Source organism: Nilaparvata lugens, chromosome 1 (assembly GCF_014356525.2).
Source record: "Nilaparvata lugens isolate BPH chromosome 1, ASM1435652v1, whole genome shotgun sequence".
NCBI lineage: Eukaryota > Metazoa > Arthropoda > Insecta > Hemiptera > Delphacidae > Nilaparvata > Nilaparvata lugens.
The window spans coordinates 5,873,195-5,934,273 of record NC_052504.1 but is presented as its reverse complement, the minus strand read 5'-3'; the positions used below and the strand labels follow the sequence as shown (position 1 = coordinate 5,934,273).

The window sequence follows — 61,079 nt, the reverse complement described above, 5'->3', positions numbered from 1 at the left end:
GAAAACTGCGTGAGGTCTACTGTTCACAGAACTACTAGTTTTAAATCAGCTACATTTAAGTTATGCTTTTTCAATCATGGAAGTATTACATTGGGAGTAAAATTTCAAATTAAATGTCTGGTTGCTTTTATAGTCACAAAATTCACAAAAGTAGGGGTTTTTCCTGTATGACTACTAAGATATTTCGTTAAATTACCCGACTCTTTGCACTTGTAGTCACACAATCTACAACTGAAAGGCCTGTCGCCAGCATAAAGGTGCATACAGATATACGCGCCGCGAACATGAGCAATTCACTCTTAATCAGCTGACTATATCTGTATTTTTACAGAAACGGTAAGATACAGATATAAATGCTTGGCATCAGCTGATTAAAAGTGAATTGCTCATGTTCGCGGCGCGTATATCTGTACGCACCTTAAGAGGTAGAATGTCTTTTCAAATCACTTATTCAAAAGCATCTGTAGTGACAAACTTCACAGCTGTATCGATTTTGTCCTGAATATAGTTTGAGGTGATTTTTCAAAGCACCTGGTCCACTGCATTTATAGTCACAGAACTCACAATAATAAGGGCTCACAACTTTATGTGTGTGATGATATTATGTTCAATAAATGTTTCTTAAAGGTTGTGTTTTCATTTTAGTACAATGTGTCAACCTCTCATGTCTCTTTAAATTACTCATAGTAGTTGACTTATAAATACAAGAGCTACAGCTGTAAGGTTTTTCTCCTTTGTGTATTCTAAGGTGTATTCTCAAATTATAAGACCGGCGAGTTGTGTAGCTACAGTGCCGACATCTGTAGAAGTTACCCAAACCTTTCTTCTATCTTTATTTCATCATTTGGTTCAGTAAATTTTCCCTCCGGAAATATTGAGTTTGATCCATCTATTTCCAGTTCAGCTACTTTAGTTTCATTACTTTGGTCAGATGTTCTGTTGATAGAGTGGCAAATCACTGGTTTCTTCTGCAGTGTGCTGGAGTCCTCTTCTAAAACTCCTGCATCTTCTATAAAAATTGAACATCATAATATGTAGAATGGACATTTAAAATACTATAATATTTAAGAAAGAAAGAAATATTTATTGCCAAAATCATTAAACAAACTTTACAAATGTGAAAAATATAAAAATTTTCATATACACTACATTACAAAAAACTTAAAATTAAAATATTTTCCATTTAAAAATCGATTATAATACTATCATTGGCGTTACCAGCAAAACTAAGTAGTTTGAGCGATGGCAACGAGTAATCGTTGTAGTCGGCAACGAGTAATCGTTGTAGTTGTAGTAGAATAATCGAGTAGTCGGCTATAATTAGTGGCTTGAGATTCAGTCGAAAATAGAAAAAATATAATAAAGAAAAAAGTAACATATGGAATGTATGAAAAACTAGAAAAAAAATAAAATTTCAATCCGAAAAGAAGAAGTACTAAGAGTGAAATACTAAGAGAGCAGAAAAACTAGAATGAATTCATAATAATTTAAAAACTCAAAAGAAAAAGAGATGATTCATGTAATATTAATCTACAATTCACTGTAGCCTACATATGTAATCCATTTAGTAACATAATGTAATTCATTTGTAGCATATATGCAATTCCTTTTGTAAGCAAAGAGAGAATTAGAAAAACAATACAATACAGTACACATGACACAAAAAATAAAACTTAAACTCAGAGAGAGAAAATTAATCTGGGAGTATAACCCTACTAATAATAAAATTTAGAGGAACTGAGGAAGACAGTATATGTACATCAAATTAAAATATTTTAGGTATGATATCTTCTGTCTTTATCCAGCTTTCTGACTAACTGACAGAATAGTAACATAACTAGTGACCCCCTGGATTGGAGAACTTGCACAAGCACTGTTGTATTGTAATCTTCGAAACTTTTACGCATACATAATTTCCATTTTTTCAGTTTACATACTAAAATAGTAGTGAATGTACGTACCCTATGCTGATTTCAAACTTTATTGACCGAACGTAGTGAGGTCTATGTTTCAACTCGATTTGCTTGTCTGTCTGTATGTAACGCGATTACGGCCAAACGCGTTGATAGAATTCGATGAGATTTGGCAGGAATATTTCTTTTTCAACTGCGCGTTGATGTATAGACAAGGTTTTTTTGAAATTTTGCATTTTAAGGATAATATGGAAAGAAAAGGAATTCCTCCATACTCTGATAGCCTATCACTATATATATTCATCTACTTTGAAGATAGGATCAATCAGACTATAGAATTATTCATAATCAATCAGCTGAAAAGTGAATGCATATTACATTACATTACACAGATGTCTGGCCGTGTCTACTTCTATAAGGTAGGGTTTCAATATTTTTTGATGCGTGTCCTCAGTATCAAATTTCTCACATTTGAGAAACAAATTTAATAGGTGATTGAAAATAAAATAAAAATGATTAAATGAACTGAATAATACTGAAGAAATTATAATATTCTTGATTGAGATAAATTAATTTTAAAATAGTTGAGAAATATTTTCATCAGATGGAAAGATTATCACGAAACTGGATAAAGCATCATATGGGATACAAATTCAAACGTGAACTGAGTTCATTAATATAAGTGAGTTTTTGTTCTTTGAAAAAACAAATAATAACATTTTAAGAGTCAATATATGATTCAACTGAGTCAACTAGAACAGGCGACATCAGATACTTGTGGATGAGAAACTGCGTGAGGTCTACTGTTCACAGAACTACTAGTTTGAAAAAAGGCACCTACGATAAAAATGCATATATTACGAGCAATTAATACTCAATCAACTCCAAATATTGAAGCTTTCTAGATTACTATAGTGAGGTCCACGTTATAATGGCAGTGGAAAAGTTAGAAGAGCGTTGCCGATTCTAATAGAGGATACCGGTATATCTGAAATGATAATACGTGTTCATCCTTGTTTCAAATAATTGAACGAGCGTTAGCGAGTTCTCACATTTGACTTAGTGAAGTCCAAAGTCGTTGTCCGTCTGTTTGTATGTTCCAAAATAACATAAGAAAGAATTGATCAATCAGCTTCAAATTTTGAACACTTATTCTTCGAACCTTTTTAACAGTCATGTTCGTTGGACAATAAAATTGACTCACTCTTTCGTCCTTTTTCAGGATATACGAATAACATTGAAAGTGCATAAGAAAAAATTGTTGTGATTTATTATTTAGTCAGCTGAAGAACTCATTGCATGTAAAATTACAACAGTTTTTCCATTCATTTATAACATCAGCTGAGACTATTTGGAAGCTATCACACAGACAGTTTTTCATGCGCTGACTTGATTTCAGCTGATTAATATACAAAATATCACAACTTTTACATCAACAACCTGATTTGGGTTGAGATATCAATCTGCGGTTGTCGCCATTCATTTTCTATTGGAACTGTGTATGAAATCATGATCACATGACCACCTTCTCATTAAAAAAAATCTGGTGTGGCGCACTCACACAACTTTCCTTGCCGTTATGAAAATTGATCACCTGACGCTACGGTAGTGTTCCCGCGCATCTCAAGTCTACTATTCAAAGATTAGAGCAAGCTGGTGACCGGGTTATAACGCTGGAGACACACGAGGTCTGCTATCTCTTCATAGTGAATCATTTAATAGAATCAACAGTTGCCAATAGTTTGCAATTGGATAACCACATTTTCTCGATTTTCGAGTTTAATTTTAATTTTAGGTGATAATGTTACTGAACATTAATTGTAGAGATTCTCATGCTCAATCTATTCCACTCGATTTTTTTTGTTTAAATTGTATCTGAAGCTTGATAATTAAGAATCTAAAATCAAACTTTGCATAGATGGGGCGGAACTCCTGAAATTTTTACAGATATGGGACTTGTGGCAGTTGATAGAGCTTATCGATGACTATTTCAGGTGTAACTTTAATCAAACTCGTTGGAGCCGTTTTAGAGAAAATCGCGAAAAACCCTGTTTTTGACAACATTTTCGCCATCTTGAATCGCATTTGATCTAAATTGTTCGTGTCGGATCCTTATATAGTAAGGACCTTACGTTCCAAATTTCAAGTCATTCCGTTAATTGGGAGATGAGATATCGTGTATACAGACGCACATACACTCATACACACAACACACACACACACACACACACAGACCAATACCCAAAAACCACTTTTTTGGACTCAGGGGACCTTGAAACGTATAGAAATTTAGAAATTGGGGTACCCTAATTTTTTTCGGAAAGCAATACTTTCCTTACCTATGGTAATAGGGCAAGGAAAGTAAAAATGGATTTGGATTGATATAAGGGACAAAATTGTTGAAGCGACAGAGTAATTTTTCATTTCAAATATAGGATCCCCAATGAAACCTACTGTCAAATTATGCTTGTGGAATAAATATTTAGCTGTTACCATAATTTTTACCAATTATGTATAGTTAAAAGTTGCTGGTTTCAAAGATTACAATATAACAGTTCTTGAGTGTGTTCTCCAACCCAGGGGTGTCACTAATAATTTATATTTTATTCAAGAAAATATATTTTTCAATAAATTAATAATAAATTTTCATAATTGAGATTAAATATTTTGTTGATCGATGAAGAGAGTACCTAAATTGCAGGATGCATTAACTTACACTAAAATTGTGATAATGACACAATAGCGATTGAAATCACTGTATTGTAATAAGTTAATTTTTATGATTATGAATTTAAGGATTACAAGCATATTTAATTTATTACCATAAGGTTCTTCTTTGATGAATATTTGACAAAAAGTAAGTGCCGAGTATTCTTCATTGTCGGCCAACTCATCAGTTGGAGAGCATGCATTTCTGCTACCTGCTTCTCGGTTGCCATTGTTATTAGGACTACTATCACTCTCCTGTTTTACTGACGCCATCTGCAATAATATAAATAGTGACATCAAGACACTATCAAACAATACAGGATACACAGGTATAATATTAAGCTCAAGTATCAAGGTTCATGGTTGATCTCCAACCCCTTCTATTCTATTAATGAATTCAGGGAGGCCAACCTAAATTCGATGATTGCCAGCTCATCTGTATAGTAATTACTTTTTTTATTATATTTGAAAGTTAACCACATTACATGTTTAGGCTGTATCAATTTCATCTCTAAGGATTAAAACTTATCTTGCATGTATATTATATTCCTAAAGAATAAGTTTAGTGCATTCTGTGATAATAATTTAAGTTGATAATATATTTGTTATTGTAATAATATGACTTATCTGTAAATTGACCTAGCCTAATAAATGTACTGTTTGATGTATTTTTTTGGCTGAAATAAAATCATTGAATCATTCACTACTTATTTATTTAAAATAATAAATAAAGTTGATATACTATGAATCTATACTAGCATTATTGAATATACTATAGAAGACAGTGAAAAAATAAGTAACAACAATGTCTTTTTAATATTTCTACTGACTTTATTAGGTGAATCTTGAATAAAAATCACATATAAGTACAAATAGGGGTGGGGTGGTTCAAAGATGACATTTTCTGATTTCTCGCATGTACGGTAATTCAAAACTTTTGAATCTTATGAACATGACTATTATTTTCATATAAATCTGATATATGTTTTTACAATATCCATAGAACAACTGTTTTATATCCTCTATAGTTTTGGAGATATCCGCTATTAAATGTGTGATCTTTAAAAAAACACGTGTGTGAAAAAAGCACGTTTGTCTACAATTTTTTGCTCTTATAAATGTTTAGAAAACGATGGGAAAAATCCATGTTGATTCTCTTTAATTGGTTGTATGATTTCTTAATTTTACGCAGCAGCAGCAGCTCAAGAGTAGGGTGTGAAATATTCAGTTTTCCATTATGATGCAGCTTTGATGTGGGGGGAGGGTGAAATTTCCATTTGACAAAGAAATGTCTGGAACACATTTTTTGACTTCGACAATAAGCGTTGTTGAATGAATATTGTAGAAAATGATTCAACTTCAATCTTGTACAGAATAGTAATGTTCGTAAGATGTTCCCCTGAGAGTTGGGGGAGCTTTGAGTCGAGCATCGGACTCAAGAATTTGTTGAATACCAGAATACACCCACAGTATCCCTGCTTGTCGTAGGAGGCGTCTAAAAGGGACCCCTTTCCAAAGCTCTTCTTAAAAACCCTTTTTCTCCTAGATGCTTTGCAACTTTTCATTTCTAGAATGACACTTTTTCCATTGACTTAGCTGTGTGCCATTATTTCTTTTTTGACCGAGCGAAGTGAGGTCTAAGATTAAAGTCGACGGTTTGGTATTTCTCTAAATGTTTATATGTTGCGCATTTACAGAGAAACGCGGTAATAGATTCTCATGAAATTTGACAGGCATGTTCCTTTTTAAATTGCAAGTTGACGTATACAAGGTTTTCGGAAATTTTGCATTTGAAGGATAATAGCCTATAAAAGGAAAAAGGAGCCTCCTTCATATGCCAATATTAGAGTAAAAATCAGACTATAGAATTATTATTCATCATAAATCAGCTGTCGAGTGGATTATAAATTGCATGCCATGACGCATGCACTTCAATATCTCAATGTAACTTGGTAAAAAATCAGCGGCATCTGTGTATACTATACATTGAATGCAATTTTTATGCACTATTTTTTTAACATCTTTATTGCCCATAAAAACAAATACAACTAAAAAACTTACAAAAGAAATATTCTAGATTATAATATTATGCTATTTTACAAATAAATTAAAATTACATGGCACCACCCAGCAAGGGCAAAACCCTGACCGCTGAGTGAGAGTATCAGCTGTTTCGACAATATAAAAATTTATTTACTAATAATCAAAGCTACAAAAAATCGAAGTTAACATTAATTTACTAGTAATTATTATATTTGACTGATGTCGAAGAAAAATTTTTGTATCACCCACTTATTTATCTGTTCCATCCTCTGTCTACCCCTATTAGAAAGATATTCTGACAATGCATTTCTCCTTAATGAACTATTGATTGCGTGCAATAACGCATGCAATTAATAACTAAAATAACATAGTATTGTCTCTCAAACTTTCTCTGCTTTGAACTCGGGCTGTCCTGTTGCCAGTATGTCTTGAAGGAGATTAGCTTTTGATGTTAGCATTTTTGATACACCAACCCCAACAGTCATTAGCCGTTTTCACACCGATATCTCGCCGACATGACATACAGACAGGATTTACTCTGATGGACAGTATAAGTAAGAGGAGGCTGCGGTTTATAACTGCGCAAGGTCTACTGTTCACAGAACTACCAGTTATCTGTCGGCCATATTCTTACTTCTTCTTAGGCAAACCCAAGATGTGATGTAGACCGTGCTGATGGGTGGTGCTTTTATATGGCGTCTCTAACGGAGCCTGCATGATATCAGGCGCCCTCCTGTAGTATTCATACTTGCCTGGACATGCGGGGCTCTGCCTGGGTCGACTCAACTTCCCTAGCTGTTTGTGGGAACCACATGAAAAAAAAACTAAACCCCAAGGCAACTTCAAGATTCCTTTATTGTCAGAACATTAAAACAATAATGCAAGACATCGTCAGAAAACATACAAGCAATCACAAATTAAACAATATATCACAGGTCATAAAATTACATCACATTATTAAACATTTAAAACTTTAATGATAGCTGTCAATTGAAACAAATTTAACATCAATATTTATCACAGGTCATAAAAATTACAAAATACATCACATTATTATGAAGTCATTTATACTGTAAGTCAATTAAAATATTCTTCAGAAGTTGCCTTGCCTTTAAACCCGTTGGGAACTGCTAAGGGGGGCATCTACTGATGCAGTAGAGCAACCAAGCAGTTTACGGGTGGAGAGGCGAAACCTCACCACTGCTCAAAGAAGGGCGGCCATTCAAAAAAAGGCAGGAGTGGGTCACGAGAACCAATCAGTCTGAAGAGACTACACTGGGTTGCCAAAGACCAGGGGCGAGAAGGACTCTGGTTGCAAGCAACCAGGCAAGGACTGGGATGTTACTGTAGTGAAAAACCCTGGATCTTGTAAAGAGCATAGGTACTTGGGACACACAATAAGCTCCGGTTGACTTGTGATTCTATGAACCTTTGGATCCGCCCCTTCAATCATAACATAATATGCATAGTTTTCGAGTTATATGCGAAATGCGAGAAACCAGAAAATGCTACTTTTGAGCCGGCCCCTTATCGCCCGGCGGGGGGGGGGGTAGACTTGAAGTTTATTACCTCCTTATTACTCTAAACAGAACTGCGAGGTCAAAAATGGTCTTGCAAACTTCTCCTTCTAGCCTATGCTACATACTTTTTTGACCATTGATTGCCTGGACTAAATAGAGCTTAATAAAAATAGGCCTAAAACTTAAAATCAAGTTTAAGGTTAGGTTATTAGGCCCAAGCCTAGGTCAAAATTTCTCACCTCATTTTGCATGTTTTTTTTGGCGCTCTGCAGATTTAAAGTTGAACGTAATAGAATTTTTAATTTGAAAAATCCTGGAAGATTTTTCAACAAAATTTATTAGTCTTCTGATAAGTACCACTAAGTTGCAATATTGCAAAGATTTTAGGGACGTTCCGATCTTTTGATACTTACTGATATTGATATTTTGCTTCCGATACCGGTGGTATCAGTATCGGAAAATTCGATACTTTACTGTTATCGATACACAAGTTGGAGTATCGAAAAAGCAGTATCGAAAGCGTAAAAATTAGTTCTACTATAGAAAATAAACTTTCCTATGGATAATATTTCAAAAGAGTATAAAGATCTCTGAAACCTGAGGTAATTAGGAAATTACTTGAGTAAATCAAATAATCAGAGTTATCAAAATATTTTATTTCATACTATAAACTTAATTACCCTACATAATTGCAATATTGGATGCAAATATTTGAATAGTTTCAGTGATTAAAGCATTTTAAATGGGTTGATGCTGAGTCAACTTGGCCAGGAACATGGAATTCTCAAACATTTAGAAATTTTGCTTGAAACTTGAGAAATGTTTTATATTAATAATATTTTTCCAAATATAATGAGTAGTTGGAAGATTATGAATATTTCTATTATAGTAGACCTAAATATTAAAATGTGCACATGTATGTAGTAAGAGCCTATGACAAAACTGAACGTCTGCTCAGAAAAAATATAGTCCTACATTCATTGATTGACCGAACGTAGTGAGGTCTATGTTTTAACTCGGATTTTCTTTTATCTGTTTATAGGTAACGCGATTACGACCAAACGCATTGATAGAATTCGATGAGATTTGGCAGGAATATTCCTTTTTCAACTGCGCGTCGATGTATACACAAGGTTTTTAGATTTTTTTAAGGATAAATTTTCCATGCTTTTACACTCCAGAGCAAAGCTCGGTCTCCCGATATTTATTGTAAAGAGAATAAATTTATTCAATGAATAAACTTGCTACATCTTTAATTTTAAAACATAGGTACTACTTTTATTAATTCATTAAAATAAATTAACTTTTCAAAGTTTTATTTTTTTTGGAAGGAATAATTCAAATTAGAAAATGCTAATGCCTTGCTAAATTATATACAGTTTATAGTAGTTTATTCTTTAAGAATTTTTTCAAAAAGATCTGATGGAACAATAGATGTGATATATGTTCCAAAAGGAATGCTGACTGTTTTTACATTGGTCTAGTAAAAAAATTGAAAAAAAGGCTAATGGGACATCAGTTTAATATTCAATTTGATTGCATTACAACCTGTATACCTAGCCTAACCCCTACCATAGCTATGAATTTCCATCTTAGCTAATAATATTATAGGCAGTGTGATGTCACATCTTTTCTTAACTTACACAAATTTAACAGTTGCCATTCAAAACCTATCCTAAAACAAACAATTGACCTTGGAATGAGACTCGGTATTTTTAGTATACCAAATCACTGTTGTTTCCCTGTTTGTACTACATGATGTGTAAATCAAATATCGCAACCACCCAGGCATATGGACAAGATTATAAGTTGAAGAAAAAACCATAAAACACATTCAATTAATGCGTTGGAGATCACTGTTAAGCCCTGCACACACACATCGATTTTTGTTTGTTCCATATTTTGCCGTCCTTATCAATATTCTATTAGATCAATTTCTATTTAGATTGAACTGATGATATTTGTCAAGTTCCATTTAATCTGATATAATTCATAAGTACGGCAAAATATCATACAAACAAAAGTCGATATGTGTGTGTGCACGGTTTTTCATTGAATTCTCAATTCACCGATTGCCAGGTAATCCATTGGAATGTGAAGTTCAAATCAATCTGCTATCATCTGGTGCTACCAATCTGTAGGGGGTTGCTCTGGATCAGGGACTGACTTGATCATCTCATGTTGAATCTTTCCAAAGGAATTGAATTGAAAGCAATGTTGAGACTCAGCAGAGTGCTAGATAGAGAAGAGGTGATTCTGGCCTATCATTGCTGCTATGAGTCACTGCTGTCCCCTAAAGGGGAGCATGTCCTCATAACAAAAGATAATTATATCATGTTAGAGTGAGTCCACCTAGACACTCATGTGGGTCTTTGTCCAAAGAAAAATAAATTTTGAAAGCCCCCGGTTTCTGAAACCTGAATCACCTGACAATCTTTACATATATGGGTTGTGATAAGTTATTGAATAATCAATAGAATAATTCAATGATTGAAAAATGGAAGTTGTTCCTTTTAATTAACAAGAGTACCTATACAATACATTTTGAATTTGTTAAATCAACATTTCATGTTGCAATCATTAATAATATGATACTATAAAAACATGTAACTTATAATTATAATACTACCAATATAATATGAAACTTGATAATTCAGTTGTTTATGAATATTTGATAAAATCAAAAGTTTATGTTTCAATCATTGAGCCCATCCTATTGTATGGAAGTGAAAGTTGGACAGTCAGTAAAAAAGAGAAAAGCCAAATAAATGCGGTCCAAATGAAATGTCTCCGAAGAATAGTTGGGAAAACAAGACGAGACAGAGTGAGAAATGACCGCATAAGGGAAGAATTACACATTAAAGCGGTTGAAACAACAATCGATGAACGGATACTCTCCTGGTATGGACATCTCCTGAGAATGGACGAAAACAGAAAGCCTCGCCAATACATGGAGGCCAGGGCACAAGGCAGACGACCGATAGGAAGACCACGGGTGACATGGGAGGCAACTGTTTCACGGATAGCAGCAGAAAGAGGCAAGACCGTGAATTAGTTGAAGAGAATGGCTACGGACAGAGAGCAGTGAAGAAGATGGATCCGAGGCGACCACCCAACACTGTGAAAACGACACATTGATTATATTGTAGTAATTGATTATATTTCTACATTGTTAGAAAATGATCTGGCAATGCTGCAGAGCTAGAAAAAGATAACGCTTTCTGCTTTGAAGAATGATACACAGGGGAAGCAAAACCAATGTTAATCAAATAATGCCATTATAACGTGGACCTCACTATATGAGAGCTAATGAGGGAGAAGCAGAGGATCAAGCTGCATGACGTTGAGTTGATGCTGGGGCAAAATATCAACATGATACTATTTATTAAATTAAATGATAATTTTATTGTGGATGATGACCGAGTGAGCAGGTAATGCTTGTGAGTAGGTAATGGAAAGTGCAAGGTTGATTTCATAAGGCTGGCCACTAACGGTAAGACATGCATGATACACATATTGTCATAGATTGTTGTGTCATCACATCGAAAGGCTTCCAGCAAAATTTGTAGAGGTTAGATTTTTCTATATCCAAATTTATGTCATTTATTTTTTCTTTACTGCACTATTCAAGTTTAAATTATTAATTTATTAAAAAAACAGGTTAGGTGACCTGTTGCGACTTGTAGGGTCCCTAAGAGGACGAACCGAATACCACATGATCTGGAGGCAGACCGGAATCAGTGACAAAGGCTCGTCCGGAAAACACCTGTTGCCATGCATTGCAACGAGAGTGATGACTGCCACTACTCTCTCACCACTCCTAGCGACTCCCCTCCCTCCAGGTAGTGCAAAAGGACCTCTTAGAAAGGAGAGAATTTCAGTCTTGTGAGATGACAACCGTGGTGTATCTGGAGGACACGGAAAACCGCGAGGAGCCCAGCCGTCCCCAAGAGGCCGCTCACCCTGCTGTTCCAACCACCGGAAGGCGCTAGAGCGGCCAAAACACACCACACTGTGAGCAGGATCCCCTAATCCGCCCCTCCCCAGACGCCAGGCCAGGGCGAACCTGGCAATTTGAATAGAGGAGGGGGAAGGTGTGAGCCAATACTTACTCTGAACCTCAAAAAAATGTTGTTTGAAGCCTTTAACTGTGATGACACATCAATGAATGGCGACATGAGTGTACACACATGTTCAACACACTTGACTTGTTATTAGTGACCACCCTAAGAAATACAGTAAAATAAATTTGAATGAGTACACAAAAGTCACAAATTTTCAGCTAGTAGTAGTTTCTCCTTTATGTGTTCTTATATGTTTCTTCAAATTCCCTGCAGTAGCACATTCATAGTCACAATACTCGCAGCTGAAAGGTGTCTCTCCTGTATGTGTTCTGATATGTACCTTCAAATAACTTGACCGAGCACATTTATAGTCACAATACTCGCAGCTGAAAGGTGTTTCTCCTGTATGTGTTCTGATATGTGATTTCAAAGTACTTGACCGAACACATTTATAGTCACAATACTCGCAGCTGAAAGGTGTTTCTCCCCTATGTGTTCTGATATGTTCCTTCAAAGTATTTGACCAAGCACATTTATAGTCACAATACTCGCAGCTGAAAGGTTTTTCTCCTGTATGTGTTCTGATATGTTCCTTCAAAGTACTTGACCGAGCACATTTATAGTCACAATACTCGCAGCTGAAAGGTGTTTCTCCTGTATGTGTTCTGATATGTAATTTCAAAGTACTTGACCGAACACATTTATAGTCACAATACTCGCAGCTGAAAGGTGTTTCTCCTGTATGTGTTCTGATATGTTCTTTCAAAGTACCAGATTGAGCACATTTATAGTCACAATACTTGCAGCTGAAAGGTGTTTCTCCTGTATGTGTTCTCATATGTGATTTCAAATTCCCTGCAGTAGCACATTTATAGTCACAATACTTACAGCTGAAAGGTGTTTCTCCTGTATGTGTTTTCATATGTTCCTTCAAAGCATTTGACCAAGGAGATTTATAATCACAATACCCACAGCTGAAAGGTGTTTCCCCTGTATGAGTTCTGATATGTGATTTCAAATAACTCGATTGAGCACATTTGTAATCACATAACTCACAACTGAAAGGCTTTTCCCCCGTGTGTTTTCTCATGTGTCTCTTCAAACCAGTAGACCGTGTGGTTGCATGGCTACACTCAGCACAGCTGTAGAGCTTGGTCTTTTTGCCAGCCACAGTTGGCTCAGTGCACTTTTCCACTGGAGAGATTGAATGTGCATTCAGTTCACCCACTTCTGTTGCATTGGCAGTTTCAGATGTGCTGCAGTTTGAAGGCCACATCTCCGGTTCACTCTCCACTGAACATCCTTCTGCCTCTTGCTCAACTGCAAACACCAATAATGCAACTTGTAAATGATTAAAGCAGAATAAAAACAACAAAGTAATGATAAAATATAGTGTAAAACACTCACACAATTTTCCTTGCCTTACCTCAATCATACCTCATTAATTATCATTATCATTATTCACCTATTGATACAATAGTTCATACAAACTAAGAGTTTTGCAGCCGCTGGTAGAAATAGTACTTGAAACAAATTATAGTTGAATATTGGGTTAGATCGTGAACAGTCAGAGGAACTAAGAATTGAATAATAATAGCAAATACATTTTTCCATGAGCAATTTTATTCTATTGATAATTATGTGAGAAAAATGATCTATGATGGTTGGTCCCAAACATGGTATTCTCTCAATTGACACACAAATAGATTGGATTGTTTGAAAATGATGAAGATAAACACACTTTCTTGCCCTTATGGATTCAAAACATTAGAATACCCTCAAATAGGAAACTTCACCTGTGCTTTTTCTCACAAACTGTAAGAAATGTGCATTAAAACTAAAACTATAAACTGGCATGAAATTGTCAGCTCTAGTTTGATGAGTGGGGTACCCACTATTCATCGACTACTCAGAAGAGCAACATGGCTACAATTGGCAAACACAGCACATTATTGCATATCAGTTGTGCTGGAAATAGGATGATAATCTGTAGTGAACACAAGTCATCTAGTGAAGGGCAATTTATTTAAAGAATGAAGGAATAACACGTTGATGTTGTCAACACCACTATGTATATAGTGGTATATAATGTACCACAATATCTCCTCACATACAATCAAATTATTGAAGGAATGTGTATAAATGCAACTTATACCTATAACTGTTGCTATGGCAACCACATCTGATAGCCATTACACTACATTAATAGTATTTGATCTGGTCTAATGGCATCAAGTTTACTCAAGTTAACGTTGTATTTTGTCTATTTAAGTGAATAAACGAATACTTAACAATACCAGATCAATTTATTATTTTTACTACATAATTATTCCTTCATTTCCAATTTTTTACTTTCCTTGCCCTATTACCATAGGTAAGGAAAGTATTGCTTTCCGAAAAAATTAAGATACCCCAATTTACAAATTTCTATACGTTTCAAGGTCCCCTGAGTCCAAAAAAGTGGTTTTTGGGTATTTGTGTGTGTGTGTGTGTGTGTGTGTGTGTGTGTGTGTGTGTGTGTGTGTGTGTGTGTGTGTGTGTGTGTGTGTGTGTATGAGTGTATGTGTGTCTGTGCGCACGATATCTCATCTCCCAATTAACGGAATGATTTGAAATTTAGAACTTAAGGTCCTTACAATATAAGGATCCGACACGAACAATTTCGATCAAATGCCATTCAAGATGGCGGCTAAAATGGAGAAAATGTTGTCAAAAACAGGGTTTTCGCGATTTTCTCGTAAACGGCTCCAACGATATTGATCAAATTTATACCTAAAATAGTCATATGATAAGCTCTATCAACTGTCACAAGTCTTATATCTGTAAAAATTCCTGGAGCTCCGCCTCATCTATGCAAAGTTTGATTTTAGATTCCCAATTATCAGGCTTCAGATACAATTTAAACAAAAATATTCGAGTGGAAAAGATTGAGCATGAAAATCTCTACAATTAATGTTCAGCAACATTTCCACCTAAAATTGAAAATAAGCTCGAAATTCGAGAAAATGTGATTATCCAATTGCAAACTGTTGGCAACTGTTGATTCTATTAAATCATTCACTATGAAGCGATAGCAGATCTCTTGTGTATCCAGCGTTATTGTCCTGTCACCAGCTGGCTCAGATCTTTGTTTATAAGTGGACTTGAGATGCGCATGAACACTAGCGTCAATTCTCATAACGGCAAGGAAAGTTGTGTGAGTGCGCCACACCAGATTTTTCCATTTACAATGTGTGAACACAATAGTGTTATGTGTTATTTGTAATATGGGGAATATTGAGAGGTTTGAATAAATTGTAGTTTTTTGTGCCTTTCTTTCAGGTGGTTGAACTGATCAAAATTAAACTAAATTTTTCCAATATGAACTCTAGTGAATCTTGTCTTGATAATTGAAGAATCTATTAATGTACCAAGTAGGCACCTAGATTTTACGTAGCCATAAAAGATTTGCTAACTTGCCTTTTATTCATCCAAATTATTGCCGTCTTCTAGCATTTCCATATTACTGGCTTGGATTTCGTAATGAAATTAATGCAAACGTATTTAGAAATGTATTTGAACCGTGCGACCCCACGACGTTTTAACCTAAAATTAGGCCGGGCGCTCCACGTGTTCTCTTGCAAATTGAAAAATTTGAGTTGGAAGAGCGGCAGTTCGAATCGAGTCGTCACCGCGAGAAGATGTAGTCATAGAACTTGTCTCGGCCTCTAAATTAGGCTTCGGCCTAATATCCCTATTTTTATTTTGTATAAATTAAATCATGTAGTCTGGAAAATAGTAGTTAAAATGTAAACATGTGTGATTGTGAGAGCCGATTCATTTGTTGAATTTTTCGATTCTATGGTGAGTGCCAAAATTATTTTATTAAGCTCAAATAGATTGACCAGATAAATTGACTGAGGCCCTAAATGTATTGTAGTGTGAATTAGCAAATTCTTGTCTAAATACGGTATTAATTATGAATCATTGCGGTAAAGTCTTAATTTAAGAAATATTATTTGGGATTATGAGTTATTTTTTAATGTTGTAATTTTGTAACAAGTAATTGAATAAATAACCGGATTGTTCACAGTGAAGATTATGATTGAATGTAACAGAATTTCAAAGATGACCGATTATTTTAGGTTCGAATTCAACTAATAAATTAATGTCAGTAGCATTTCTACAAAATCTTTTATTTTAGGCTCCTGGCTCGTGATAAGTTTCTTGTTGCTAAAACAGGTGTTGTTAAACAATAGTGAAGATCTTGGCATTTGCATGAACGAATCCATCCAAAGCTCCCAACCTGGATTCAAATAATTTGAACAGGTTCATAGTTAAGAAGAGATTTAAAAAGCAATTATATATTTGTTCCTTGCTACAAAATTGGGTGCTAACAAAGTTCCCCTGGCCTCCCACCGTTACAAATGATATCAGGTGTGGGGTAGTGTCATATATACCTCCACCGGTTACATTACCATTGATGAATAAAAATGAATGAAATAATAACATGAAACTCACCATATTCTTCCTCTTTGATGAATATTAAATTATAGCCAGGGATTAGATAATGTTGTTGGCTGAAATCATCATCAGTTGGAGAGCATGCAGTGCTGCACTCTGGCGCTGGTTCTTGGCTGTTATCATTCTCCTGCTTAACTCTCGCCATCTGCAATATTGACATCACAGACAATGAGAAGACTATCTATTATTGTTACACTTCATGTAAAAGACACAAATATTGGTACTGTGAGTCGTGAAGGAACATCACCTACTGAATTTGACTGCTGTCTTGAGTATCACGATAATTTCAGTTTAATTATAGAAACAGTAATGTTTTTCAATTATTATGAAATTGCAAGCTAAGACCAGCCATTCACGTTAAGGTTTGCCAAATAGCTATAACTGTACAGATATTCGTCTGCACTCTGCAGTACACCTGGACAGGCAAGAGGTACTACTGTTCACTGGGTGAGTGAGGGGTAGTTGAAGTTGGAATAGCAGCTATCAAGTTCTGCTCTCTAGATTAAGATAAACTGATTGCTAGTTTGGTGGGTGTGAACAGAAAACAGACAAGAACGCTAGTCAAAATACTTACAACTTATTGTATAACAATAAAGTATGGATTTTCCTCTGACATACACTTGTAACGTTATTGTGTGTTTAAAGCACTTGACAAACTTAAAACTTCACGTTTTGGAATCTTGAAGAACTGAACATGAGCCTATAACCATTCTAAGTAAATTAGGAATCTATATGCAAAATTTCAAGTTAATCAGATCATTAGTTGAGACGTGATGATGCATAAGCATTCATGCTTTTCCTATCTCTACTTGTATGAGCCGATTCTTTCTTTTATTATAGACCTAATAAAGATTACTCTGGTTATTTGATAGAAATTCCAACAATTTTGAATATTCATACTGTTCCTCTGCCGATTCTGGAAGAAAAGTTTTCATTCAGCAATAAGTTTTATTTATGTGATGAAAAAACAAAAACTTAACTGCATTACTTATTTATTCTAGTCAAGATAGAATACATGCCTGATTGGAAGTTGAACCATTGTGTGAGGATGACTCATCTTTGACGTTGCTAGTTGCAAATTCACATTCTCCAAATTCATCCTCCTGCTTCTCGATCTTGATCTGTGAACATAAGAGAAGGCTTGTGTCACTTGAAAACTAGACGAATATCAAACTCAGCAAGTAATAGTGCTCAGTATTAAAATATGGGTTGTAGTAGTTGATGTTTGTTTATTTCTGTTCGTCAGTATAGCAATGAATAGATTCAGGGATGCATCCATTAAAGAATGGACCATTTTCTAATGTTCCCATTGATGTCTTAGGCTCAAATCACACTTACGAGAAGAGACTCGACTCTACTCGAGAGCATGTGTTTTCAAATGGTGACAGTTGCGGAGACTAGTCGACTGGTCTGAGTGTCACCATTTGGAAACACAAGCTCTCGACTAGAGTCGAGTCTCTTCTCGACCTGAGTCGCGTAAGTGTGAGTTGAGCCTTACTGTACAGTTTTATAAGATCCATGAAAGGCGATCAATAAAAATATTGCATAGAATATTGAGACTGAAATAATCTTTGAACTAATTCCATATATACTGTCAATAGTTGACAAATTGAAAGGAAAGCAATAATTTCAACTTTATTATAAAGCTGTAGTCAGTAAATTTCGCAGCAACATACTAGTCGCACCATGTCCCATATTGCATAGATATCCAAACAGACATAAAGCTGCGTACACATATTCGCGCTTCCAACCCGCACCGAGCACGCTCCTCCCTCGTACCGCCCTCGTACCGACATCGAACCACAGTCGCTCCGCCCATGCACCCATCATGAACGTTACGGAAGATGTTAGATCTTCTCGCGTTCCCCGGTCGAACCACTCTTGCTCGCCGGTCGATCATCAATCGCTCTGCTGGAGTGACGTTCGGTTGCGGAGCAGAGCGAGAGTCTGTACGCACCTTAATATTTCAGCAAAGCTAATGCTGCATCCTCGTGTTGGCCCAATGATGACCAACGCAAATGTGTGGAAGGGTGGTTTGCCAGCTCTGGCCTAGATGTAGACTAGGCATTACCATGATGGGGACTAGGCAATGTGCCTACCAACTAGCAACTAGACATATTGCCTAGTCCCCATCATGTTGGCCCAGACACTGGCAATGTGACCAGTGCCCAATCAAGGCCAGCGGTAGCCAGCGTTGACAAACCACATATACACAAGGTTGGGTTGTTGTAAAGGTGAGCATGTTGTGACATAACAACCTGACAAGCTACTGGCTGATAAACCGCCTTCTGTTAGTGTTAACCAACTTGTGGAAACTTTTGAAACAAAATCTTCTTCTGGTAACAGGAAAAAACTTCTGTATCCAACCAGAAGAAATCTGAAATTTCAACTTTGATGATGTGGTTACAAATCTGAACATTGGCAATAAAATTAGTTGTTCAATTGTAAATCCTCTCCTCAGTGACCACCTGGCACTCGGCTGCAATGTGGAATTGTCAACTTCCACCAACCCTGCCTCTTTACCTGCAGGGTGTGATCGATTCACCCATCACGTGGGTGGACGTGAGCGATTTCTACATTATCTGACCCTGATTGACTGGAGCTTTCTGATGGATGCACAGTGCAATTTCACAGCAATTTTTGATCTGGTTTTCAGACTGGTTTCAACGACTGCTTTCTACTAAAACGGGTCCTCTCTGGAAGGCCTGGTAAACTTAGAGCACTGTGGATTACAGACGACCTTCTAGACCTGAGGGACCTGGTACTTATGGCATATGAACGGTTCCGGGCTGATCGATTTCTGTCCTCTAAACGGACCGACATGGGACTGAGGAGATCGTACCAGCGGGCTGTTGGTGCAGCCAAAATGCGCTACAACTCTGAGCTGATTGACCGGGCACCCAATAGGTGCAAAGCTGCCTGGGGTATCATCAGGACAGCTGCAGGGGTGTCAGCTCCTGGTGCTATTCCGGTATCTGCAGATGATCTTCACGACGCATGGACCAGCTCCATTCATGAAATCGGTGAGGGGATCCGAGCTTCCCCTGAGGTGGCGACGGATCTGCTTTCAGCTTCTGACCATTTTACATTTGTGATTATGTCACACGGGTTGTGAACTGTTTGAACAACTCGGTTAGTAGAGACATCTATGGTATGACCAGTGCTACTATTAAGGGTGTATTGGCTCTTATTGTTGTTCCTCTGACATATGTATAATATGTTGTTCCTCTGAGGCCTAACTTTGTGTGATCTCAGCAAGGCCTTCGACACACTTGAGCATGCCATTCTTATAGATAAGCTTAAGCATTATGGTGTGGGTGGATCTCCTCTCAAACTGATTGAGGCCTAACTGGGGGGTCACAGAAAGGCGATGCTGGCTAATGGAGTTCTCTCTGAGATCAGAGATTGTGTTGATTGTAGAGTGCCTTAAGGCTCTGTCCTTAGGCCTCTGCTTGGACCTATTACCATGGGTAAGGAAAGTATTGCTTTCCAAAAAAATGAGGTACCCTAATTTAATGTTTTCTATACGTTTCAAGATCCCCTGAGTCCAAAAACATGATTTTTTGTGTTGGTCTGTGTGTTTGTGTGTGTGTCTTAGGTGTACCACACCAGATTTTTGATTTCAGTTAATGATATAGCTCAGGTGGATGGCAGGTGTGTTGTCTGTTATGCGGACGAGACCACCTTCTCCAATGCTGGTCGTGAGATGGGAGGGCTGAGGGCAGCCTTCTGATGGATCACCCTGTGTACGCACTCTGTGAGTTCTATATGTTGGAGAGCCGTGTGGTGAGTGCTTATTTTCTTATTTGATTTCTGCCTAAGCAGCTGTTTATATTTCTCATTTACTTGACTCATCAAATTGGGCTTTACTTTAGTGATCCCTTTTATGGACCTAATTAGATACTAAATACTGGTGCTGGTCCTCATTGGCATTCAATGGGCCAACATGTGGATGTGGGATAACGGGTGTGATCACATTGAATGTGTATGTGTGCAAGTGCATATCAGATCATGCACGACAGAGAAAGCAAAATTTGAAAAGTGCTTTTGAAACACATTGTGACTTGCATGTTGCTGCTCACATAGCTGCACTTCAGTAGCCTATATGAGCTGTGGAATCCAGCATTGAAACCAACATAGATAGATTGATTGAGTACTTTGTTTATGCAGATTACAATATATACTGGCTTATACACTTATATACAATAGCTTACAATACAGCTTAATTATAAATGAATTTACATAATATAGACTAAGAAAATAATTATTGAACTGTATATGATATGAAAAAAGCAATTTGTAATGACTAGCCTATAGATACCTTAATTATATTGTTATGCATCTACATAAATTGGCGGAGCTTTGGACATATCAATGTCCATTCTTCGGAAAGAATATTCAAAATATCCTTCCCACTAACTCTCTACCAAAATGGTAAGAGATAGGAGAGATAAAGATGAGTTCAACCATCTAACACATTTTTGTCAATTTCTAAGGATTAGCTGAACAAAAATCGTGGAAAGGTAAAACATTCTCATCGATTTTATTTTTTAATTGTCCAATCCTTTGTCAAATATGAAGAGGAATACAATAAAACTTCTAGTTTGTAACTACAATCGTTTTTGAGATATTAGCAAAAATTTGTCAATTTTCTGCTTTGAAAGAAGTTAACTTGTTTATTAGGAAATTAATAGGTATCTTGAACTATTGGGTTTTGTAGAATAATAAATTTTGAAGAAAGAAATTTTGTAAGCATTAAGAAAAGTGTGAGTGTTGCTTTTTCCAGATTTTATTTCTCATCCGCTTGCGTGGTGGTCATGCATAACCAAGCTTGCACATTACGGTGTTGTGTGAGGTCAATATGGGTGAGTTAATAATTTAAAATCGATATTGAATCGCCGAGAATTTTGCTTCGAAACTTTCAAATATTCCTAAGCTATAATAGATTAGCCCAATATTTAGCCACCTTAAGAGCTTTTTCATTGCATTTGAGAAGGTCGTCATAAGAGCAGTGAGTTTGCAGATAAAAACTGGAAAGAGCAATAGCAAAACTCACACTTGAGTGTTAAAATTAGTTGCGCACGCTAGTTGCGTTTAGTGTGAGCAGCAAAATGCAAGTCACAAAGTGTTTTAATGACATTTTTTAAAATGTTGCTTTTTGGCTTTAACATGATCTGACTTGAGCACACTTATAAATTCAATTTGATTACAACCTTAAATAGACAAGTCAATAATACGAATTCTGATAAAACACAATCCCAAATATTGTTGTGGAATCAGCAACAATAAATTGTTTTAATTTTACAAATAAATGAGCGATATTGCCTTTTAAGGTTATGTTGATGAAAAAATATGTTAATAACTCACCTTCTTATCCATTAGTTTATCAATAGGATAAAAACATATATGAACCAACAATGAATAGGTATGAAAAAAAATTCAGCCTGTGATTATTGATGTTTTCAAGAAAATTTTCAGAATACATAGTACAAAGCTTTCCTTCCCCATTCAGAGTATCAGATTTCACATTTCAGACCTTTGTTCTTTCGCAAACTCAACAACGATTATCGATTACCGATAGTCGATATTCCTCAATTATCACACGATGTTTTCAACATTTCAACAACTCATCGATATTCAGTAGCCTATAATGGTAATCGATATTATCAAATATCGAAAAGTATCAATATCAATATTATTTCAAGATTGACAAAACTCGATATCAAAAGTCAGAACTTCAAAATCAAAAAATAGGCCTAACAGTTTGTTAATTTGTTCTCATTTTTTTCCGCATCTTAAAAGTTTTGAAGTTTGCAAGTTTTTCAAGAAGGTAAGAACATTACATTCTATTTTATTGTTTAAATCCTCAAATGACTATTTTTCATGTTTATAATTATAAAAAATACCGTTTTCAATAATTTTGTAGTGTATACAAAGGCACCTAACCTCATAACCTACAAACTTGAGATTTTATTGAAAAATTTCAATTATTGGGTGATGTGAATAAAAATAAGTAATTACTCTCACTTGACAACACAAGAATATTTATCCCTAAAAGTACGGTACCTATATTCTAGTAAATACTAAACTTTTATAGTATTTACTTTACTTTACCAGTATTTACTGATCAGTAATAAAAATTACAGTTTATTTAGCCTTTAATATATAACACTTTTAAAGAGAGGTAAAGCTTTTGACCCTGCAAAGTTTTGGATGGTCGAAAAGTAAAATCCAAAGAGACCAGAGATGGGCAAAACTCTAGACACAAATAAATGTGGGTCAAGAGGCTGAGTCGATGTTGGACAGTCACCCTAGAGCCAATTTGGTGACCCCTCCCTCAGCGGAAGGACCAAAAAAGAAGGCCAGGAGTGGAATTCATGTAGGTTACAAGAACCAATCAGTCTGAAGAGACTGCCAAGCATATCGTACTGGATTGAGGGAGATTAGGGGCAAGGAGAAGGGCTCTATTTGGCTCCAAGCAACTAGGTGATCAATGGGATGTTAGTGTAGGGTAAACACTCAGGGATCTGTAGGGATCCTCTGGATATTTTAAAGGACAAAGGTATTGGTTTGCTCAACTAACGTAGACTACTTGGGACACACAATAATCTCCGGTTTCATGTGAGGTTCTTTGAAACTTTGGACCCTTGAATCCGTCTCTTAAAACATAACATGACATTACAATCCTAGCGAGGTATTGCTCGTATCAGTTCATATTCAAATTTTCTTTATGATGTCTAACCATTCGTGAACTATAATGAGCTAATCAGTTGCATGTATAATAAATTCATGAAATGAGACGCTCAATGGTTAAATTCTTGTAAGCAGTTATTAAAAGGTTCACACCACCCTCATTAGTGTCACTGTACATGTTGTGTGTGTCTACTAGTCATTTGACTTAATTTTGATTTTGTTGTTTAATATGTTGTTTATTTATGTCTATGGTCAACTGAGGAAAGTTTGAGGTCAAAACGTTTATTAGAAAATTATATCAAGCAATTTCTCATGAGCATAGTTGATAGTGAGAATTGGATCAGATCATTGGGCTAATGGCATTTTATATTTTTTTCATGTTTTTAAAGGATTTTTTTTGTGATTAAGTGAGTATCGGGTTTGACTCACTTTTATATTTGTTAAAATCAAGTTTAGTAACCCCAACACAATTCTCATTACAGAGGTACCTTATTATTGTTCCTTGTACCATACAGTATAGTAGGCTAATTATGTAGCAGTATAATTGTGTAACATAGAAATGTTAGATATAATTATTATATTGTATTGTTTCGTTTTTTAAAAGAAATATGAATTTTTTTATTTTTGATATTAGTTTTTTATGAGCATAAGTAGTTGGAAAATGTGGCTAATGACTTTTGGTTATATTATTATGACTGCATATGGCGATGTTTAAATGAGAAATATTTCTTTGTATTCTTACATTGTTATATTTTTGAGCCATAGCATTTTATAAATATGAATAATAACTTAATATCTTTGTTTTGTTTTTCTTGTAATATTGAAGGCTACTGTTGTTTATGAGAAACAATAAATTCTATTCTATTCTATTGCAGATGGCGGCCTTTGTTGTGAAGGAGGAGGATGAAAGCAGCCAAGAATCTGCTTCAGAGTGCAGCACTGGCTCTGTATGGTCTTCATGGTCTAAAATTGATAATGACGTTGATCAACCACAAGCAGACATTGACTATTCTCAAAAAAATGTATCAAAGGAGGCGGCGTGTATGGTGAGTGAATATGCTCGGATTTAGTGTAATATAGGCATCTTGATAGCGGCGACGCGTCGTTGCAGTCTTGGTGGCTAGAGCACATAACCTATAAATTCATTACAATCGATGACTCATTGGATTTTCATGTTGTATGTACGTTATGGCGGCAGATGAATTAGAAGTTTTGGCTTCTATATTGCCTTCACAATTGATATCTAATGAATCATCGAATCCAATGAATTTATAGGTTATTTGCTCTGGTCGCGGCGGCTCTAACCACGCCTGTCAAGACGCGGCTAAGGAATTGCAACTCTAGGGAGCAAAGTTGGGGCGCAGTCAGCCCTCTCTTAAACTTGGCTAACCTACTTGAATACTTGAAGTCTATACCAAGGGCTGGGATTTCCAGATTAGCAGTGTCAAAGTTTTCTAGTCAATAATTGACTAGAATAAATACTATCTACTCCCAACATTATCATATTGTGTGAAAAAATATAATAACATTGAGAAGTATCCATCTATCTATTCTTTAAGAGAAACATACGACTCAAGTAATTGCTAATCTTAACTACATATTATTAGACGTACAGGGTCTGTATAATAAGTAACCGGACTGACCTCAGGAAACTTTTTATTGACAAAATATGTACATTTTTTCTTTAGAATTCTTCGAGGTAGTCCCCATTGGAGTCGATAACATGCTGATACCGGATTTTCCAATCCCTGTTCGCTCCCTGGAAGTCGGCAACCTCTATGCTGTCTAGAGCCCTCGTCGTAGCACGTTGGTGCCATATCCGGGCTGTAAGGAGGATGTGGCAACGTTACCCTCGACTGTTTGGCCAACTGCTCGGTGACGAGCAGGCAGGTATGCAACGGAGCATTGTCGTGATGGAGGATCCACGAATCGGCAATCCCCGGACGGATTCGATGAACCCGGGCGGTTAGACGACGGAGCACCTCTCTGTAGTACTGGTCGTTTACTGTTTGGCCGGGTGGCACAAAATCTTTGTGAACGGCCAGTACTACAGGTGCTCCGTCGACTAACCGCTCGGGCTGATCGAATCCGTCTGGGGATTGCCGATTCGTGGATCCTCCATCACGACAATGTTCCGTCGCATACCGCGTCACCGAGCAGTTGGCCAAACAGTCGAGAGTAACGATGCCACATCCTCCTTACAGCCCGGATATGGCACCAACGGACTTCTTTTTGTTCCCCAAGATCAAGAGACAACTTAAGGGGACGCGGTTCGGTACTCTGGAAAACGTTCAACTTGCTACGACGAGGGCTCTCGACTTCCAGGTTGCTGACTTCCAGGGAGCTTTCAGGGATTGGAAAATCCGGTATCAGCGTGTTATCGACTCCAATGGGGACTACTTTGAAGAACTCTGAAGAAAAATTGTGCATATTTTGCCAATAAAAAGTTTCCTGAGGCCAGTCCGTTTACTTATTATATAGACCCTGTATTATTACATATTATTAGTGAGTAAAATGGCCTTTTTATGATTTTTGGGTGCTGTGATCAACGAAGTTTCTCAGTTCTCTAAGAAGGTTTACAACTCGTGACAATTTCTTGCAGAGTTGGTGCACATGGTGACTAAAGTTCAACCTCTCGTTCATCCAGAATCCTAGTAGTTCGACTTGTTCTGATGAATCTGCTCTCTTCAATGGGCAAACCAGGAACCTTTTTTATCCTCATTGAGCTTTAGTTTATTTGCCGAAAACCATTACATAGCCGCCTCAATGAGTCTGGCAGACTCCTCCCTCACTTGTCCTCTGGTGTTGCTTAGTCAATTTCGCTTGCAAACATCTTAGAATTCAAATTCAAATTCAAATTCAAATTTTATTTATTCAAGTAAGTTACAATACATTCTGGTTCATACACGAATCTACAATAAATTACAGTACAACAGCCAATTATGCAGCAAATTTCACATATTATGAAAACTTATTAATTACAATGAAGATTGAATGCAACATTAGAATATTGATAATATAGTATTGTAATATAACTACATAAATCAGCGGTGTTTCAACAATGAATAAATGATAATTTCAATGAATAAATATACACCCCACTATATATTATATGTGTTGGGGTATAAGTAATTAGTTGCTTATTGCGTGTAATAATTACTATTTACAAACTTCATTCACTGATATGGGATTAAAGTTTTTTATAATAAAATTAGTAAAAATGTATAATACAAACAAACAAAATTATGGAATTAGTAAATAAATATTAATGTTCTATTAAGGATAATAATAAGAAAGGTTATTTTTAGAAAAATGAAAAACAGTAAAGAGTGGAATGAAGAATAAATAGTTTCAATATTTACAGTCTAACTAAATTTTCACAATTTTCCACTCCAATATCAACCAACCAGGAAAATAAACTTTTCTTGAACCTGTGTCTATTGAATTCTTCCCTAATGTAACTTGGTATTGAATTATAAATTTTTGGTCCCAAATATGTGTAGTTTCTTTGCCCAAATGTAGTGTTCATCCTTGGTACTATTGAATACGTGTTTCTGAACGTATAACTGTATAACAGAATAAAAGTATAACGTATAACAGAAGTATAACGTATAACAGAATAACTGTAATTGAAAAATGTTGAATAATTGTCGCTACTTACAAGTCAACCGATCAATAGTTCAACTAATACATCTCCTATCACAGACTATTGAAGGACACTGTGACAGTGAGAATGAGTAGAATACTTTTAACTAGCATCTAGCATACCAAATATTATGACAAGAGTATAAAACAATAAATTTTCCAACTACTTTGTTAGTGAAGACCTCCAATAAGTAACACATCTATTTTGAGTGAGGCTGTCATATTCAAAAAATGCATATTCCTCATCACATACCATTTAAGGACACTGTAACCGTGAGTATGGGTATATCTCAAGTCAATTACTGTCGATTATTGTCAACTTTTACTGTTTTGACCGGGTAAGAGTGTATGAACGGCACAATATGAGAAATCAATCCAAAAATTCCACAATTTGAAGATCGGATTATTCGTTTGGAATTCTACTCGCTCCAGCCTACTTTTCCATTGGGGGATTCGCCTGCTGTAGTGGACGTTTTCATGCTTGTCATAGCATAGCCAGATCAATTCATCGCTTGCTGATGTCCTGTTCCTGTTGGTATTGCGGAGTCGTTGCCTGTCTGCCTGGCCGCATCTCCTCTTCAAAATTTTATTCAGGTTATGTAAATCGTTCTTTTCAATTTTCATTTACATATGCATCATTATTGTTTGATTAATGTCTATCTTGACATGCAATTCACTAAGGCCATCGACGCCTATTTATTTATTGGATTTGACAGTTACCCTTGACTTCACAAGTGATTTTTTTGAGGCCACTGACGCCTACTTATTATTTGATTAATGTCTATCTTGACATGCAATTCACTAAGGCCATCGACGCCTATTTATTTATTGGATTTGACAGTTACCCTTGACTTCACAAGTGATTTTTTTGAGGCCACTGACGCCTACTTATTATTGATAATGTCTATCTTGACATGCAATCACTAAGGCCATCGACGCCTATTTATTTATTGGATTTGACAGTTACCCTTGACTTCACAAGTGATTTTTTTGAGGCCACTGACGCCTACTTATTATTTGATTAATGTCTATCTTGACATGCAATTCACTAAGGCCACCGACGCCTATTAATTCATTGTATTTAACAGTTACCCTTGACTTCACAAGTGATTTTCTGAGGCCACTGACGCCTATATAATTGTATTCAATTGTAGCAATTATTCTTTGTATTTAACAGCTACCCTTGGCTTCACAAGTGATTTTTATGAGGCCACTGACGCCTATATATATTGTATTCAATAGTAGCAACTATTAATTCTCTGGATTTGACAGCTACCCTTGGCTTTACAAGTGATTTTCTGAGGCCATTGTCGCCTATTACTCGTTCCAATTGATGTCTGTCTTGACATTCAATTCATTGAAGGCCCATGTCGCCTATATTCTACCTGGATTATCTTCACATTGTATTTATTAGCTACCCTTAGCTTTTAAGTGTTATTCTAAGGCCAGTGACGCCTATTAATTATTTGGTCGAAGTTTATCTTGACATTCAAATCACTGAAGGCCTATGCCACATATATTTTTTGTGTATGTTATTTGCTGAGCATTTTTTACAGCTTATTGTCATTGTTAATCATTATTATTGTACCTTAGTAATAACTTTCATTATTGCCCTCAATTTATATTGATTTCAGGTATCATTATTAATACCTTTGCATTTATTGCAATATCATTATATCAATATCATTAATAATTTAATATCATTAATACCCTTGCAGTTATTGTCAGACCTTAATGGTCATTAATGTCATTGACCTAATTTCATTTAAGTTTTGTAGTTCTCTATACTATTTCACATGTTGTAATTTTCCCAAGATTTGACTAATTGTTTTTTGTATGTGGCCATCTGCCTATTATTATTTAAGGATTCAAAGACTTAACCTACTTACAATTGCCTTTGTATGTGGCCATCTGCCTATTATTATATTATTGATCTCAAAATATTTTGATTCAAGTTTGTATGTGGCCATCTGCCTATTATTATTTAAGGATTCAAAGACTTAACCTACTTACAATTGCCTTTGTATGTGGCCATCTGCCTACTATTATCATCTTATTATTATTAAATCTTATATTGTGATTCATTTAGTCTTTTATTGGCGTACTTACCACACTTCAAGCTATCAGTATTTTTATGTACAGAATTCAAAGATTTATTTGTAGGTATTTATACCAACTATCATCCACAGTCCACTGCCCTGCCCTTGGATTCTGTCAACTACAATGGGGACTACTTTGAAGAACTCTGAAGAAAAATTGTGCATATTTTGCCAATAAAAAGTTTCCTGAGGCCGTCCGGTTGCTTATTATATAGACCCTGCATTATTACATATTATTAGTGAGTAAAATGGCCTTTCATGATTTTTGGGTGCTGTTATCAACGAAGTTTCTCAGTTTTCTAAGAAGGTTTACAACTCGTGACAATTTCTTGCAGAGTTGGTGCACATGGTGACTAAAGCTCAACCTCTCGTTCATCCAGAATCCTAGTAGTTCGACTTGTTCTGATGAATCTGCTCTCTTCAATGGGCAAACCAGGAACCTTTTTTATCCTCATTGAGCTTTAGTTTATTTTACCATTACATAGCCGCCTCAATGAGTCTGGCAGACTCCTTCCCCACTTGTCCTCTGTCTTAGTCAATTTCGCTTGCAAACATCTTAGAATAACTGTAATTGAAAAATGTTGAATAATTGACGCTACTTACAAGTCAACCGATCAATAGTTCAACTAATACATCTCCTATCACAGACTATTGAAGGACACTGTAACAGTGAGAATGAGTAGAATACTTTCAACCAGCATACTAAATATTATGACAAGAGTATAAAACAATAAATTTTCCTACAGTTACCTTGAAAAGTGACCATTCCTGCACTGATTACAGAACGCAAAGAATCACTTTTCCGCTCTAGTGCGCAAAGTATTACTTTGCGTATTATCTTGCAGCCATCCCAATCAGCTGTTGACATTGTTGGCGTGTATTTTGAATGCAAATTTGTTCTATCTATATTTTTCTCATATATTTAACTCATTAAATTATACATTTTGAATATTATTAATCATGCATTATTTCAAATAATATTTTTTTCCATTCATAAATTGATTGGTTGAAAAATTATTTAGAAATTGAGATTTGCTCAAAATTATTCAATTTTCAAATTAATTTAATTTTCAATTTGAATAAATTATCGATTATTAATTTTCAATTGGATTATCAAGTTTAAAATGAATTAAAGTTTTTATTATTAAAAAATTATACAGACAAATTTTTGATGGATTTCAGCCATCATCAATGGTAACTGTAGGAAAAATTTAATGTGAAATACGTGCGCAAAGCTCCTCTGCTGCACTCAAGAAACCATTCCGCCCTCGCCTACGGCTCGTGCGTGCGTAAACGTTTCTTTCGGTGCAGCAAACTGTCACTTTGCACACTAGTTGCACAAATAACAGCTATTTCCAACTACTTTGTTAGTGAAGCCCTCCAATAAGTAAAACATCTATTTTGAGTGAGGCTGTCATATTCAAAAAATGCATATTCCTCATCACATACCATTTAAGGACACTGTAACCGTGAGTATGGGTATATCTCAAGTCAATTACTGTCGATTATTGTCAACTTTTACTGTTTTGACCGGGTAAGAGTGTATGAACGGCACAATATGAGAGACTACCAGCGTCATAAAGCTTCACGGGAAAGAACTACGTGGACTATCGGCTTGAGATAACAGTTATCTACTTATGCTATTATTCCTCTATGATTGAACATAACTTATAATACACATGATGAACATATGTGTTTGTCAAGTTCCGTTCAATCTAATAGAATCTATAAGGATTGAGTTATTAAGATTTTGTAAGGCAGCTTAATGAAGTTCATAGAGTTTATTAACTCTATTTGAGTGCTTCTAAGGAGTTGGAAATGTTCATTATTCATTTATCGATAAATTCAAATAATGAAGCTGTACTGTACATAAGCAACTGAATAATAAATTCTCTGTATTGTTTCAGAATCAAAACTACTTTCCAAAGTATGGAGTACCAAGTTTGTAAGTATATACATTAAGCTTTCCTTTGGTTTCCTAGGAAATCTCAGCATCTCAGCAGTTGATTTGAGTTCAATCTTGCATCTGATATGAAAACAGAATTTTTCTCATTAAAAAACTTGTGTTGAACCAATAACAGACAATGTAAACTTATAAACCTTACTGAACCTATGAACAGTATAGAGTTCTGAAAAAAGACGGCTCTGATCAAAGCCAAGCAGTGTTTGGGATTAGACTGTTTTTGAATGGAACAGGGGTACCCACAGCATGTTTTTATGTCGCATGTTGCGACATGAGTTTAAATTTTGGGAGGATTTTAGAGAAAAACCAAGGAAAATAGGGGGATGCCAAATTTTGGGGTGATTTTGCGACATGGGCTATGGGGGGATGGGCACCCCTGGAACAAATGTCCTCATTGGAAGTTTTTGTTGAATCAAGAAGGTTATTTCTTATGTTGAAAAGCTGTGTTCTTCAATTAAAAGCACCTTGAATAATTTCACTTACTGAATGCTTTGTATGAGAAAAATCAATATTCCAGCAATTCCCTTTTAAGACTGTTTTAAAAGCATTAACACTTGATAAATTGAGTGTGTAATTGAAGAATGTTAAGTGAAACATAACCTAGCTACATTTGGACTGTTGTATAATTTAGAATTGGAACCGTTTTCGGCTTATAAGCCTGTGGTACTTTTCTGTAAGTTGTGTAATTCTGAATGATTAAATAAATAAATAAATAACTGTGTTTGGTAATATGTCACTTACTGATCTTCAAATACTCATAATTAATTTTTGAAACTAGATTTTCCTTAAAACTATTTAACTTGGGATTATTCGTCATACGAGCAATAGTAAAATACTCATAATTAATTTTTGAAACTAGATTTTCCTTAAAACTATTTAACTTGGGAATATTCGTCATACGAGCAATAGTAATATAAGTTATATATTACAGTAGATCTCCAATTATCCGAACTCCGACTATCTTAATCACCGATTATCCGAATCACTTTCAGAAAAAAATTTGTCCAAAAAAAGTCCAAGTGCGCTATTATTCTTCCCCCCGCGAAGCCAATGTTTGCGCGTTCGCTCACTATAGTCCTTCCCTCCAAGAAGTCAGTGTAGTAGAGCATGTAAAAATATCATGTTTTTCATTTAATTCAATAAAAAAATAGTGCAATATCAAAACAAAGCTTTTTTCTCTCCAATGGCAATTCAAAAAAAAAAACTCCGATTATCTGAATATTTGATTATGGGAATGGGTCCCGGTCCCCATTAATCCGGATAATTGGAGTTCTACTGTATTTCAAATTCAAATTCAAATTTATTCATGTAAGTCACAATACATTCCGGTCTATACACGAATCTACAATAAATTACAGTACAACAGCTAATTATGGAACAAATTTCACATATTATGAAAACTTATTAATTACAATGAAGATTAGAATAGAATAGAATAGAATAGAATATCTTTATTAGCCTCAATAGTACATCACAATTTGACATATAGGCCAATCAACACAATACAATACAGCACAATAAAAACTGGCAATAAACCACTACAATAAACAGTCACAGTAGTACATTGGATTGAAATTCAAATATACATTACATACAGTTCATAATATACAACAATACACATCATTCAAAAATATAGAATACTTTTAACTAGCATCTAGCATACCAAATATTATGACAAGAGTATAAAACAATAAATTTTCCAACTACTTTGTTAGTGAAGACCTCCAATAAGTAACACATCTATTTTGAGTGAGGCTGTCATATTCAAAAAATGCATATTCCTCATCACATACCATTTAAGGACACTGTAACCGTGAGTATGGGTATATCTCAAGTCAATTACTGTCGATTATTGTCAACTTTTACTGTTTTGACCGGGTAAGAGTGTATGAACGGCACAATATGAGAGATTACCAGCGTCATAAAGCTTCACGGGAAAGAACTACGTGGACTATCGGCTTGAGATAACAGTTATCTACTTATGCTATTGTTCCTCTATGATTGAACATAACTTATAATACACATGATGAACATATGTGTTTGTCAAGTTCCGTTCAATCTAATAGAATCTATAAGGATTGAATTGGAGTGATCCGTGGTCTAGTGGATAGAGTGCTTGCCTAGCAGCATAGAGATCCCGGGTTCAAACCCTCTCAATACCAAAAGTTTTTTAACCATATCACTCCCGTGTTATCGGATGGGCACGTTAAACTGTCGGTCCCGGCTGAAGTATGACAGTCGTAAGGCCCATTGACGGCTTAAATTATATATTCAGGCGGTGGGACCTTCCCGCAAGGGACTCCCTACCAACAAAAGCCATACGAATTCACTTTTCATAAGGATTGAGTTATTAAGATTTTGTAAGGCAGCTTAATGAAGTTCATAGAGTTGATTAAATCTATTTGAGTGCTTCTAAGGAGTTGGAAATGTTCATTATTCATTTATCGATAAATTCAAATAATGAAGCTGTACTGTACATAAGCAACTGAATAATAAATTCTCTGTATTGTTTCAGAATCAAACTACTTTCCAAAGTATGGAGTACCAAGTTTGTAAGTATATACATTAAGCTTTCTTCCTTTGGTTTCCTAGGAAATCTAAGCATCTCAGCAGTTGATTTGAGTTCAATCTTGCATCTGATATGAAAACAGAATTTTTCTCATTAAAAAACTTGTGTTGAACCAATAACAGACAATGTAAACCTATGAACCTTACTGAACCTATGAACAGTATAGAGTTCTGAAAAGACGGCTCTGATCAAAGCCAAGCAGTGTTTGGGATTAGACTGTTTTTGAATGGAACAGGGCTACCCACAGCATGTTTTTATGTCGCATGTTGCGACATGAGGTTGAATTTTGGGAGGATTTTAGAGAAAAACCAAGGAAAATAGGGGGATGCCAAATTTTGGGGGGATTTTGCGACATGGCCTATGGGGGGATGGGCACCCCTGGAACAAATGTCCTCATTGGAAGTTTTTGTTGAATCAAGAAGGTTATTTCCTATGTTGAAAAGCTGTGTTGTTCTTCAATTAAAAGCACGTTTAGTACCTTGAATAATCTCACTTACTGAATGCTTTGTATGAGAAAAATCAATATTCTAGCAATTCCCTTTTAAGACTGTTTTAAAAGCATTAACACTTGATAACTATGTTTGGTAATATGTCACTTACTTTATTTATTTATTTTATTTATCCATTTATCGTATGGAACACTATAATCATGATACAATTATGACATTGGAGGAAAAACTAGGCTAAGCCTGTACTATTTCTATCCAAAAATTTTGATAAAATGCTAATGTTGTCCAAAAATTTAGTTTATGTAATCACACACTGCTCCGTCACTTGATTTTCGGTCCAGGAATAATGAATTGGGAATTTTGAATGTTGATGTTATACTCTAAATAAATCACAGAATGTATCACAATAAATAAAAAACTTTTAAAATATTGCACTTATTTGAAAAATTTGAATACAAAATCAAAAACCTACTTACTATTATATAACTTTATATCACTTATTTACTGATCTTCAAATACTCATAATTAATTTTTGAAACTAGATTTTCCTTAAAACTATTTAACTTGGGATTATTCGTCATACGAGCAATAGTAATATAAGTTATATATTACAGTAGATCTCCAATTATCCGAACTCCGACTATCCAAATCACCGATTATCCGAATCACTTTCAGAAAAAAATTTGTCCAAAAAAAAGTCCAAGTGCGCTATTATTCTTCCCCCCGCGAAGCCAGTGTTTGCGCGTTCGCTCACTATTGTCCTTCCCTCCAAGAAGTCAGTGTAGTGGAACATGTAAAAATATCATGTTTTTCATTCAATTCAATAAAAAAATAGTGCAATATCAAAACAAAGCTTTTTTCTCTCCAATGACAATTAAAAAAAAAAACTCCGATCCGAATGGGTCCAGGTCCCCATTAATTCGGATAATTGGTAGGAGTTCTACTGTATTTCAAATTCAAATTCAAATTTATTCAAGTAAGTCACAATACATTCCGGTCTATACACGAATCTACAATAAATTACAGTACAACAGCCAATTATGCAACAAATTTCACATATTATGAAAACTTATTAATTACAATGAAGATTGAATGGAACATTAGAATATTGATAATATAGTATTGTAATGTAACTACATAAATCAGTGGTGTTTCAACAATGAATAAATGATAACTTCAATGAATAAATATATACCCCACTATAAATTATATTTGTTGGGGTATAAGTAATTAGTTGCTTATTGCGTGTTATAATTACTATTTTTTTTATATACTTTGACAAAAGTAATTTGATATAGGCGAACGCGGCCAGCAACCCCGGCCCGGAAACACCGGAGCATCCTTATCCTACTATATATATATATTCAAGCAGATGATAAATTACTATCTATAGCCTTATATCTTTCTTCGATAGCCTCAATACAGAACATGTAGACGTTTATAATTACTATTTACAAACTTCATTCACTGATATAGGATTAAAGTTTTTATAATAAAATTAGTAAAAATTTATAATACAATCAAAATTATGAAATTAGTAGATAAATATTAATATTCTACTAAGGATAATAATAAGAAAGGTTATTTTAGAAAAATGAAAAACAGTAAAGAGAAGAATGAAGAATAGTTTCAATATTTACAGTCTAACTAAATTTTTACAATTTTCCCCCCCATATCAACCAACCAGGAAAATAAAATTTTCTTGAACCTGTGTCTATTGAATTCTGCCCTAATGTAACTTGATGTATATCATATAATATGACGAATATTTTCAATTTATATAAATTATATGAAATACGTAATTTGAAAAATTCAATAAAATTATATATTTTTTATTTCATAATTTCAATCATTTGCATTCATTTCAGGTGGAAAAATTGCAAAAGTTCTCGCTCACAGACTAGAATATGTTTCAACAACGTATACACCACAAATCGAAGTTCAGGTAATAAAAATTTTGAAAAATGCATTCAAATTTTAATATTAATTTTTTTAGATTAGAGATAATAGTATATTTCGCACCTAGGGCCGAAAATGAGACTTTTCTGGCTCGAAATCGGTTTTCAAGTCCGAGGCCGTAGGCCGAGGACTAGAAAAGATTGAGAGCCGGAATAGTATATTTCGCACCTAGGGCCGAAAATGAGACTTTTCTGGCTCGAAATCGGTTTTCAAGTCCGAGGCCGTAGGCCGAGGACTAGAAAAGATTGAGAGCCAGAAACACATTTTTGCCCATGGTGAGAACGTTATTTTTCGCCACACAGAAAAATAAACAATATAAATATGAGAATAATTTATTGTTTATTAGGCACTTCCGAAAGCAAAGGAAGGTCATAGCTCTAGCAAATCTGAGGTAATCTGAATATCAGGAAATTGTCCAAGTATTTTTATTTTTTATTCTGATTTGTCTAAATAACCTAAAAGATTATGTTCAATTATGTAAGAGGTTGAGTTTAAACTTTTTATTCTTCCAAATGACAATAAGATGATATTATTATAAATGTTTTGATTCTTGAATAATAAACACAAATAATGAAAAATTTTTGATCAGCTGTTTTAGCACTGAAATTTGGCGAATCTGAATGTCAACGTCAACAATGCTTGTTGTCGTTGACTTCGGAAGTTTAGGTTAGAAGTTCTATCCTACTCTGAAAATCGAATTTGAATAATTTATAATATATAAATCTATTCATCCAAATAAAATGATATTATCCTATTGCTGAATACTTATTCAACTCTAGAAGCATAAACTGATTCCGTTTCATAAACCATTTTGTAAACACGTTCACATCAAATCAGAATCAGCTGACTTTAAGGTTATTTTACAGCCCTAGGGCCGTAAAAGTTTTACCGGCCTGGTCAGAAAACAGTCATTTTCGGCCTCCATATGACGCACGAAAACCAGCTCATTACATCCAAGTGGGGCGAAAAAGCATTTTTGCCCATGGTGAGAACGTTATTTTTCGCCACACAGAAAAATAAACAATATAAATATGAGAATAATTGTTTATTAGGCACTTCCGAAAGCAAAACAGGAAGGTCATAGCTCTAGCAAATCTGAGGTAATCTGAATATCAGGAAATTGTCCAAGTATTTTTATTTTTTATTCTTATTTGTATAAATAATCTAAAAGATTATGTTCAATTATGTAAGAGGTTGAGTTTATACTTTTTATTCTTCCAAATGACAATAAGATGATATTATTATAAATGTTCAGATACAATTAAAACAAAAAAAATCAAGTGGAGTAGATTGAGCATGAAAATCTCTACAATTAATGTTCAGTAACATTTTCACCTAAAATTGAAAATAAGCATTAAATTCGAAAAATGTGATTATTCAATTGCAAATTATTGTTGATTCTATTAAATCATTCTCTATGAAGAGATAGCAGACCTCATGTGTGTCTCCAGCGTTATTGCCCTGTCACCAGCTGGCTCAAACCTTTGAATAGTAGGCTTGAGATGCGCGGGAACACTAGCGTCAGGTGATTAATTTATATAACGGCAAGGAAAGTTGTGTGAGTGCACCACACCAGATTTTTTAGATTAGAGGTAAAAGATATTTTCAAACCTAGCATGTGTTGTATGTGTAACTTTTGGCTTTCTAGTCAAGGAAAATAAGTCTGGGCACACACCGGTTAGTAAAGACAAGACTAGTCACGTTTAGTCACAGTACTTCACATAGTTGCTTATGAAGACATGTCTAATTGCAATGAATAATAAGTAGTGTGAGTTGCATCACAAGCAGGTATGTGAAGTATTGTGACTAAACGTGTCTGATCATGTCTTGTCTTGTCTCGACTAACTGGTGTGTGCCTAAGGCAACACACACCAGTTAGTCAAGACAAGACAAGACATGATCAGTCACAATACTTCACATAGTTGCTTATGAAGACATGTCTAATTGCAATGACTAATCAGTGTGTGTTGCGTCATAAGCAACCATGTGAAGTATTGTGTCTGATCATGTATTGTCTTGTCTTGATTGACTGGTGTGCGCCTAGCGTAAATTTGCAGACATTCTCCTGGTTTACTATCAACTTCAGATATTCTACTATCAACTGCAGATATTCCACTATCAACTGCAATACAATGACTTATGACAGTAGAAATCAGCATACAATTCTGTTAAATTGTCAACTCTTCCACATTAATTTCAATGCTATTTGGTGACTTAACAATACTGTTAGACATAAATCCAGTATGATTCAATATCGTCAAGTATCAAATAAAAATTAGAATTATTTGTATTCTTATTGTTTGTTATTTCAATATTGCAGATGGCAACAGTTGCAGTTAAGCAGGAGAATGATAGCAGCCAATCAGAGTGCAGCTCTGAATGGTCACCAATCGATACTGATGAAGATGATGATGATTATTATTATGAATTCGATGAAGATGATGATGATGATAATGATGATGGGGATCAACAAATATTCATCAAAGACGAAGCGAATGGTGAGATCAATTCTATTATCATTAAAAACAACACTTGATTTAAAGTGAACTTTTACTAATGTAAACGCCTCTTAAAGGAATTTCAGACACTACTCTTCTAGCTTTCTGTTATCTAAATTGATCCAGCTGATCCTGACTCTGCTAATCTTTTTCTATACTTATAAAATTCTTATCTCACTGACTGACTCATTCACTAACTCAGTGATCACTATTTCTAAAAATCTGGTGTGGCGCACTCACACAACTTTCCTTGCCGTTATGAAAATTGATCAACTGACGGTAGTGTTCCCGCCCATCTCAAGTCTACTATTCAAAGATTTGAGCCAGCTGGTGACAGGGCAATGACGCTGGAGACACACGAATTCTGCTATCTCTTCATAGTGAATCATTTAAGAGAATCAACAGTTTCCAATAGTTTGCAATTGGATAATCACATTTTCTCGATTAATAATTTTAATTTTAGGTGAAAATGTTACTGAACATTAATTGTAGAGATTCTCATGCTCAATCTATTCCACTCAAAATTTTTTGTTTAAATTGTATCTGAAGCCTGATAATTGAGAGTCTAAAATCAAACTTTGCATAGATGGGGTGGATCTCCTGAAATTTTTACAGATATGGGACTTGTGGCAGTTTATACTTTTTATTCTTCCAAATGACAATGAGATGATATTATTATAAATGTTTTGATTCTTGAATAATAAACACAAATAATGAAAAGTTTTTTGATCAGCTGTTTTAGCACACTTGAAATTTGGCCAATCTGAATGTCAACGTCAACAATGCTTGTTGTCGTTGACTTCGGAAGTTTAGGTTAGAAGTTCTATCCTACTCTGAAAATCGAATTTGAATAGTTTATAATTATATATCTTATCTGTATTTTATTCATCCAAATAAAATGATAGTATCTTATTGCAGAATACTTATTCAATTCTAGAAGCATAAACTGATTCCGTTTCATAAACCATTTTGTAAACACGTTCACATCAAATCAGAATCAGCTGACTTCAAGGTTATTTTACAGCCCTAGGGCCGTAAAACTTTTACCGGCCTGGTCAGAAAACAATCATTTACGGCCTCCATATGACGCACGAAAACCAGCTCATTACATCCAAGTGGGGCGAAAAAGATATTTTCAAACCTAGCATGTGTTGTATGTGTAACTTTTGGCTTTCTAGTCAAGGAAACTAAGGCTGGGCTTACACCGGTTAGTCAAGATAAGACTAGTCACGTTTAGTCACAATACTTCACATAGTTGCTTATGAAGACATGTCTAATTGCAATGAATAATAAGTAGTGTGAGTTGCATCACAAGCAGCTATGTGAAGTATTGTGACTAAACGTGTCTGATCATGTCTTGTCTTGTCTCGACTAACTGGTGTGTGCCTAAGGCAACACACACCAGTTAGTCAAGACAAGACAAGACATGATCAGTCACAATACTTCACATAGCTGCTTATGAAGACATGTCTAATTGCAATGACTAATCAGTTTGTGTTGCGTCATAAGCAACTATGTGAAGTATTGTGTCTGATCATGTCTTGTCTTGTCTTGACTGACTGGTGTGCGCCTAGCGTAAATTTGCAGACATTCTCCTGGTTTACTATCAACTGCAGATATTCTACTATCAACTGCAGATATTCCACTATCAACTGCAATACAATGACTTATGACAGTAGAAATCAGCATACAATTCTGTTAAATTGTCAACTCTTCCACATTAATTTCAATGCTATTTGGTGACTTAACAATACTGTTAGACATAAATCCAGTATGATTCAATATCGTCAAGTATCAAATAAAAATTAAATTGTTTGTATTCTCATTGTTTGTTATTTCATTATTGCAGATGGCAACAGTTGCAGTTAAGCAGGAGAATGATAGCAGCCAATCAGAGTGCAGCTCTGAATGGTCACCAATCGATACTGATGAAGATGATGATGATTATTATTATGAATTCGATGAAGATGATGATGATGATGATGATAATGATGATGGGGATCAACAAATATTCATCAAAGACGAAGCGAATGGTGAGATCAATTCTATTATCATTAAATACAAAATACAACACTTGATTTGAAGTGAACTTGACTAATGTAAACGCCTCTTAAAGGAATTTCAGACATTACTCTTCTAGCTTCCTGTTATCTAAATTGATCCAGCTGATCCTGACTCTGCTAATCTTTTTCTATACTTATAAAATTCTTATCTCACTGACTGACTCATTCACTAACTCACTGATCACTATTTCTGAAAAACTACTGGATGGATTGCAACAAATTTTGTAATATTGTCTTTGTTATTTGTAATATTTGGAAATGTAATCTAAATAGCAATGTATTAGTAACAATGTGTCTCTTAATGTGTGACTGTCTATTTCATGTTCTATTTGTGTGACTTTGTCTTGTGCTTTTTTGGCTGGCTGACAATTAAATTATATTTATTTATTTATTTATTTATTTAAAACTTGGAATATACTGGGAAACTTAGCTTCCTTATAGGCTCTGTATACTCACTAAGATATCTTTCAGCGATATTTCAACTTTGATGGTGGTTTTTGAGAGCCTAAACAAGATTTGAGCTCTGTCACTTCATTGGGTTAGAACCAAGTTGAAGAACTTATCTATCTATAAGATAATAAAAGAAAGAATTGCCCTGTACACATACGGGATAGGAAATTCACGAATGACGCATCATCTCTCATGTACTACTGGACTTGGAATGTTGCATAATAATTATAGATTCTTGATTTACCGAGGAAGATTATAGGCCTATCGTAAATTCTTCAAGATTTCAGTCGGTGAAGTTTTCAGTTTGTCAAGTTTTCAGTTGATCAAGTTTTTAATTAGACCCTTGCGGAGCACGGGTTACCTGCTAGTGATAATATAAATCCAGCTGTCTGAAATATTTAGTGGGACTACCTAGTGGGGCGTTTAAATTAGTTAAGTTCACTTCAAATCAAGTTCTGTAAGAAGTGAAAGTAAAATTTGCAAGAAACAGAAACTCTGATACACTATACAAATTTAGACCCTCCTTCAAGCTCTGTTGAATAGAGTTGCTGTTGAACATGTTTGACTTTTGGATTGAACTTGAATTTGAATCTTGGAGGTACAATCCAACCTACAAATGTGAAATTGGAAAAAAAGTTTTCAGTTAATGTAGAATGTATAAAAACAACTAAATAGAAAAGTATGGTTCATGATAGTAAGAAGAAAACATTGAGATTAGATTTTACTTTCCTTGCCCTATTACCATAGGTAAGGAAAGTATTGCTTTCCGAAAAAAATTAAGGTACCCGAATTTCTAAATTTCTATACGTTTCAAGGTCCCCTGAGTCCAAAAAACTGGTTTTTGGGTATTGGTCTGTATGTATGTGTGTGTGTGTGTGTGTAGGAGTGTATGTGCGTCTATGTACACGATATCTCATCTCCCAATCAACGGAATGACTTGAAATTTGGAACTTAAGGTCCTTTCACTATAAGGATCCGACACGAACAATTTCGATCAAATGCAATTCAAGATGGCGGCTAAAATGGCGAAAATGTTGTCAAAAATAGGGTTTTTCGTGATTTTCTCGGAAACGGCTCCAACGATTTTGATCAAATTCATAACTAAAATAGTCATCGATAAGCTCTATCAACTGCCACAAGTCCCATATCTGTAAAAATTTCAGGAGCTTCGCCCCATCAATGCAGATAGATTCCCAATTATCAGGCTTCAGATACAATTGAAACAAAAAAATCAAGTGGAGTAGATTGAGCATGAAAATCTCTACAATTAATGTTCAGTAACATTTTCACCTAAAATTGAAAATAAGCTTTAAATTCGAGAAAATGTGATTATTCAATTGCAAATTATTGTTGATTCTATTAAATCATTCACTATGAAGAGATGGCAGACCTCATGTGTGTCTCCAGCGTTATTACCCTGTCACCAGCTGGCTCAAATCTTTGAATAGTAGACTTGAGATGCGCGGGAACACTAGAGTCAGGTGATTAATTTATATAACGGCAAGGAAAGTTGTGTGAGTGCACCACACCAGATTTTTGACGTCAAAATTATATACTTTTGAGATTATAAAATCAGAAAGTTGCTCAGAAATGTCAATAGTACTATAGTCCGAAGTAGTATAGTCCATTAGTACTATAGTACTATTTTAGGAAGAACTTAGTTTGGCCACTCCTGAGTTTTGAAGTAAGGAAAAAAATATTTACATGAAAAATTTACCAAAAGGTGCTACAAAATTGTCATGCGGTAAATCAACATTAATAAAAGTGTTTCAGTTTCAATTATTCAGTTTAATAATATAATATATGAGAGTATTTTTGAAGTTGGAAAATTGCCAGTAACCGAATATCGAACGAATATTTTCAAAATGTTTCATTGGAATTGGTAACTGTTGAATAAAGTTTTTGTGTAGTTGAGAAGTGAGAAGTTGATATTGTGTTACTATTCATATTGAATGAAAAAGACTAAGAAATTGTCAAAAACCACAGATTTATTGATACTTAGAAAGATCGGTTTCGGTTATTACACCATTGTCAATCTCTGATAAACTCAGATTATCAGAGATTGACAATGGTGTAATAACCGACTAAGAAATTGTCAAAAACCACAGATTTATTGATACTTAGAAAGACTAGTTTCGGTTATTACAACATTGTCAATCTCTGATAAACTCAGATTATCAGAGATTGACAATGGTGTAATAACCGAAACCAGTCTTTTTAAGTATCAATAAATCTGTGGTTTTTGACAATTTCTTAGTCGGTTATTACACCATTGTCAATCTCTGATAAACTCAGATTATCAGAGATTGACAATGGTGTAATAACCGAAACCGGTCTTTCTAAGTATCAATAAATCTGTGGTTTTTGACAATTTCTTAGTCCGATATTACACCATTGTCAATCTCTGATAAACTAAGATTATCAGAGATTGACAATGGTGTAATAACCGAAACCAGTCTTTTTAAGTATCAATAAATCTGTGGTTTTTGACAATTTCTTAGTCTTTTTCATTAAAGTTGAATAAAGTCTTAATTTTTTAAATAATTTTACTTTTTCTCGATTTTTCAGACCTTCAAAAGGCAAAAGAAAGTTTGGAGGACGTTGATTGCAGCTCATCTGACCACGTTGATGCAACAGAAGAAGGCGACAGTGCGCCGAACATGCATAACGCACATGCTGTAATGTCTCCTGCAAAAAAGTGCACTAATGATGTGGAGGCTGCACGTTACAGCTGTGCTATCTGTAACTACAAAACTTCCCGGTTCTCTAATTTGGAGGATCACTTCATAAAACACGATGGAAAGAAATCATCGAATCTTGAATCATCCAGTGATTTCAAGAAACACTTGAAGAAACATACCAGTAAAATCCATTTCCGTTGTGAGTTCTGTGAATGTAAATTTAGTAAGTGGAGTAATTTTAAAAGTCATCTCCAAACACAACATGCAGATGAAAAACCTTTCTGGTGTGAATTCTGCACCTTCAGATGCTCTCATCCAAAAAAATTGAATGTACATCGCAAAACACATAAAGATGGAACATTTTTCATTTGTAAATTTTGTGAGTGTAAATGCAAGAATGCAAGTTTTTTAAAGAAACATATCAAAACACAACATGCAGATGAAAAACCTTTCTGTTGTGAATTCTGCAACTACAAATGCTCTCATCCAAAATATTTGAAAGTACATCTCAAAACACATAACGATAAAAATCCTTTCATTTGTGAATTTTGTAGCGATAAATTCAGTAGTGTATATTTATTGAAGAGCCATCTCCGAACTCAACATGCAGATGAAAAGCCTTTCTGTTGTGAACTGTGCGACTACAGATGCTCTGATCCTAAATATTTGAAATTACATCGCAAAACACATAAAGATAAAAATCTTTTCATTTGTGAATTTTGTGACCATGAATGCAAGAATGGACATTCATTGAAGAGGCATCTCCAAACACAACATGCAGATGAAAACCCTTTCTTTTGTAAATTCTGCGCCTTCAAATGCTCTGATCCAAATTATTTAAAAGCACATCTCAACACACATAAAAATGAAAAATATTTTATTTGTGAATTTTGTGATAAAAAATTCGAAAGTGCAAGGCTTTTAAAGAAGCATCTCCAATCACATACAGGGGAAAAACCTTTATGTTGTGAATTGTGTGACTATAAATGCTCTGATCCAAAATATTTGAAAAATCATGCTAGGAAACATACGGGCGACTTATTCATTTGTGAAATTTGTGGATACAGATGCTATGCATCAAGTTATTTGATAAAACATCTCAGGATTCATTCAGACGAAAGACCTTTCAGTTGTGAATTGTGTGACTTCAACTGCAAAGATCCATCGGCTTTGAGAAGACATGTCGGAACACATACAGACAAAAAACCTTTTAGCTGTGAACTGTGTGACTTCAAAACCTCTCATCAAAATTATTTGAATAAGCATTTGAAAACACATACAGGCGAAAAACATTACAGCTGTAAACTCTGTGGCTATAAATTCAGGCGCTCATGCCACTTGGCAGCTCATATGAGGACGCACACAGGTGAGAAGCCTTACAGCTGTAAACTCTGTGACTTCAGATGCGTGCAGATTGGTAGTATCCAATACCATTTTCGCAAGCATCATAAAGACCAAGACTACAGTAAACTCTATGACTATAAATGCTCTACAAATTAGACTGGTTGTTTTCATTATCATCTTTGCAGGGTACCATAAAGATGAATAGAGGTTTGAAAGGAGAGTTCATTGAAGAATGAATCAATTAATTTTACAGATACTGATTACGTTGAGGAGCTTTCTTCTCACCCACATCCACAGAACTGATGATCTTGTGTAAATGATTTTGCCTTGATAAGGCATTATAAAATATTATACCTAATTACACATATTATTTCCATATAAAAAGTGTAATGAATCTCTTTTTTTAGCCATATAACAGTACAAACTAAGTAAAGAAGAGAAAGTACAATACGACAAAAATAGTATTCTTCCATACCTTGCCTGTTAGCTTACAATTTTATCAACAGATTAATTTAAATCATGATTTTATTTCAATTCTATGTAACACTGTATGCTCTAAAAAATGAATTAAAATGCTATTTATAGATGTTATTGCATTGTAATTCCAATGTAACGAATGAAATCATGTTCAAGCTTCTTGAAAAATTTAGATATTGAAAATATTTTCATTCACATACCTGTTAATATATTAAAATCACTGACTTCAAGAAATTTCCCTCCTCTCTAAAACTTGATGACTGTTTTGTGTAAAGTAGGCTACTTAGCAAAAATTATTTTATAGTGTTGTATTTTTCTAAATCTAAAATGTATTCTCTCTAAGCTCAATTTCTTGTAGATTACTTTAACATCTAAACATTTCCAAGTGCACAAGTTTTATTTTCTTCCAACTACTTACCTATAATAATAATCTAGGCTGTATAAAATAATGTAAGTTTATCAAGAGTTTGGCTAGCTATTACATAGTACACATCGATTTTTGGACGTACGATTTTTTGCCGTCTTTATAAATTCTATTAGTACTTTCATAAAAACTTTAGTAATATACATTTTCAATAATGACACTTTTTTTAGAGAGATTCAACACAGTCATCTAACCAGAAACCAAACAATGTCACGTTTATTTAATCCTACTATTATCAGTTTTCAAAGCCACAATTCATTTTACATTTCCCAATGCTTGTATAGGAACCTTCCTCCAGAAATAGTTGAGGCTGGGGCGGGCCGAATCACTGTAGTGTTAAAGCGCAGAATTTCTGAATGGTTAATGCATGTTGGATGGCAGAATGCAGAGAATCTAATCAAATCACCTTATGTTTGAAATTCAAATTTTAATTTGTTTTTCTTACCAAATACATTCTGCAAAAAGCCATTCCGGCTGTTCTAGTGTGATGAAAATAATAATTATTAATAAATTATAAGAATGGGTATTATAACAAGCCGATTACCTCATTTTCTTCCAATGGATCTATCTTTTCTTCCTCCTTAAATTTAAATTGATTGTTTATATGATTAATACTAAAAGTATATTGTATATGATCTATTTTTATTTAATTTACCGTATGTTTCTTATACTTATAGCCCAATATTTTTTATTGTAACACAGCTAATTTTAAGAACTGCTCCCACACACGGACGTAATAGTCTATGTGGGTTCTAATATTCATTTTATAATTGTACCAAATTTTGGTAATTGTGTTGTTAAAATTGTATGATACGTGAATAAATAAATTGAAATTATTAGATTAAACAGATTATATTTGTAAACTTCCGTCTAATATGATAAAATTTATAAGGACGGCAAAAAATCGATGTTTGTGTAACTGGCTGTAGAAGTAAAGAGCAATATATTCATTTCAACATTATGTTATGTATATGTGTATCTGTGTATGTGTATATGTATCATTTCAACACAAAAATACATTTTCTCTAGTTTTAGTTACTTGGAAGATTCATCTAACTGTTATCATTCACAATTGCACTTGTTTGATTTCCTGTAAGTGCCATACTTATAATCTAGGCTGTCTAAAATATAATGTTTATGTTAGAATAAAATAGTTTTTGATGAAATTCAAGAATGTGTTACTATATCATTCATCAAGTACCCAAATTGTATTATATTCCATTCACTAATCACTAATCCTAAATGACGAACTCGCTCTTGCTTAAACAGCTTTCAAAATTTGATGAAAGAATTAGTTTTCATTTAGTTTTTTGTTCATTCATTACATTGACTTACATAACACTTGCAGACGAAAACAACATGCTCAAGCCCTAAAATAATTGATTTTTCCAATTTTGTCAAATTTCTCTCTATTGTAACTTTTTCTTTGCAAGAGATACAGAAGAATGTTGAATCTATGAACTTTAGTTTATTATCCATAAACTTTTCAAAATGGACAGGATGTTCTAAAAATCCGCATGAACTTCCCAACCGTCTCTCTCACTCCCACCTACAGAAGATATGGAGATATCTATAAAGAAGCAATATTTGACAAATCAAATTTATTGCTAAATTCATATAAATAATTCAAAAATACATGGAAAAAATTCAGTCTCATACATTGAAATTTACTAACAAAATTAGAAAATATTTCTTTGAAACTGTCAGATTTCGCACTATGCATTGTGTTCTTGTCCCAACTTGTCACGTTAGTGCGCAAGTCACTTTGTCATCGGTCCACTTTCACTGTGTTTTCTGCAGTTTACGGATTACATCAGTTTTTTGTCATGCTACATTTGTACATTAATTTTATTGTACATTTTGGTATTATTTAATATTATTTTGGAGTATTTCCTACCGTGTCTAGACGTTTTTTACGCATATCTTTTTCATCGACGTGGCTATACGTAGTTTCTTACAACGCAATTCGTGCATGCACTTTCCTGTTTCCTTCTTCACACAGCAATGGTGTAACAGTTCACATCAGCTTTTTTCCGTTCTTCAATTTTCGTCGCTTTCAATTCAAAATTTTCAATTCTCAAGTTTTAAATTCATGTTTATACAACGTAGAATGTTTCTTCCTGTGCTTCGATAAAGTTTCAGTATTTTCGGTTCGTTAGTTTGTGAAATATCTTCAATCTCAGTATTTGGTATGTCAGAGCACGTTTCATTCGTCACGATTATTTCGAATTTTTATCTTCAATCCAAATTTATTCACTTCTCAGTGTGAGAACTCAAATCATTTTTATATTACTGATTATGAAAATCAAGTTTCCAGAACATTCAACATTCAGCAACAAGTTATATGATTGAACTGAACATTCATTTGCGGTAGGCATTTTGTGGTAGGGCTTGAGGCCCAATTTCGCATTCATTCGTTTCATTGAAGTAATTCTGGTCTCGTGGGACATTATTACATTCTGTCTTCACTTGTTCTCAGCTGTCAAATCTACAGCCACAAGCTCGTGTTGACGCAGTACGCAAAAAGCACTTGTGCTTCAATTGTCTCCGCCCATTTTCAACAGGACACCAATGCTTTGGTGCATGTAAGCAGTGTGGCAAGGCACATCATTCCATTTTGCACGGTGCATCATTTCAATTTACGTCATCTTGCTCTAAGGCTACAGCAAATGCCAACAGTGTTCAATTAAGGAATACTACAATTTCCTTCAACAGCAGTCGTTCAGCACATCTTCACAGCTGCAGTTGTGGTTCATAGCCGGCAGTCAACCTCCGCACGTCGCCGCTCGCTTCATCATCAGTTGTCGCATCTACTTCTGAACAGTCATTGAATTCAACTGTAGAGTCATCTGCTAGGTCGCCGATTCCAGCCGCTGGTCAAGTAGTTAGTAACTCCAGTCACACATATGATGGCAACAAAAATTCAACAGTATCCATCATGCCTACTGCAGAGGTAGTAGTCTATAATAAGGTTGGTCAACCTATTTTGTGTCGCACGTTGTTGGACACAGGTAGTGACACCTGTTTCATTTCCAAACATCTTGCTTCACTGTTGTCTTTAGTTTCAACTTGTCATAACAATACTATACATACAGTTTCTGGCATCAATACAGCACCGATGTATTCCACATCTGTGGAAGTGTTTTCTTCTGATCGCACATGGTCTAGAAAGGTCTCTTGCATTATTGCCGACAAAATTACACCCAGTCTTCCACCAGTGGAATTGACATGTCAAAACTCAGTTTGCCCACTCACATTCAGCTTGCTGATCCTGCTTTTCACCTTTCTCAGGGAATCGATCTTCTTTTGAGCGTTTCAGTCTATGCTTCCATATTGACATTCGGTCAAATTCAAATTTCATCTGACTGCATTTTGCAAGGCACCAAACTAGGTTGGGTGGTTTGGGGTGCTGTCTTGTCCACGCATTCATCTCAGATAGAACCTTCTGTTCATTCCAACTTCATTTCTACTTGTGAGATTTCCAATCAGATGGAAAAATTTTGGAAGCTTGAAGAAGTTCTTCCTAAGGACAATCTAACAGCTGAGCACCGAAAGATTGAACAGCATTATCTTGCCAATGTCGAGCGTGCCTCAGACGGCAGATTTTCTGTGGCTCTTCCCAAAAAAGAGTGATTTCACACTCTAGGTCAATCTCGTTTCCAAGCTCTTAACCGTTTCCATTCACTGGAAAAAAGATTGGCTGCTAATCCTGAATTTAAGGAGCAGTATACGGCATTCATGGATGAGTATCAATCATTGGGACACATGTCTCCAGTTCCACCCTCGCAACCATTTGACAAATGTTTCCACATTCCGCATCACCCAGTCTTCAAGCCTGATTCTACAACTACCAAACTTCGAGTAGTATTTGATGCGTCGGCAAAATCTAATACCGGCGTTTCTCTCAACAAAGTACTGCATATAGGTTATACAGTTCAACCTGAACTTTTTGACATTGTTTTGCGATTTCGTATGCATCGAATAGCATTTATTTCAGATGTGACTAAAATGTATCATCAGATTTTGCTGCATCCTGATGATCGTAACTTCCAACGTATTTTTTGGCGAGCAGACATCAACCAACCTATTCAGGAATTCGTTCTGAATACTGTCAGCTATGGAACTGCACCTGCTGCCTTTTTAGCAACACGTACACTCAATCATCTTGCTGATATAGACTGTCAACCAGATTCGCCAGTTTCCATCACTATCAAAAATGGCTTTTACGTTGATGATCTTATTTCAGGGTGTTCATCTCTTGAAGAAGCTATTCCTCTGGTTCAACAGCTGATTGCTACACTGCAGGGAGGTGGTTTTGAGCTTAGAAAGTGGCTTTCTAATTCTAGTGAATTATTATCTACTATTCCGTCACATTTGATTGAGACAGTTTCATCAAAACCTCTATCCGATTCTAATGATAGCGTTGTCAAGGCTCTAGGCCTCATTTGGAATGCCACTTCGGATGTTCTCCTCATTTCATCTAGTGTTTCAGAAGTTTTACCCAAAAAATCATTCACAAAAAGGGAATTTCTCTCTTGCACATCCAGCATTTTTGATCCGCTTGGTCTAATCTCTCCAGTTGTCATCGTACCAAAAATTTTATTTCAAAAACTCTGGTTATTAAAAATTGACTGGGATCAGAAACTACCTCAGGATTTATTGGAGGAATGGTTAGCAATTCTACATCAATTACCAAGTATTTCCAACATTTCACTTCCACGCTGTGTCTTACCTCATGACGTTGATGCCTCTTTGGAATTACATGTGTTCTGCGATGCCAGTATCGCCGCATATGGTGCTTGTCTATACATAGGCAGTGAATCACCAACTGGAGTCAAGACTCAATTACTCACCTCAAAATCGAAGTTGGCGTCTCTCAACCCATTGTTAACAATCCCACGGTTAGAATTACAAGCCGCTCTGTTAGCATCACGTCTAGTCAACAAAGTAATCAGCGCTGCAAAACTTGTTTTTTCAGGAGTCTATTTATGGACCGACTCAAAAATAGTGTGTGATTGGCTGAAGGTCATGCCAAATCGTTCTGATATTTTCGTTTCAACCAGAATCTCAGAGATTCAAAACACCACTTCTAATTTCCATTGGAATCATGTACGCACAGCAGACAATCCTGCCGACCTGGTTTCTAGGGGTTGCTCACCTAACATTTTGGTTTCTAGTAAGTTGTGGTGGAATGGACCATCATGGCTAGCAAATTCACCCTCAACCTGGAAGGAGATTTCATCGAATGTAATCATTTCACAGCCTAAAATCTCGCTTGTCACTTGTTCAACAACTTCATTGTTTTCAGATTTATCGTCAAAAATTTCATCATATCACAAATTAGTTCGCATTGCTGCTTACATTCTTCGTTTCATTCATAATTTGAAGCATTGCCGTGAACCAGCATCTCAGCAATCTGTTGAACTGTCGGTTCAGGAAATTCAAGCTGCTGAATTGCGCATCATTCAAGACATTCAATCAGATGAATGAATCTGAAATCTTTGCGTCAGGGTAAGGAGCTGCCCTCCAATAGTTCTATCAAGTCACTCTCTCCATTTATTCATACTGACAATCTTCTGAGAGTAGGTGGTCGTCTTCGGGAGGCAGATATTCCATTCGACTATAAACATCAAATCTTATTGCCAGCTAAACATAGGTTCACGCGTGCGCTCATTGTCTCATTTCATAGACGTCTTCAACATGCTGGCGTTCAGGTCACTATGGCCAGTATTCGACAACGTTTTTGGATACCATCCACCCGTCGCATCATCAAGAGTGTAATAAAGGGTTGCAAAATGTGTTTTCGTTTCTCTATGTTTCGTTCCGAGCAAATCATGGGGCATCTTCCCGCAGTTCGTGTACAACCGGATTTTCCATTTTATAATTGTGGAGTTGACTACGCAGGTCCTCTTTCAATTCGTCTTGGTGGCTCAAAGTCGCGCAATTTCTCCAAGGCTTACCTTGCTTTGTTTATTTGCATGGTAACGCGCGCAGTTCACGTAGAGGTGGTCTCCGAGCTTTCAACAAAGGCCTTCATTGCCGCACTCATCAGGTTCTCTGCTCGTCGTGGCATCCCTTTTGCCATTCATTCAGACAATGCTACAACGTTTGTTGGCGCTCACAATGAACTCAATGAGTTACATGCATTTCTTTCAGATTCTGCTATTCAGTCTGAAATTCACAACTTTGCCGCCGTTTTCAACATTGGTTGGCATTTCATCCCTCCCAGGGCTCCTCATTTTGGAGGTCTATGGAAAACGCTGTAAAAAATTTTAAACGAATTTTCAGAGTGGTCACTTTGAATAAGATTTTGAATTTTGAAGAGCTTTCCACGCTGTCTGCACAGATTGAAGCTATCCTCAACTCCCGGCCTCTTGTGCCTCTGTCTGAGGACCCTCAAGATTTAGCATACTTGTCTCCTGGGCATTTTTTGGTTGGTCGTCCGCTCACCGCACTGCCGTTCCACACACCAACCACCACTCACATCGATCACCGTTCACGCTGGCGTCAGTTAGCACTGATCACTCAGGAACTCTGGGATCGTTGGTCTGCTGAGTTTCTAGTCACACTTCAAAGGAAGAGCAAGTGGAGCTCTGAATCTGAAAACCTGCAGATTGGTGCTGTGGTTATTCTCAAGGACCCAGGTACGTCACCTTCGGTATGGAAACTTGCGCGCATCACGGCCGTTCATCCAGGGAAGGACAACAAGGTACGGGTGGTCACCGTTCGCACCGCATCAGGCACTTTCAAGCGGGCTATTTCTAGCATTGCACCGCTTCCACTCGACGAGGAATTTTCTGATTAATTCAGCATTGCTCATCCGACATAATCTCCGTTTCTTTTTTGTTCTCTCGTATGTCTCTCTTTTGAGACCCTGCAGGCCTCAAAGGCCAGGTTTATGTCAGATTTCGCACTATGCATTGTGTTCTTGTCCCAACTTGTCGCGTTAGTGCGCAAGTCACTTTGTCATCGGTCCACTTTCACTGTGTTTTCTGCAGTTCACGGATTACATCAGTTTTTTGTCATGCTACATTTGTACATTAATTTTATTGTACATTTTGGTATTATTTAATATTATTTTGGAGTATTTCCTACCGTGTCTAGACGTTTTTTACGCATATCTTTTTCATCGATGTGGCTATACGTAGTTTCTTACAACGCAATTCGTGCATGCACTTTCCTGTTTCCTTCTTCACACAGCAATGGCGTAACAGTTCACATCAGCTTTTTTCCGTTCTTCAATTTTCGTCGCTTTCAATTCAAAATTTTCAATTCTCAAGTTTTAAATTCATGTTTATTCAACGTAGAATGTTTCTTCCAGTGCTTCGATAAAGTTTCAGTATTTTCGGTTCGTTAGTTTGTGAAATATCTTCAATCTCAGTATTTGGTATGTCAGAGCACATTTCATTCGTCACGATTATTTCGAATTTTTATCTTCAATCCAAATTTATTCACTTCTCAGTGTGAGAACTCAAATCATTTTTATATTACTGATTATGAAAATCAAGTTTCCAGAACATTCAACATTCAGCAACAAGTTATATGATTGAACTGAACATTCATTTGCGGTAGGCATTTTGTGGTAGGGCTTGAGGCCCAATTTCGCATTCATTCGTTTCATTGAAGTAATTCTGGTCTCGCGGGACATTATTACTGGTGTGTTGCTTGCATTCCAAGATCACACTCTCATCATTTCACGGTGCAGTCAGACGTTCTGCTCTGTATCCGTTTTTGTTAGGTTAGTCAGCTAGCTACCTAATCATTCATTGCTAGATCGAAGTATTAGCAATTTTCATGTCTACCCCGTAGATGGTGTATCAGTTTCAATCAGTTCTTTTAGTGATCTACGAACATTTGTTACATTTCATTCACCATGCCAAGCATTGGATGGTTGTCTATTCAGACATTCACTTAGCATCAGTGTTGTGATTTTTGGCCGTTGCCAACTCAATTAACTTTGCATTTCATTCACCGTGCCTAACTTTTGGACGGTTCATTCAATTCAAATTCAGTGAATCTTCAGCTACGTTACTTTCAAGTTTATGTGTTGCATATCTCAACTGTGTCACACCGTCATTGTGTCAGTCTTGCCCGTATTGCACTGACAATAGTTAACCTGACATTACCCACTCATCGCTGTGTCGCCGCCGTTCCTGTGTCGTCACCACTGAGCCATCGCTGTTGGCTATCCTGATTCGTCACCATTCCAGTCCGGAGTCTGTCGCTCGTATTGATTCTTGTCCTGCCTGCGGGTCATCCTAGTCGCCGCTCTTCATGGTTCGCCGTCCAGTCCAGCTACGGTAGCTCGCTCTGGTCCGCTCCACTTCGTGGGTCCATCCAGGTCTCCACCATCGTCCGGTATCATCGAGGGGGTCTCGATGTACTGCCCATCCAATTCAAGATTGGATCTCATGCTCTTCATGCATTTGATAAGTATTCTGTATCAATTTTGAATCATTATCAGCATTTTTCATTATTTGTTCAATTGCCTTGTTTGTTTAATTATTATTTGACCTTTTCAGGGTTTACTTGGAATTATTTATTCTAAAGTCGCGATTCCCATTTGTAGACCAACTTTTTACCAATATTTTTGGAAGTATTGCAAGTATTTGTACTTTACATTTTTCATATTGACTTATTTAAATATCGATCAATTTCAATTAACTTTTGTTTGTGTATTTAATTTGATCACATTTTATGACTTATGACCTATGTTTTACTTTTATCTTATCATGATATATCTGATCATATCAGACTTATTGATCTATCATTTAAAGTTAGTCTAGGCCATTGTCATTTAGGTTCTTGAATACAGTGTCTGTTTCATTTCACTGTACTACCTATTTATATTGTCTTTAAAATTATTAATTACATTGAATATATGCTTTTCAATTGACGTTCAACTCATGATTATTAGTGTATCTAATAAAACCTATCCAGAACTACAAAGGTTTAATATGTCCTGAAAGCGTTTGTTTATTACTCAACATTTAGTATTTATATTTAATTGTTCTTTATTGTCAAACTACATTTACCTTTTGTATTTTTTTGCGATTACTCATTGACCTGACTTTTCTCTATTACTTATTGTCATTTGTAGGTTTATTTTCTCTTTGAATTTATTCACTAACTCATTACGGAGCATTACATATAGTAGGTTTATACTTATTCATTAGTCACAAATTGTTTTTTAATTTGATTGACGAACGATCTCAATGCTAAAATTATAACATTCAAGTCCCAGAATTATTACTGTAGGCACTTTATTCATAAATGTATGTTTGCTATATATAATATATAAGTTTTTCAGTTTTACATTTTCAGTATTTCAGTACATGCATCATGGTTTGTAATGTATCAATCAATTTCACTAGGAATTTGGTCTTGTACCTAATTAAATTTTCCTGTTATCAAGTCAGCATTTATCAATTGACAATCTCAATTTTTACTGTTTAAATTTTTTACTATGTCATTTTTTATTTCTCGTCAGTCAACTGCCCTGTGTGGCATTTCCTAAATTTAAGACATATGTCACGTTTCTCAGAGTATATAATAAATCTATTGAACTGTTTTACTTAAACCTTATTTTTTTATTTGGCGTCTTTCCCAGCTACCAGTTTTATTATAAATTATCATTCATTTTTTGGCATGTTGGATTTGTGCAGTAGTACAATAAATATACATTCATACATCTTAACAATTTATTTACAAAAGCATTTCTTACAGTCCACTATTATTTCATTCAGTGGCACAGATCACACAGAAACTAAATAATAATCTAATATAATATAAATAGCAGTTCTGTTCCTCATAGGAAAGTCCATGATTGAATTTTGGCTCGTAGGAAACTCCACACTTGATGTGTTCGAAGGGAACGTTACCGTAGGAAGTGCCACATAACCGTCTAGGCAGCCCTTTTCTCTAGTCCGGCTTTGAATTTTATGTAAGTTTACCTTCCAATCCCAAATAAACTAACAAGCAAAATGTTAATGGAATAGAATTATAGTACCCTTTAAAACTAATAACATAATTAAACAAGAATACTTATTAATTTTAAAGAGTACCTACTATAATTAAGTGTTAAGTGATAATTGAGTGTTATATTTAAATATAGTTTGGTGTTTTAATTTCTCTAAATTCAAAATTTGTAGCTTATATTCATTTTTGGACAAAAATTGAACTAGAATCTTTTACAGTAGAAACATAACTATTTTTGGACATTTTATTAATTTATCAAAATTTGGGAATGGAATAGATTTTGGCCAAGCCTGTTGTTTCTTCCTAATCATATTTATATGATTTGTGATTATGTCCACGAATAAATGATAATAATTTTATTTTATAAATACAAGAAAGTAGCCCTGTATTATAATTCATACATTTTAATAAAAATGTATTTTATATTGTAGTAGATTACATATAGCCACACAGTTGGAATCAATTTTTATCCTTTACTTGTTCTTTATTACTCATAGAGTAATTACGGTAGGCCTAATTACTCAATTACTTGAAGTTTGATTTAACGATATTTTCAACTCAACTTTATACAATTTGAAAGTCATTGAGCATTAAAACAAATTTATATTGGCAGACTTCTCATGAGAATCGTTAAAAAGTTTTATAGTAAACTTTCTTACATTGATCTAAATAATTGCACAGGTCTAACCGTACTATTCGATAATTGTAAAACAAGGAACTACAATAGCTATTGTCGAAACTCTTTTTTCTTACTAACCGAAATAAGATTTTTATTATTCTCTTCAGCTTTTCCATCTATATATATAAAAGCGAAATGGCACTTCTCACTGACTGACTGACTCACTCACTCACTCGCAGAACTAAAAATCTACCGGACCAAAAACGTTCAAATTTGGTAGGTATGTTCAGTTGGCCCTTTAGAGGCGCACTAAGAAATCTTTTGGCAATATTTCAACTCTAAGGGTTCTTTTTAAGGGTTTAAAGTTCGTCTTTTAGCATGTATATTCTTCTTCTCCCAATCTCTTAATTATAATTGAAATTTCCATATCATATGTTACTATAGAACTATAATCTAGATAGAGTACCTCTTCGAAACAGTTGTTAACTGGCAACTAAATTAATAATTTTGTCAGGTTGGCATTAAGTTGAGTTGACTTTGTTAGGTTGGCACCAAGTTGAAGATTTAAATGCATTTATCGCGGAAAAATTGATTGGGCACTGCTACTTCAATCCTGGGAATATTAAATTACTAGCCGTCAGGCTCGCTTCGCTCGCCATATCCGTTTAGTCTGGACCCCCGACTGGATTGTCCTAACATATGATAAAAATGCTCAAATGAAAAATGCAGGCGAGCGAAGCGAGCCAGCTGATCTCATTCTTGGACGATCCAGTCGGGGGTCAAGGGGGCGGATCCCTTAGCTAGACGGATATGGCGAGCGAAGCGAGCCTGACGGCTAGTTTTCATATTTCCAATCTATCATAATTCCTTGTCTGCTCTTTGAAAGTCATTATTGCATTTCAATGTACAGTAATTGTACAGAAAATAATTCAAATCTACTACAATACTGGCAATTGAAGGCTTCTCCAGAAATCCTCCTTTCTCAGTTAGCATTAGTGACGGTGAAAATTCCAATTCTACAATGGAAGCAGTCCTTTGTTTCTTAAAGTGAGTTTTGTCAACTTTTGTGTAAAACAACAACAAAGGGCAAGCAACTCCAAAAACGTGGGAACTTGGAACGAAATAGACTGCAGTCCTTTCTATTTTAATGTTCAACGGCCTTAAAACGCACAACTATTTCTTTCAATTTCAAGTAAAAAATGGTTCCGGAAATAATTCTAAAATACAGAACAGGATACACTCTTTTATATTATAAGCATTGATTTTTTCGAATGCTTTCAAATTCTTTAAACACTGCTATGTTTTACAATTTACCTAAAGAAAGGGATTGAATACTAGGGTTACTTTTCTCAACCGGGCTGATATATTCAGTAAAAAAGGAAAGGATTTTTTTCTAGTTGAAAAACTTGTGAACACCCTTTCACAGATTTTTTCCAAAGAAACTTGCAGCTACTATTTTTTTGTTTAGCTCCCATTCGGATTTTCTATTTATCTTGAAAATAAAGAGCGATTGGTAAGGAATTTTGTAATTATACTGTTGATTATTCCATCTATGAACTTATCTACTATTCAATTAAGATAAATTGAAGTGGAATTCTATTCTTCTTCGTTTACAGTGTACAACAAAGATAAAAATATACATGAATAAAACATAAAATCACTTTTCTTATTTATATATACAACAGTATGAAGGAGGGTCCTCACCTGGATTGATGTCTGTAGTTCAGGAGCGAATTATAATAATAAATTATGTATTTTAATGTTAATATGTATTGAAAGATAAATAATACAGTAGATGAATAGATAGGGAAACCTGAATGAGTAAAAATCTGGTGTGGCGCATTCACACAACTTTCCTTGCCGTTATGAAAATTGATCATCTGACGCTAGTGTTCACGCGCATCTCAAGTCTACTATTCAAAGATCTGAGCCAGCTGGTGACAGGAAAATAACGCTGGAGACACATGAGGTCTGCTATCTCTTCATAGTGAATGATTTAATAGAATCAACAGTTGCCAACAGTTTGCAATTGAATAATCACATCTCAAATTTGAAGCTTATTTTCATTTTTAGGTGAAAATGATACTGGACATAAATTGTTGAGATTTTCATGCTCAATCTTTTCCACTCTGAATTTTTAGTTTAAATTATATCTGAGACCTGATAATTGGAAATCTTAAATCAAACTTTGCATAGATGGGGCGGAGCTCCTGAAATTTTTACAGATATGGGACTTGTGGCAGTTGATATAGCTCATCAATGACTATTTTAGGTATAAATTTGATCAAAATTGTTGGAGCTGTTTTCGAGAAAATCATTTTTGACAACATTTTCGCCATTTTTGGCGCTATCTTGAATTGCATTTGATCGAAATTGTTCGAGTCGGATCCTTATAGGGTAAGGACCTTAAGTTCCAAATTTCAAGTCATTCCGTTAATTGGGAGATGAGATATCGTGTACACAGACGGACATACACTTATACTCACACACACACATACATACAGATTAATACCCAAAACCACTTTTTTGACTCAGGGTACCTTGAAACTTATTTAGAAATTGGGGTACCTTAATTTTTTCGGAAAGCAATACTTTCCTTACCTATAGTAATAGGGCAAGCAAAGTAATTACTATAGTGAGGTCCTCGTTATAATGTCAGAGTTTGATTAGCAATGGTATTGCTATCCTTGTCTATCATTCAACGAAGCGGATAGTGCTATCTCTTTTTCACTTTGCTCTGTTGCCAGATCGTATTCTAACAATGTAGAATCAATGAATTATCAACAAAATATTCTATCTAAATTATGGAAATTCGTTATGAAATGATTGAAAAATATAATTTATTGCTTAATAAAATATAGGCCTAATTGATTATATTACCTATGGTAATAGGGCAAGGAAAGTAAAAATATTGTATATAGTTGACGTTAAACGAAACGTTAAACCAGAGATTGCTTGATTTGAAAGCTGCATTATCAATTATTTTACATGAATATTCTCATTCAGCTAACTAACAGAGATTGAGACTAATTAAAATAATGCAAGGTTTTTTTAAGGCGCTGGAGAACTTATTTATTGACATACAGCGCGTGAAGACATCATTCGAAAGCTGAGAGAACGATCGAAATTTCATAAATTCAAAATTCCCATGCTGTATCTCTTGCAGAAAAAAGTTGTAAAAGGAAGAAATTCGAGTACATTGAAATGGTTTTCAATTATTTTCGTACAATTAACTGTTGAGTTTCTTGAGGGTTTGTCAAAATACAAGCGATAAATGAATTCCCTGAACATTTTTGTGGCCATTCTGTTTCTGAGGTGATATATTGTACTCTTTGTAACTGTAGCTGTACTCTTCATAAACGCCTGTGATTTCGACTAATAATCATTGTGTTCCCCATGATACTAATCCAAATAATGAAAATGAGGCATCTTCCACGGTTGTTACTAAAAATAACCACAGACGACTACATTTGCTCCCGGACTAATAATCATGATTATAGTTGAAAAATAGTTGAATAGTCTTTAAGACCGGTAGTCTTTGATTCCCGGTAGTTATCAACCTCCATTATTCAAATTTATTTATTTATTTAATCAATGAGAATTACACAACTTACATAAAAGTACCACAGGCTTATACGCCCAAAACGGTTCTAATTCTAATTTATACAACAGTCCAAATTCAGCACAAATTACAAAGAAAAAACAATATTTAGCTTCCATAAAATCTTTAAAAAATAGTTAAATAGTTGAAGAAAGTTAAATAGTTAAAGAATTTAACTATTGGAAGAAATATAAAAATAGTTTGATTCCCGGTAGTTATCAACCTCCATTATTGCAAATTTAGCACAAATTACAAAGAAAAAACAATATTTAGCTTCTATAAAACCTTTAAAAAATAAAAATATGGTAAGGCAGGGGTTCCCAATAAAATTTTCTCGAGGATCTCCTCATCAAGCCCCTCCCTCTATTGTCACAAGGACCCCTATTAATACTTAATCCTGAAATTTAAAATTGACCTCTTCTCAAGTATTCCCTCAAGGCCAAAAAGTGAATAATATATGGCTGCAAATGATGTAATATATGGTTGGTATTTGGTCATTTTCTAGTATCAAGTACTACTATCTAAAAACACAAATTACAAGTATTTTTAAAGTTCATCAATTTTTGGTACTTGGCAATAATACACATTTATTGTGTATGTATTATAAACGAATCCATTATATATTTACAAGGTACATTTCATTATTGAACATGAAAGTTTCTAAATTTATGCCATCATTGTTATTGTTTATTGCTCGAAATCTTTGGCTTTGAATCTGGATGTTTAGTGTAACAAATTTCTTGAAAAAAATAAATGTAGTATGAACTGGAAATGATTGGAAAATTTAAAAGTAGCCCAAGTGTATTGTTTTAAGT

At 35.0% G+C, this 61,079-nt stretch overlaps 3 protein-coding genes across 6 annotated transcripts; 1 reads left to right on the top strand and 2 right to left on the bottom strand.

Moving 5' to 3' along the window:
• Positions 1-556: 556 nt before the first annotated feature.
• Positions 557-8,606, bottom strand: LOC111059896. Of its 2 annotated transcripts, none has more exons than XM_039428852.1 (3): positions 8,425-8,606; positions 4,736-4,895; positions 557-1,006 (listed from the first exon to the last, which is right to left on the bottom strand). In XM_039428852.1, the coding sequence occupies exons 1-3, from the start codon at positions 8,434-8,436 to the stop codon at positions 810-812; spliced, it is 369 nt and encodes a 122-aa protein (XP_039284786.1). In that variant the 5' UTR covers positions 8,437-8,606; the 3' UTR covers positions 557-809. The 2 variants fall into 2 exon arrangements, with proteins under 2 accessions (XP_039284786.1, XP_039284778.1); XM_039428844.1 differs by having other exon boundaries at positions 557-1,009; positions 8,425-8,600.
• Positions 8,607-8,805: 199 nt separating this feature from the next.
• Positions 8,806-22,313, bottom strand: LOC120351439 (zinc finger protein 26-like). The gene is made up of 4 exons (XM_039428833.1): positions 22,120-22,313; positions 17,772-17,873; positions 16,750-16,897; positions 8,806-13,569 (listed from the first exon to the last, which is right to left on the bottom strand). Exons 1-4 carry the CDS (start codon positions 22,129-22,131, stop codon positions 12,464-12,466), a joined length of 1,368 nt encoding a protein of 455 aa, XP_039284767.1. The 5' UTR covers positions 22,132-22,313; the 3' UTR covers positions 8,806-12,463.
• Positions 22,314-22,366: 53 nt separating this feature from the next.
• LOC111057464 (oocyte zinc finger protein XlCOF6) lies at positions 22,367-47,237 on the top strand. Of its 3 annotated transcripts, XM_039428824.1 has the most exons (7): positions 22,367-22,582; positions 24,321-24,491; positions 33,668-33,704; positions 36,039-36,115; positions 38,450-38,627; positions 43,709-44,487; positions 44,827-47,237. In XM_039428824.1, exons 2-7 carry the CDS (start codon positions 24,321-24,323, stop codon positions 45,319-45,321), a joined length of 1,737 nt encoding a protein of 578 aa, XP_039284758.1. In that variant the 5' UTR covers positions 22,367-22,582; the 3' UTR covers positions 45,322-47,237. The 3 variants fall into 3 exon arrangements, with proteins under 3 accessions (XP_039284758.1, XP_039284748.1, XP_039284753.1); XM_039428814.1 differs by having other exon boundaries at positions 43,709-47,237; XM_039428819.1 differs by lacking the exons at positions 22,367-22,582; positions 24,321-24,491; positions 33,668-33,704 and adding an exon at positions 31,107-31,134 and having other exon boundaries at positions 43,709-47,237.
• Positions 47,238-61,079: the final 13,842 nt, after the last annotated feature.

Coding starts and splice junctions, on each gene's coding strand:
- LOC111059896 (XM_039428844.1), bottom strand. Junction 1,010..4,735: donor CATCAAAGAAGAACCTTATG/GTAATAAATTAA, acceptor CAATTTTTATAG/AAGATGCAGGAGTTTTAGAA.
- LOC120351439 (XM_039428833.1), bottom strand. Junction 16,898..17,771: donor ATGGTTCAACTTCCAATCAG/GCATGTATTCTA, acceptor TCAATATTGCAG/ATGGCGAGAGTTAAGCAGGA. Junction 13,570..16,749: donor CATCAAAGAGGAAGAATATG/GTGAGTTTCATG, acceptor TGGTGTTTGCAG/TTGAGCAAGAGGCAGAAGGA.
- LOC111057464 (XM_039428814.1), top strand. CDS start 24,321: ATGGCGGCCTTTGTTGTGAAGGAGGAGGATGAAAGCAGCCAAGAATCT. Junction 24,492..33,667: donor CAAAGGAGGCGGCGTGTATG/GTGAGTGAATAT, acceptor GTATTGTTTCAG/AATCAAACTACTTTCCAAAG. Junction 36,116..38,449: donor CACCACAAATCGAAGTTCAG/GTAATAAAAATT, acceptor TCAATATTGCAG/ATGGCAACAGTTGCAGTTAA.